Genomic DNA, 72,089 nt, shown 5'->3' with positions numbered 1-72,089 from the left:
CATCCAATTCCGACTGAGTAAGATAGTCACCCACATCAGAAAATGCAGTATCTAGGTAGATGTTCATCTCTAGTGGTGAGACCCTGGTTTGTGACGCAGCGGTGTACAACAGAGCCCATCAAGTAAACCAGCAATGCAGTCGCGCCCCTTGCAGGAAGTTGCTCGAGTTCTATGATTTCTCAGTAACACAACCATCACAAAAAATGCATCATCTCAGCAACACTCAACAAAATGCGGTAAACAAACTGGCTGTCCTATGCATGATGGTACAAGTTATTTTTCCAGTGAACAATTAGACGAGGGAATGGAACTATGCAGTTATTACGAAAATTAAATTCCTCGGGTATACAGTGGAAAGATAATATTTTTTGAAGAAATGACGATGGATGTAGAATAATAGTAGATGCAAAATTATGCTTGGGGTTCAGTACTAGTGCCATAATTAGCAAAATCCAGCAGGAATTGAGAATTCAATAACACAACCATCAGCAAAATGCAGTAGTACACAAGCTGCTACATGGATGATGGCACAACTTGTTTTTCAGCTACAGTACAGAGGGAAGGTAATTCTGCAGAGAAGTTCCAGCGAAAGTAGTATAGTAGTAGATGAGGAAACTAAATCATGCTTGGTTTTGGGTACTGCGTGAAATAATTAGCAAGCATCTAGCAGGAATTGAGCAGGGGAGGGGACGGGAAGAAGATTAGATCTGGCTGGCTGCAGGTGGGAGGGGGGCTCACGAGGAGGCGGGTGGTGACGGTGAAGTGGCAGAGGAGGCGGCTGGGCCAGACGCGTGGACGCGGATGTAGCGGAGCACGAAGGCATCGTGGAACCCGGAGGGCAGCACGCCCACCTTCTGTACCAGCAGCGCATCGGCCTCTGCCTCCTCCGGCATCCGGCAATCCTTCTCGAAAGCCGCCGTCGACGCCATCGGCGGGCCGATCTGAATCGAGGCGAGCGTCCTGTTTCGGTCAAAGGGGCCGCCTTAGTTATTACGTTAAGATAAGAAACCTAGACTCAATACGTTGATATTTATCCTTTTCACCTATTAATATTAACAGTTTTGTTAAAGCACATCTAGATGTGCCATAAGTATTGCAACAACGACCACCAGCTAATACTATGGGTTCTCGCGTGCGCAAGTTGGACATGTGTTGGCCCGACCTAACAGTAACGACCAAGTATTGTTCGTAGCTCATCGTTAATGACCTAATTTCCAGTAGTGACAACTCACTTGTGTTCTACTCGTGCACAACATCAACGCATAAAACCTAGGATCTGATGCCACTGTTGGGGAACGTAATAATTTCAAAAAATTTCCTACGCACACGCAAGATCATGGTGATGCATAGCAACGAGAGGGGAGCGTGTTGTCTACGTACCCTCGTAGACTGGCAACGGAAGCGTTAACACAACGTAGAGGAAGTAGTCGTCCGTCTTCCCGATCCGACCGATCCAAGTACCGAACATACGACACCTCCGAGTTCTGCACACGTTCAACTCGGTGACGTCCCTCGAGCTCCGATCCAGCAAAACATTGAGGGAGAGTTTCGTCAGCACGACGGCGTGATGACGTTGATGATGTTCTACCGACGCAGGGCTTCGCCTAAGCACCGCTACAATATGACCGAGGTGGAATATGGTGGAAGGGGGCACCGCACACGGCTAAGGAATGATCACGAAGATCAACTTGTGTGTCATGGGGTGCCCCCTTGCCCCCGTATATAAAGGAGGGAGAGGGGGAGGTGCGGCCGGCCCTAGGGGTGCGCCTGGAGGAGTCCTACTCCCACCAGGAGTAGGACTCCCCCCTCTTGCCTTGTTGGAAAAGGAAGGAGGAAGGGAGAAAGAGGAAAGGGGGGCGCCCCCCCCTTCCTTGTCCTATTCGGACTAGGGGGGAGGGGGCGCGCGGCCTGCCCTGGCCGGCCCTCCTCTTCTCCCTTATGGCCCATGAAGGCCCAATAACCCCCGGGGGGTTCCGGTAACCCCCTGGTACTCCGGTAAAATCCCGATTTCACCCGGAACGTTTCCGATATCCAAATATAGGCTTCCAATATATCAATCTTTATGTCTCGACCATTTCGAGGCTCCTCGTCATGTCCGTGATCACATCCGGGACTCCGAACAACCTTCGGTACATCAAAACATAAAAACCCTAATTACGATCGTCACCGAACTTTAAGCGTGCGGACCCTGCGGGTTCGAGAACTATGTAGACATGACCGAGACACGTCTCCGGTCAATAACCAATAGCGGAACCTGGATGCTCATATTGGCTCCTACATATTCTACGAAGATCTTTATCGGTCAGACCGCATAACAACATACGTTGTTCCCTTTGTCATCGGTATGTTACTTGCTCGAGATTCGATCGTCGGTATCTTAATACCTAGTTCAATCTCGTTACTGGCAAGTCTCTTTACTCGTTCCGTAATACATCATTCCGCAACTAACTTATTAGTTGCAATGCTTGCAAGGCTTGAGTGATGTGCATTACCGAGAGGGCCCAGAGATACCTCTCTGACAATCAGAGTGACAAATCCTAATCTCGAAATATGCCAACCCAACAAGTACCTTCGGAGACACCCATAGAGCACCTTTATAATCACCCAGTTACGTTGTGACGTTTGGTAGCACACAAAGTGTTCCTTCGGTAAACGGGAGTTGCATAATCTCATAGTCATAGGAACATGTATAAGTTATGAAGAAAGCAATAGCAACAAACTAAACGATCAAGTGCTAAGCTAACGGAATGGGTCAAGTCAATCACATCATTCTCCTAATGATGTGATCTCGTTAATCAAATGACAACTCATGTCTATGGTTAGGAAACATAACCATCTTCGATCAACGAGCTAGTCAAGTAGAGGCATACTAGTGACACTCTGTTTGTCTATGTATTCACACATGTATTATGTTTCCGGTTAATACAATTCTAGCATGAATAATAAACATTTATCATGATATAAGGAAATAAATAAGAACTTTATTATTGCCTCTAGGGCATATTTCCTTCAGGCGCCGGGTTCGCGAATGGGCGCGGGCGCCAGGAGCGGGCGCCCGACAGGGGCGAGATCGGGCGCGGCGGGGGGCAGTCCGGCCACCGGCGGCGAGGCAGCAACAACACCGGCGAGACGGGGCAGCGCGCGGGGCGAGCGGTGGTGGCGGTTGGAGCCGGCAGACGCGGGAGTAGGGGAGTAGAGCGGGGTGCGCTGCAGGGCGAGGCGAGCGCGGTGAGGCTCGAGCGAAGCAGTGGGGGGGCGTGCGGCGGCGCGGGTCGAGCGGGACGGGGCGAGGTCGGGCGGTGAGGAAGCGCAGCAAAGGGGGCGTGCCCGGGCGCCAGCGTGCGACTAGTGGGGCGAGCGCACGGGACGGCGGCGCAGTACGGGACGCGAGGCAGGCGAGGCGCGGACGGCAAGCAGCGTCCGCGAGTGGGTGCCCGAGAGCACGGGGCGGCCGGCGCGGGGCGAGGCCAGCGCGCGGCAACAGCAAGAGTTGGCCCCGGCAGGCGACCAAGGCCGTGGCCGGGGCGCGTGCGCACGGCGGCGAGGCGTGTAGGGGATGCGGGGTGTGGCCGGTGCGCATGTGAGCAGCAGCGACAGCAGGCACGGCTGCGGCGGAGCTCGGTGGCGCGGGGCACGGCGTGCGACAGAGGAGGAGAGGAGTCGGGGCTCACGGCAGGGTGCAGGGCTCGGGGTAATGGGGCACGGGGAGGAGGTCGGAGACGACCATGCGATGGGGAGGCAGACAGATGATGGCGTCCGTAGGCGGCAGCGAGGCGCCAGAGACGGTGATGGCCGGGCGACGGGGTTCGTTCCCCCGATCCCGATCTGGATCGGGGAGGAGGGGGGGAAGAGAGACGTGGGGGAGTGGGTGGGGGGTTGTGCAGTAGCGGCTAGGGTTTGATCGAGGGGTGGGGTTATGGGGGAGTGGGGGTGCCCGGCCTGGGCTTTGCCTGGCTAGCAGCTGGGCCGGTTGGCCCAGTGGGGGAGGGTCTGTTTTTTTGTATTTCTTTTTCTTTTATTTATTTCTTTTTCTGTTTTAATTCATTTTAAATACTTAGGTCTTTTACAAAAGCATGGATCCCACACCATAAATTCTTAGGCATTTATTTGCACACACCGAACATTTTTGTTTTAAATTTTGAAATTTTTTATTATTTAACTCTATTTTAAATTTGAATTTGAATCGGTTTTGAACTAACCCGAGATTAACTACAGTGACAGAAGTGACATTGCATCATTAATGTGGGATTACTGTAGCATGATTATCCGGACGTTACAAAGGATTTCACCCTGAAGAACAAGTCCAAACATATCTGCACAACACCCTTAGCAAGGTAATGACGTAAAAACATCAATGTTGCCAGGTATAACCCACACGGGTCAAACCTAGGGTTTTCACCCCCGGGCTCAAGACCAGGTACTAAAGAAGCACTATCAAATCGAAGTAATCATGTGCAGTCGTCGCCACTTTTACTGATGGTGGTGGGGGTTTCAGCTATTCTTTGGACCATATGGATCAGGTTAAGGAACAATGTTTTTTTCTTACTAAAATAGAAGAATTACCGACCCTTGTGTCCCAATTAACATGATTGCTAGAAGGCTTACTGATTGGATTATTTTACATAGAAAACTGGAAAATCAAGAAATTCGAAGGTGAGAAACAAGAATGTTCGAAATGATTGCAAATGAGATCTTCAAGGTGGTGCATGGCTGGCGGATGGGCGTGACTAGGATCACGGCGGGCTGATGTTTTTCAGGGCTAGAGCTGGCCATATGTTTTCCCAATTCTAATGCTAGGAGTATGTTCTTCCTTTGTTTTCTTTCAGTTTGCTCTAAATAAAAGTAAGTAGTAGCTTACCATGAACTGTTACTTTTGGTCTCTGCTCGTTATCTTTTGGTGTTGCCTTTCAGCGTCAGGTAGGGGTGGTGAACTTCCCTGGTTGCCGTTTGATAACTTTTGCACCTTAGGTCGACCTGTGGCAGCCCATGATGTAACAATATCATGCGTCCTTTTTAGTGTGCTGCTTACTTTTGGTATTTTTGGTAGCAGCTATACCCTCCCTTCTCAAACAAGTTAATACCTCCCTTCCAAATTATAAGACGTTTTTGGTAAGTTGTGCTGAAAATATGAGCAAATTACTACGAGATTTAATCCGAATAAACAGAACATAAATCATGGCAGCAATAGCAGAGATTAAATTAATCATGCGAACTAGCATAGTAGATGAACAGATCACATCTAGAGCACATACTAGAAACATGAATTCTACCACAATCTCGAACAGGAAAGATAGAATCACATACGGTGCAGCAGGAGCAGCACTGCCGGCGTTGACGTTGTTGCCCATGTCGTCAACGATGAGGTTGCCGAGGTTGGGGAAGAAGTTGTCGTTGGTGAAGTCGTTGCTGCCAGCAATCGCGCGAGTGCGCTCCCCAAAAACCTGATCGCCCTTCTCCCGTACAGAATCACGAGAGGCAGGGTTCCGAAGGCCTGCCGTTCCTTCTCCCGGTGCACGCCGAAAGGAGGGATGGAGAAGACTTACTTGGCGCCGCAATGATCTGGAACGGTGGTGCGAAACCATACGAAGCGGCAGCGGCTAGGGTAGACGTCTGCCTGACTATATAGTGCGGGCCGGGTAGATCGTGGGAGTAAGCCCCATGTCCGAGTCGTCACGATCCAAAAGAATCGGAAACGGTTAAGTAATTAATGCATCCATTAATTATTAATTAATGACTCATTAATTTTTCCCGAGCAGCAAAAATATAGACAACGTGCATAGCTCTGTCCTCGGCTCAATCCCGCAACCCGCAGCGCGTCGTGACGAGGTGTGGCATGGCGAGGTGAGTGAGGAGGAGGATCGCACGTGTAGGTCTCCTCTTCTCATGCTCATACAAGTGGTAGAAGAGCTCACCTTATAAAGAGGTGCAAGTCTCTCTCAACTTCCACGGTGGGACTAAACTCTAGTCTCACTCACTCCACTCACATGTGTGCATGAATGAGCCAAGAGAATTTTAGAATTTTAGTTGGGCTTTGGGCCAAAGGCCTACTAGCAAAATTCCAACAATCCCCCACAAAGTCTCATTGGCACATCTCATCATTTTGTTCCAAAACATTGTTTATATACCGGTGCTTAGTTGAGAATATGAAGTTGAACTTCCACTTAGAGTTTTATGCTACACTAGATCATAACTTGAATAGTGGACTATGTCTTGAACTACAAGTTTTCTGCGAAACTAGTTTCACACAAATTCTTGACCGATACTGGGCTACCGCAAGGCTTCCCGCAGGTGAAGCATATACGTCATACTCTAGGGCCTTTCATGAATTTATTATGGAACACCCAATTCTCACAGACTGCGACGTTTAACGGAAAAATTCATATAGGTGTGTTCCTCAGGAGATGCTCTGCAGGGCAACATCTCTGCTTACTCGAATAAACCACTTGGAACACATTAAGATAAGTATCAACCTGCCATGCAGATCATGAGAGTATTGCATCTTCACGAAGTGGGATAATTAACATAGGGATACTCTCCTCCCAGCTGACCAACAACCTATCTCCCACTTCTACTTCACGGGATCTCCGATCACATAGAGTGAGTTACTATTGTGGACAACTCATGCGGTGGGTCTCAAACCCATCTCCATCGACGCATTATCTATCACATTACGTGTTAAACCCTTTGTGAAGGGATCTGCCAAGTTTTCCGATATTTAGATATAATCCAACGTAATAACTCCGGAGTTCCTCAATTTTCTGACAGATTTTAGTCTCCTCTTCACATGTCTTGAGGACTTCATATTATCCTTAGAACTATTTATCTTGAAGATCACAGTTTGATTATCACAGTTCATCAGGATAGGGGGTATTGGTTTTTCAACCATAGGTAAGTCCATCAAAAGCTCACGAAGCCACTCTACTTCAACAGTGGCAATGTCTAATGCTGTGAGTTCTGATTTCGTAGTTGACCTCGTTAACATGGTCTCCTTGCAATACTTCCAGGAAATAGTGCCACCACCAAGTGTAAAAACATAACCACTTGTGGCCTTAATCTCATCAGCATCAGATATCCAGTTTGAGTCACTATAACCCTCCAGTACCCTTGGATACCCGGTGTAGTGAATCCCATAGCTCGCAGTGCCTTTCAAGTAGCGCATAACTCTCTCAAGCGCACGCCAATGATCATCTCCCGGTTTTGACACAAACCGACTCAGCTTGCTCACAACAAAAGAGATGTCAGGCCTCGTGGCACTCGCCAGATACATAAGCGAGCCAATAATCTGAGGATACCTCAGTTCATCTCTAGCAATCCGTCGATTCTTTCGAAGCAACATAGTAGCATCATATGGAGTTGGAGAAGGCGTGTAGTCGCTATACCCAAAACGACTCAAGATCTTTTCCACATAGTGAGACTGAAACAGTGTGATCCCACCATTCTCATCTCTCAACAGCTTGATGTTTAAGATAACATCAGCTACTCCAAGATCCTTCATCTCAAAACGGCGATATAAGAAATCCTTAACCTCCTTGATTAGATCAAGTTTGGTTCCAAAGGTTAATATGTCATCGACATATAGAAAAAGAATAACTCCTTCACCCCCACCATGACGATAGTACACACACTTGTCACCATCATTTACTACAAAGCCGACAGCAGTTAATGTTCTTTAGAACTTCTCATGCCACTCCTTGGGAGCTTGTTTAAGGCCATATAAAGACTTTAATAACTTGCAGACCTTTCCTTCCTGACCAGGTACTACAAAACCATCTCGCTGATCCATGTAAATTTCCTCCTTCAACTCTTCGTTGACGAAAGCCGTCTTAACGTCCATTTGATGAACGAGAAGACCATGTGAGGCAGCCAGTGATAGTAGCACTCGAATAATGGTCAGATTAGCCACAGGTGAGTAAGTATCAAAATAGTCTTCAGCTTCTTTCTGGGTATAACCCTTAGCCACAAGCCGTGCCTTGTACTTTTCAATCGACTATCAGGTCTAAGATTTTTCTTGAATACCCATTTACATCCTACAGGTTTGCACCCATAAGGACGGTCAGTGATCTCCCAGGTTTTGTTGGCTAAGATGGAATCCATATCGCTCCGAACAGCTTCCTTCCAGTAGTCAGCATCAGGAGATGCATGGGCTTCTGAAATAGTCCTGGGTGTGCCATCCGCGAGGTACACAATGAAATCATCACCAAAGGACTTTGCAATCCTCTGTCTCTTACTCCTTACAGGAGTTCCATTGTCATCCTCAACATGATTCTCAGCATGTTCCATCGCAATGGTGGGTTCAGGAATTACATCCAATTCCTCACTAGATGGAGTAGGTATCTCCTGATTTGATGAACTCGACATATCCTTCATAGGAAATATGTCCTGAGAGAAAGTTGCATCATTCAACTCCATAATCGTACCAACATGCATGTCGGATACCTCCAATTTTATTATCAAAAATCTATAGCCAATGCTATGAAAAGCATAGCCCAGAAGAACACAATCCACGATTTTTGGTCCAAGCTTGTGCTTCTTGGGAATTGGTATATTGACTTTCGCCAAACAACCCCAAGTACGTAGGTAAGAGAGTTTCAATATTTTCCTTTCCCATTCCTCAAATGGAGTCATGGTCTTATGCTTTGTAGGAACTCGGTTTAGGACATGACACACAGTCATTAGCGCCTCTCCCCACCATTCCTTGGAGAGACCCGATGTGTCTAACATGGTGTTAACCATATCAGTTAGAGTTTTGTTCTTTCTTTCGGCTACTGTCGGGGATATACCCCGCGGCGTAAACCAGCCGGAAGTATAACCCGGCCGGACTTAGCGGTTTACTTGAGACCCGGCTGAGACTTGAAGATTCACTGGTGACCCGTTCGGACTTGGCGGTTTACGATTCATTGGTAATCCGGCGGGTGGGTCAGAGGAGCGACAAGACCCGGTGGCCCAACGGGCGGTTTGAAGGAAATATGCCCTAGAGGCAATAATAATGTTATTATTTTATTTCCTTATATCATGATAAATGTTTATTATTCATGCTAGAATTGTATTATCCGGAAACATAATACTTGTGTGAATACATAGACAAACCAAACGTCACTAGTATGCCTCTACTTGACTAGCTCATTAATCAAAGATGGTTATGTTTCCTAACCATAGACATGTGTTGTCATTTGATTAATGGGATCACATCATTAGGAGAATGATGTGATTGACATGACCCATTCCATTAGCTTAGCACCCGATCGTTTAGTATGTTGTTGTTGCTTTCTTCATGACTTATACATGTTCCTATGACTATGAGATTATGCAACTCCCGTTTGCCGGAGGAACACTTTGTGTGCTACCAAACTTCACAACGTAATTGGTTGATTATAAAGGAGCTCTACAGGTGTCTCCAAAGGTACATGTTGGGTTGGCGTATTTCGAGATTAGGATTTGTCACTCCGATTGTCGGAGAGGTATCTCTGGGCCCTCTCGGTAATGCACATCACATAAGCCTTGCAAGCATTACAACTAATGAGTTAGTTGCAAGATGATGTATTATGAAACGAGTAAAGAGACTTGCCGGTAACGAGATTGAACTAGGTATTGAGATACCGACGATCGAATCTCGGGCAAGTAACATACCGATGACAAAGGGAACACCGTATGTTGTTATGCGGTCTGACCGATAAAGATCTTCGTAGAATATGTGGGAGCCAATATGAGCATCCAGGTTCCGCTATTGGTTATTGACCGGAGACGTGTCTCGGTCATGTCTACATTGTTCTCGAACCCGTAGGGTCCGCACGCTTAAGGTTTTGATGACAGTTATATTATGAGTTTATGCATTTTGATGTACCGAAGTTTGTTCGGAGTCCTGGATGTGATCACGGACATGACGAGGAGTCTCGAAATGGTCGAGACATAAATATTGATATATTGGAAGCCTATATTTGGATATCGGAAGTGTTTCGGGTGAAATCGGGATTTTACCGGAGTACCGGGAGGTTACCGGAACCCCCCGGGAGGTATATGGGCCTTAGTGGGCTCTAGTGGAAGAGAGGAGAGGTGGCCAGGGCTGGGCCGCGCGCCCCTCCCCCCCTAGTCCGAGTAGGACAAGGAGAGGGGGGCGACACCCCCCCTTCCTTCTCTCTCTCCTCTTTCCCCCTTCCCGAATCCTATTCCAACTAGGAAAGGGGGGGATCCTACTCCCGGTGGGAGTAGGACTCCTCCTGGCGCGCCCTCCTCCTGGCCGGCCGCACCTCCCCCTTGTTCCTTTATATACGGAGGCAGGGGGCACCCCTAGACACACAAGTTGATCGACGTGATCATATTCTTAGCCGTGTGCGGTGCCCCCTTCCACCATAATCCTCGATAATATTGTAGCGGTGCTTAGGCGAAGCCCTGCGACGGTAGTACATCAAGATCGTCACCACGCCGTCGTGCTGACGGAACTCTTCCCCGACACTTTGCTGGATCGGAGTCCGGGGATCGTCATCGAGCTGAACGTGTGCTAAAACTCGGAGGTGTCGTAGTTTCGGTGCTTGATCGGTCGAGCCGTGAAGACGTACGACTACATCAACCGCGTTGTGCTAACGCTTCCGCTATCGGTCTACAAGGGTACGTAGATCACACTCTCCCCTCTCGTTGCTATGCATCAACATGATCTTGCGTGTGCGTAGGAAATTTTTTGAAATTACTACGTTCCCCAACAGTGTTATCAGAGCCTAGGTTTTATGTGTTGATGTTATATGCACGAGTAGAACACAAGTGAGTTGTGGGCGATATAAGTCATACTGCTTACCAGCATGTCATACTTTGGTTCGGCGGTATTGTTGGACGAAGCGGCCCGGACCGACATTACGCGTACGCTTACGCGAGACCGGTTCTCCCGACGTGCTTTGCACATAGGTGGCTTGCGGGTGACAGTTTCTCCAACTTTAGTTGAACCGAGTGTGGCTACGCCCGGTCCTTGCGAAGGTTAAAACAACACCAACTTGACAAACTATCGTTGTGGTTTTGATGCGTAGGTAAGATTGGTTCTTGCTTAAGCCCGTAGCAGCCACGTAAAACTTGCAACAACAAAGTAGAGGACTTCTAACTTGTTTTTGCAGGGCATGTTGTGATGTGATATGGTCAAGACATGATGCTAAATTTTATTGTATGAGATGATCATGTTTTGTAACCGAGTTATCGACAACTGGCAGGAGCCATATGGTTGTCGCTTTATTGTATGCAATGCAATCGCGCTGTAATGCTTTACTTTATCACTAAGCGGTAGCGATAGTCCTGGAAGCATAAGATTGACGAGACGACAATGATGCTACGATGGAGATCAAGGTGTCGCGCCGGTGATGATGGTGATCACGACAGTGCTTCGAAGATGGAGATCACAAGCACAAGATGATGATGGCCATATCATATCACTTATATTTGATTGCATGTGATGTTTATCTTTTATGCATCTTATCTTGCTTTGATTGACGGTAGCATTATAAGATGATCTCTCACTAATTATCAAGAAGTGTTCTCCCTGAGTATGCACCGTTGCGAAAGTTCTTCGTGCTGAGACACCACGTGATGATCAGGTGTGATAGGCTCTATGTTCAAATACAACGGGTGCAAAACAGTTGCACATGCAGAATACTCAGGTTATACTTGACGAGCCAAGCATATACAGATATGCCCTCGGAACACGGAGACCGAAAGGTCGAGCGTGAATCATATAGTAGATATGATCAACATAGTGATGTTCACCAATGAAACTACTCCATCTCACGTGATGATCGGACATGGTTTAGTTGATTTGGATCACGTAATCACTTAGAGGATTAGAGGGATGTCTATCTAAGTGGGAGTTCTTAAGTAATATGATTAATTGAACCTAAATTTATCATGAACTTAGTACCTGATAGTATCTTGCTTGTTTATGTTTGATTGTAGATAGATGGCCCGTGTTGTTGTTCCGTTGAATTTTAAGGCGTTCCTTAAGAAAGCAAAGTTGAAAGATGATGGTAGCAATTACACGGACTGGGTCCATAACTTGAGGATTATCCTCATTGCTGCACAGAAGAATTACGTCCTGGAAGCACCGCTGGGTGCCAGGCCTGCTGCTGGAGCAACACCAGTTGTTATGAACGTCTGGCAGAGCAAAGCTGATGACTACTCGATAGTTCAGTGTGCCATGCTTTACGGCTTAGAATCGGGACTTCAACGACGTTTTGAACGTCATGGAGCATATGAGATGTTCCAGGAGTTGAAGGTAATATTTCAAGCAAATGCCCGGATTGAGAGATATGAAGTCTCCAATAAGTTCTATAGCTGCAAGATGGAGGAGAACAGTTCTGTCAGTGAGCATATATTCAAAATGTCTGGGTATAATAATCACTTGATTCAATTGGGAGTTAATCTTCCAGATGATTGTGTCATTGACAGAATTCTCCAATCACTGCCACCAAGCTACAAGAGCTTCATGATGAACTATAATATGCAAGGGATGAAAAAGACTATTCCCGAGCTCTTCGCAATGCTGAAAGCTGCGGAGGTAGAAATGAAGAAGGAGCATCAAGTGTTGATGGTCAACAAGACCACTAGTTTCAAGAAAAAGGGCAAAGGGAAGAAGAAGGGAAACTTCAAAAAGAACAGCAAGCAAGTTGCTACTCAACAGAAGAAACCCAAACCTGGACCTAAGCCTGAAACTGAGTGCTTCTACTGCAAGCAGACTGGTCACTGGAAGCGGAACTGCCCCAAGTATTTGGCGGATAAGAAGGATGGCAAGGTGAACAAAGGTATATGTGATATACATGTTATTGATGTGTACCTTACTAATGCTCGCAGTAGCACCTGGGTATTTGATACTAGTTCTGTTGCTAATATTTGCAACTCGAAATAGGCATTACGGATTAAGCGAAGATTGGCTAAGGACGAGGTGACGATGCGCATGGGAAATGGTTCCAAAGTCGATGTGATCGCAGTCAGCACGCTACCTCTACATCTACCTTCGGGATTAGTATTAGACCTAAATAATTATTATTTGGTGGCAGCGTTAAGCATGAACATTATATCTGGATCTTGTTTGATGCGAGACGGTTATTCATTTAAATCAGAGAATAATGGTTGTTCTATTTATATGAGTAATATCTTTTATGGTCATGCACCCTTGAAGAGTGGTCTATTTTTGATGAATCTCGATAGTAGTGATACACATATTCATAATGTTGAAACCAAAAGATGCAGAGTTGATAATGATAGTGCAACTTATTTGTGGCACTGCCGTTTAGGTCATATCGGTATAAAGCGCATGAAGAAACTCCATACTGATGGGCTTTTGGAACCACTTGATTATGAATCACTTGGTACTTGCGAACCGTGCCTTATGGGTAAGATGACAAAAACACCGTTCTCCGGTACTATGGAGAGAGCAACAGATTTATTGGAAATCATACATACAGATGTATGTGGTCCGATGAATATTGAAGCTCGTGGCGGATATCGTTATTTTCTCACCTTCACAGATGACTTAAGCAGATATGGGTATATCTACTTAATGAAACATAAGTCTGAAACGTTTGAAAAGTTCAAAGAATTTCAGAGTGAAGTCGAAAATCATCATAACAAGAAAATAAAATTCCTACAATCTGATCGTGGAGGAGAATATTTGAGTTACGAGTTTGGTGTGCATTTGAAACAATGTGGAATAGTTTCGCAACTCAAGCCACCCGGAACACCACAGCGTAATGGTGTGTCCAAATGTCGTAATCGTACTTTACTAGATATGGTGTGATCTATGATGTCTCTTACTGATTTACCGCTATCGTTTTGGGGATATGCTCTAGAGACGGCCGCATTCACGTTAAATAGGGCACCATCAAAATCCGTTGAGACGACGCCTTATGAACTGTGGTTTGGCAAGAAACCAAAGTTGTCGTTTCTGAAAGTTTGGGGCTGCGATGCTTATGTGAAAAAGCTTCAACCTGATAAGCTCGAACCCAAATCGGAGAAATGTGTCTTCATAGGATATCCAAAGGAAACTATTGGATACACCTTCTATCACAGATCCGAAGGCAAGACTTTTGTTGCTAAATTCGGAAACTTTCTGGAGAAGGAGTTTCTCTCGAAAGAAGTGAGTGGGAGGAAAGTAGAACTTGACGAGGTAACAATACCTGCTCCCTTATTGAAAAGTAGTACATCACAGAAACACACCAATTAGTGAGGAAGCTAATGATAATGATCATGAAACTTCAGAACAAGATACTACTGAACCTCGTAGATCAACCAGAGTAAGATCCGCGCCAGAGTGGTACGGTAATCCTGTTCTGGAAGTCATGCTACTAGATCATGATGAACCTACGAACTATGAAGAAGCGATGGTGAGCCCAGATTCCGCAAAATGGCTTGAAGCCATGAAATCTGAGATGGGATCCATGTATGAGAACAAAGTATGGACTTTGGTTGACTTGCCCAATGATCGGCAAGCAATTCAGAATAAATGGATCTTCAAGAAGAAGACTGACGCTGACGGTAATGTTACTGTCTACAAAGCTCGACTTGTCGCAAAAGGTTTTCGGCAAGTTCAAGGGATTGACTACGACGAGACCTTCTCACCCGTAGCGATGCTTAAGTCTGTCCGAATTAGCAATTGCCACATTTTATGATTATGAAATTTGGAAAATGGATGTCAAAACTGCATTCCTGAATGGATTTCTGCAAGAAGAGTTGTATATGATGCAGCCGGAAGGTTTTGTCGATCCAAAGGGAGCTAACAAAGTGTGCAAGCTCCAGCGATCCATTTATGGACTGGTGCAAGCCTCTCGGAGTTGGAATAAACGCTTTGATAGTGTGATCAAAGCATTTGGTTTTATGCAGACTTTTGGAGAAGCCTGTATTTACAAGAAAGTGAGTGAGAGCTCTGTAGCATTTCTGATATTATATGTAGATGACATATTGCTAATCGGAAATGATATAGAATTTCTGGATAGCATAAAAGGATACTTGAATAAGAGTTTTTCAATGAAAGACCTCGGTGAAGCTGCTTACATATTGGGCATTAAGATCTATAGAGATAGATCAAGACGCTTAATTGGACTTTCACAAAGCACATACCTTGACAAAGTTTTGAAGAAGTTCAAAATGGATCAAGCAAAGAAAGGATTCTTGTCTGTGTTGCAAGGTGTGAAATTGAGTAAGACTCAATCCCCGACCAATGCAGAAGATATAGAGAAAATGAAAGATGTTCCGTATGCTTCAGCCATAGGCTCTATCATGTGTGCAATGCTGTGTACCAGACCTGATGTGTGTCTTGCTATAAGTCTAGCAGGGAGGTACCAAAGTAATCCAGGAGTGGATCACTGGATAGCGGTCAAGAACATCCTGAAATACCTGAAAAGGACTAAGGATATGTTTCTCATATATGGAGGTGACAAAGAGCTCATCGTAAATGGTTACGTTGATGCAAGCTTTGACACTGATCCGGACGATTCTAAATCGCAAACCGGATACGTGTTTACATTAAATGGTGGAGCTGTCAGTTGGTGCAGTTCTAAACAAAGCGTTGTGGCGGGATCTACATGTGAAGCGGAGTACATAGCTGCTTCAGGAGCAGCAAACGAAGGAGTCTGGATGAAGGAGTTCATATCCGATCTAGGTGTCATACCTAGTGCATCGGGTCCAATGAAAATCTTTTGTGACAATACTGGTGCAATTGCCTTGGCAAAGGAATCCAGATTTCACAAGAGAACCAAGCACATCAAGAGACGCTTCAATTCCATCTGGGATCTAGTCCAGGTGGGAGACATAGAGATTTGCAACATACATACGAATCTGAATATGGCAGACCCGTTGACTAAGCCTCTTCCACGAGCAAAACATGATCAGCACCAAAGCTCCATGGGTGTTAGAATCATTACTGTGTAATCTAGATTATTGACTCTAGTGCAAGTGGGAGACTGAAGGAAATATGCCCTAGAGGCAATAATAATGTTATTATTTTATTTCCTTATATCATGATAAATGTTTATTATTCATGCTAGAATTGTATTATCCGGAAACATAATACTTGTGTGAATACATAGACAAACCAAAAGTCACTAGTATGCCTCTACTTGACTAGCTCATTAATCAAAGATGGTTATGTTTCCTAACCATAGACATGTGTTGTCATTTGATTAATGGGATCACATCATTAGGAGAATGATGTGATTGACACGACCCATTCCATTAGCTTAGCACCCGATCGTTTAGTATGTTGCTGTTGCTTTCTTCATGACTTATACATGTTCCTATGACTATGAGATTATGCAACTCCCGTTTGCCGGAGGAACACTTTGTGTGCTACCAAACATCACAACTTAACTGGGTGATTATAAAGGAGCTCTACAGGTGTCTCCAAAGGTACATGTTGGGTTGGCGTATTTCGAGATTAGGATTTGTCACTCCGATTGTCGGAGAGGTATCTCTGGGCCCTCTTGGTAATGCACATCACATAAGCCTTGCAAGCATTACAACTAATGATTTAGTTGCAAGATGATGTATTACGAAACGAGTAAAGAGACTTGCCGGTAACGAGATTGAACTAGGTATTGAGATACCGACGATCGAATCTCGGGCAAGTAACATACCGATGACAAAGGGAACAACGTATGTTGTTATGCGGTCTGACCGATAAAGATCTTCATAGAATACGTGGGAGCCAATATGAGCATCCAGGTTCCGCTATTGGTTATTGACCGGAGACGTGTCTCGGTCATGTCTACATTGTTCTCGAACCCGTAGGGTCCGCACGCTTAAGGTTTTGATGACAGTTATATTATGAGTTTATGCATTTTGATGTACCGAAGTTTGTTCGGAGTCCCGGACGTGATCACGGACATGACGAGGAGTCTCGAAATGGTCGAGACATAAAGATTGATATATTGGAAGCCTATATTTGGATATCGGAAGTGTTCCGGGTGAAATCGGGATTTTACCGGAGTACCGGGAGGTTACCGGAACCCCCCGGGAGGTATATGGGCCTTAGTGGGCTTTAGTGGAAGAGAGGAGAGGTGGCCAGGGCTGGGCCGCGCGCCCCTCCCCCCCCCCTAGTCCGAATAGGACAAGGAGAGGGGGGCGGCGCCCCCCCTTCCTTCTCTCTCTCCTTTTTCCCCCTTCCCGAATCCTATTCCAACTAGGAAAGGGGGAATCCTACTCCCGGTGGGAGTAGGACTCCTCCTGGCGCGCCCTCCTCCTGGCCGGCCGCACCTCCCCCTTGTTCCTTTATATACGGAGGCAAGGGGCACCCCTAGACACACAAGTTGATCCACGTGATCATATTCTTAGCCGTGTGCGGTGCCCCCTTCCACCATAATCCTCGATAATATTGTAGCGGTGCTTAGGCGAAGCCCTGCGACGGTAGTACATCAAGATCATCACCAGGCCGTCGTGCTGACGGAACTCTTCCCCGACACTTTGCTGGATCGGAGTCCGGAGATCGTCATCGAGCTGAACATGTGCTAAAACTCGGAGGTGCCGTAGTTTCGGTGCTTGATCGGTCGGGCCGTGAAGACGTACGACTACATCAACCGCGTTGTGCTAACGCTTCCGCTGTCGGTCTACAAGGGCACGTAGATCACACTCTCCCCTCTCGTTGCTATGCATCACCATGATCTTGCGTGTGCGTAGGAAATTTTTTGAAATTACTACATTCCCCAACACGGTTCATGAAGGCCGGTTCATACTATGGTGGGCTGGTTTAAGAGGAAAGGCATGAGGAATATTTACCTTACAAGGAGTTAAGACCAGGACTTGTATCCGGTTTGTATTAGAGATAGACTAGTCCTAATCCTAATAGGACTCCACATGTAAACCGCCCCTTCAACATATACAAGCGAGCAAGAAGAAACAATCTTAGGGCTAGACACAAAGAGGAGAGCCGGTTTACGGCGACTCCCTCGTGATGATAATGAGACCTAGCCTCAAACAGCATGTAGGGCTATTACCGGATGATGTTTCCCGGGGCCCGAAGCTGTCTAAATCCTTGTCTTGCGTGTTGATCCGCCTTGCGTCTCTCATCCCACTCAACCCCTCTCAAGCTACCACATAGATGCGTTGGCCTCACGACTAAGTCCTGACACTAAGGACATCTGCCGTGACAAATCCACGACAGTTGGCGCCCACCGTGGGGCTGGCGGGGCTGGCGCATGGTGATGTTGAGTTCTTGAAGGGATCTCATCTAGGTTTCGAGAAGTTTGCAATTTTTCGGATAAAGGAGAACCGGTTTAGGATTCACATCAACACCGAGTTCATCGATCAAAGCCAGAAAATTTTATCAATGACGTTCAAGCAAAAGCAAGCCCAACGGAGATAGAGAAGCTAATTGATGAGCAGCAGCTGCAAGGCTATTCTATTTTGCCGAGGACAACATCGTTTTGGATCCAAAGAGTACACGGATTCGTCGTCTAGTCGGAAGTATCATTACCACATCCGTTTTGGAATAAATCCCAAAGGAAGAGCACGTCGGACGGAAATTTTGTTGCGGTCAAATTTAGGCAATGATACAACCCAGATTAGGACTCTGTCTTCAACTCTGCATCCGGGTTTCTGTCCGTTGCACTAGCAGCAGTCCAAGTCCCTGCCATGACCCGCCCCGTCATGGGCCTTCTCGCCAGACCCGTCGCGTCAGGCTGACCGGCTATCGCTTCGTCAACCCGCTGTCGAGGAGCCAACGAGGGGGAGGAGATCACGAACTCGACATCTGCAGCTGCCGCCCATCTCGTTCCTGTCGCGCTGAATGGCTCCACCTCGGCCTCCCCTCGCTTGGTTGCTCCTGCGGCCGGACCTTGCCTTGAGCCGTTAAGTCACCGGTTGACCTGCCGCCGAGCACCTACAAACCGGCCGACCTCCTACACCTTAAACCGCCGCCGGCTCGCGGGCCGCCCGAATTAAATCACCTCTTCTACGACGGATTGACGTCGAGCCAAGTCACGCGCTACCAATGAGTCATGTGATACTGTCCGGGTCTCGCCTCAGTCGTAACCCACCAAGTCGCCGCCTGTCGCCGGGTTACCTCACCACCATGGCTCTGTCTACAAACCACCATCGCTAGGAGTGGCCAACCGCCATGGGGGCTGCGGACGAACCGACGTTTTCTGCCACAAATCGCCAAGTCGTCGTGGCCCGGGTCAGCCCGCCTCGCGTCGCCTCCGCTGGAGAGCCGGCCTGTAACTGTCTGCCTCATCATCGCTTCTGAACCACCGACACAGCAAATCGCTGCTCCACCTCCAACGCAGATGAATCGCCGCCCGCGCTTCAGGCTTCCTCTGTTTCTGGGTCGTCGCTGCAGCTTCGAAGCACCTCTGTGGCTGCTATTCCTTCAAGCCACCTCGGTTCCGGGTCACTTTGCCTCCACACAATGCTGCTAGTCATCGTCGTCGTCTTCTTCTCCGAGCCGCCCTGGTCGCGCCCCGCGATTTGGTAGCGCTGCCTCTCCCGCACCGCCGGGTCACGACCCGTGGCTCTCTCCATAAGCCGGTCATCCAGCAAAAACATCAGTATTTTACGCAGGACAAAATCCACTACAAAGTGGTATTATGCCACGGAGATGGAGGCATGCCGACATCATTTCAGTACAGCTGGTTGTTGTTACTCAACAGACTCCCGCACCGGTTTACAACGCCGTGGCCGTCACTCGCGACCGCGCCGGTTTACAACGCCGTGGCCGTCTGCCGCGGCTGACTCGGCCATGATTGATTTCAGCTTCACGACGGTGATCATCAACTCCACGGTGGACAACCCCTGGCATGATATATCAGGTAAAACCCATCCAATATATTTTATATTGCCTTCATTAAAAGAGAAATTACTCCGGTTTGCAAAGTTGTTTAATGCAGGACCCTAAACCGCCATATTGGTGCAAATTTAAAGGCCGTCAGAAAATTTCTGGCTGAAAATGAAGATTCCGGTTTAAAATCCGGTTCAAGGGAAAGATGTCTCCCACAAAGTTTTGAAGCTCTCAATATCCGGTTGAGAATCCCGGTTCAAGAAAAATTTATCTCTTGCAAAAAGTTAAAAATTGCCAAAGAGGACCTGCTGCCATGATGCGCGGTTCAAACATGGGTATCCTGCCTTATTGGCTTATCATATTATTGATCACTTGGGGGCTTGGTTGTATCCGAACCATAGTCACACCTTTTGATCGGCTAAAAGCCAAATCAATCTGGGGCCAAAGAGAGTGTTGTAAAACAACAACTCAAACATAGGCACCCAATGAGCATAGCTCAAAACGTTACTTGGGGATTCTTTGCTATCGAAATGAACTTAGAATCTACACTTGTAATGGGCTATCAAGCCATGGCTTGGAAGCCTGGTGTATACACCTAAAACCCCGGGTTAACCTGCCTATTTAAGTAAGTCACTCCGCCCAGGTAAACCTGGTATGACCCTTCGAACTTTGACAAGTTACTCTAAAATGAAGACCCTGAACTTGTCAAGTTAAAATGATGATTGGTTAAGGATTGAGGACCATCTTAAAAGGCTTTGCAAAAATGGTTTAACTCAGTGGCCTGGCAGCCCATGAAAAGCCTCGAATTTGGGGCCTGGCAACCCGTGAAAAGCCTCGACTACAACGGTTTTATTTGCTTTTTGCTAAGTTTTGCTTTCTTTTGATAAGATTTGTGATGCTTTCAAACCGGTGTTTATCAACCCGGTTAGGCTGTCAACTACAAGTTGTCAGTACACGATCAAGTTATAATCCGGAGACTATCAACCCGGTCTGGTTTGACTACGAGTCGCCAGTATTATATGTGGTTAAACCGGTGTTTATCACAACCCGGTACGGTTTTATCTTAAACCGGCACAATATGGAAGGAGTTATCAGTACTCAAGATTGGGGTTATCACCTTTACTACAAAAAGTTGGTAAAACCAACAATGTGATTCAATGTCACAGGTATGATATATTTCATATTTGATTATTCTTAAGTGCAGCCTTGGTTATAAACCCGGGGTATATGTTGGGCATTATGACCCGTCCGGCGGTAAACCGCCAGGACACTTTAAACTTGCTGTATGCAGAAACAGGTTTGTTAAACCGGCCTGGCTTTGGACTATAAGTCGCCAGTATATATATTTGGATTGCGCCATTGGAATTATGCGCTTATAAATTATTGGGTTATATTATTCAAATAGCCAAACTTGGCTGAATTTTCATTATGATATTGAATGAATAAGGTTTTCATACCAGATTATATTATCTTGAATAGCCAACATGGCTGGATTTTTATGGTTATTAATAACCGATATTATTGAATTTTCAAAGTCGCTTTAGCGCAATGGCTATTATTTTATCAAAGGATATGATTTATTCTACAATGGAAGGAATAGTCCCGAGTCGCTGCAGGCTTACAACCCGGCACTTGGGGGCTACATTATTCAAATTGAGATTACATGCAAGTCTCATGTCGTTGCAAGCATGCACCATGACACTTGGGGGCTAATGCAACGTCATTTTCACTAGTCTTATTGAAGACCCGACTCATCATATTATAATGAGCCGGCCCTTGGGGGCTACCAATTGCTCCTGTCAACAATTCAAGGTACAGAAGTTTTCGTCCATAATATTGAAGGATCCATTGCTCAGTTGGTAAAACACAAAGCTCTTAACCTTGTGGACGTGGGTTCAAGCCCTACGATGGAAGCTACATTATCAGATGTTATTTTCATTGAAGTATATATCAAGTCCCGGTTCATTATTATCTTACTAAGCCGGCCCTTGGGGGCTACACATCACTGCTCAAGTCTACATGATTATATTTATAAAGTCCCTGCTAATTATTGCATAATGACCCGGCCCTTGGGGGCTACACTGATTGAAGTTTTTATAAGCAATTGCAAGTCCCAGGTTGCTGCAAGCATGACAACCCGGCACTTGGGGGCTACATATATGGAGTATTCAGTTTATATGATCGAGATGAACAAACTGGATTTCTTCAAGGTTGAAACACTTATTGGAGCAAGTCTTAAGTTATCACTATGTTCTCCTCTTAAGACTTGGGGGCTACAGGTATTATGCATATAAAGGAGGAACATCTTCATTTTATTAGTTTTGAACAAATCAGGAAGATCAATTAGATGACCCGGTGTCGACAACAATTATGACCCGGCGCCATCAATATTTATAAACCGGCCATTTTGGTAATATTAACCGGCAAGTTTTACATCTTCAAACCGGCTGAATATTAGATAAGTATTTTCAGACCCATATTTCTTAAACCGGCGGAGCTGAGTCAAAGGAGTTATTCTTCACAATATTTCTTGGTGACAAGCCAATGTTGGCAAATTGATTATGAAGCTGGTCTGTTGACCCGGATTTCCCAGAAGGAGGAAATAACAAGGACTTAAGGATGATCAGCATAAGTTTACCATGAATAAATCCAAGCTAAACTTGGGGGCTAATGTCGGGGATATACCCCGCGGCATAAACCGGCCGGAAGTATAACCCGGCCGGACTTGGCGGTTTACTTGAGACCCGGCTGAGACTTGACGAGTCAGTGGTAACCCGTTCGGACTTGGCGGTTTACGATTCATTGGTAATCCGGCGGGCGGGTCAGAGGAGCAACAAGACCCGGTGGCCCAACGGGCGGTTCATGAAGGCCGGTTCATACTATGGTGGGCTGGTTTAAGAGGAAAGGCATGAGGAATATTTACCTTACAAGGAGTTAAGACCAGGACTTGTATCCGGTTTGTATTAGAGATAGACTAGTCCTAATCCTAATAGGACTCCACATGTAAACCGCCCCTTCAACATATACAAGCGAGCAAGAAGAAACAATCTTAGGGCTAGACACAAAGAGGAGAGCCGGTTTACGGCGACTCCCTCGTGATGATAATGAGACCTAGCCTCAAACAGCATGTAGGGCTATTACCAGATGATGTTTCCCGGGGCCCGAAGCTGTCTAAATCCTTGTCTTGCGTGTTGATCCACCCTGCGTCTCTCGTCCCACTCAACCCCTCTCAAGCTACCACATAGATGCGTTGGCCTCGCGACTAAGTCCTGACACTAAGGACATCTGCCGTGACAAATCCACGACAGCTACCCCATTTGACGGAGGTGAGTAGGGAGGAGTCCACTCATGGATTATACCATGTTTCGCACAAAACAGATCAAATTCATTGGAAAAATACTCTCCACCATGATCAGACCTAAGTCGTTTAATTTTTCGATCAAGTTGGTTCTCTGCCTCAGCTTTATAGTCTTTGAGGAAAGTTAAAACCCCATCTTTTGATTTCAGAAGATACACATAACAATATCTAGTGGAGTCATCAATCAACATCATGAAGTATCTCTTTACACCTTTTGTCAACACGCCATTCATCTCACAAAGATCAGAATGTATAACCTCTAGTGGCGCCAAGTCTCTTGCCTCTGCAGTCTTATGGGATTTGCGAGGTTGTTTAGCTTGCACACATACTTGGCACTTAGAGCCTTTGACAGTAGAGATTTTCGAAATTAAATTCATATTGGCTAGCCGCGTCATGCAACCAAAGTTAATGTGACAAAGTCGTGAATGCCAAATATCAGACTCATTATTGTGACAAACATTATTAATAACTTTAGTGCAAATATCTGACAAAGACAGGCGGAACAAGCCTCCGCTCTCATAGCCTTTTCCAACAAATTGTCCATACTTAGAAATTACAACTTTATTGGACTGGAAAACAAACTTAAAACCATCTCAACATAAACGGGAACTGCTAATGAGATTTTTATTGATGGACGGCACATGATGAACATTCTTCAGACGCACGGTCTTCCCCGAAGTAAACTTTAGATCGACCGTACCGACACCTCGAATGATGGCATGTGAATCGTTTCCCATCAACACGGGAGAAGTCCCTGTGACCTGGTAAGAATAAAACATGGAGGCGTCGGCATAAACATGTACATTGGCATCGGTGTCAATTAACCAATCAGGAGATTGAAATACTGAAAGGATGGTAGGAAGAATACCGTACCCATATTCCTTCATATCAGTATCACCGATGACAACATTAGCGGACTTTCCGCTCTTCTCATGTTCGCACTCCTCAAAGCGGTTAGGACACTCCGAAGCGCAGTGATTAGGATCATGGCAGACATGGTAAAGTCCCTTCCCCTTCTTATGAGAATTCTTCTTGAAGTTGGTAGAATGTGACGGCTTGTTCTTTGTATCAAACTTGCCTTTGCCCTGAGTTTTGTTCTTGTTATTTTTAAACTTGTTGGGATGGAAGTTCTTCTTCTGTACCATGTGGGCACTAGAAGCTCCCTCGGTAACTCGAGCACGTGTGTCCTTTGCTCTCGCCTTCTCTTCAACATCAAGAGTACCAATGAGATCTGCAATGGAAAACTCCTGTCTCTTGTGTTTGAGGGAAGTAGCAAAATTGTTCCACGAAGGTGGAAGCTTGGCAATAATGCCTCCGGCAACACACACTTGAAGTACTCGAGTTCCTTTGCGAGCAAGTGTATCTCATGAGCTTGATGTACAACAGAGCACTCATCAGTCATCTTATAGTCATAGAATTGCTTCATGACATACAACTCGTTGCCGGCGTCCGAGGCACCAAACTTGGCCTCGAGCACAACCCATATGTCCTTGCCGTTGTCAAACGACATATACAAATCCACAATGGAATCATCAAGAACACTCAGAAGAGCGCCTTTAAAGAGAGTATTGATCTTCTCAAAAATTAAGATCGCCTTCAGGCTTGCCCTTAGTGGCATCATAGCAGCCCATGGTCTGAAACCAGTAGACTGCTCTGGTGCGCCACCTCTTATATTCCTGTTGGGGAACGTAGCAATTTCAAAAATTTCCTACGCACATGCAAGATCATGGTGATGCACAACAACAAGAGGGGAGAGTGTTGTCCACGTACCCTCGTAGACCGAAAGCGGAAGCGTTAGCACAACGCGGTTGATGTAGTCGTTCGTCTTCACGATCCGACCGATCAAGTACCGAACGTACGGCACCTCCGAGTTCAACACACGTTCAGCCCGATGACGTCCCTCGAACTCCGATCCAGCCGAGTGTTGAGGGAGAGTTTCATCAGCACGACGGCGTGGCGACGATGTTGATGTTCTACCGACGCAGGGCTTCGCCTAAGCACCGCTACAGTATTATCGAGGTGGACTATGGTGGAGGGGGGCACCGCACACGGCTAAGAGATCAAGAGATCAATTTTTGTGTCTATGGGGTGCCCCCTGGCCACGTATATAAAGGAGTGGAGGAGGGGGGAGAGGGCCGGCCCCTATGGCGCGCCCTGGAGGAGTCCTGCTCCCACAGGGAGTAGGATTCCCCCCCTTCCAAGTAGTAGGAGTAGGAGTCAAGGCAAGGGAAGGGAGAAGAAAAGGAAGGAGGGGGCGCAGCCCCTCCCCCTAGTCCAATTCGGACTAGGCCTTGCGGGGGCGCCCAACCTCTCCTCTCTCTTTCCCCTAAAGCCCAATAAGGCCCATATACTCCCCGGCGAATTCTCGTAACCCTCCGGTACTCCGAAAAATACCCGAATCACTCGGAACCTTTCCGATGTCCGAATATAGTTGTCCAATATATCGATCTTTACGTCTCGACCATTTCGAGACTCCTCGTCATGTCCCCGATCTCATCCAGGACTCTGAACTCCTTCGGTACATCAAAACATATAAACTCATAATATAACTGTCATCGTAGCATTAAGCGTGCGGACCCTACGGGTTCGAGAACTATGTAGACATGACCGAGACACGTCTCCGGTCAATAACCAATAGCGGAACCTGGATGCTCATATTAGCTCCTACATATTCTACGAAGATCTTTATCGGTCAGACCGCATAACAACATACGTTGTTCCCTTTGTCATCGGTATGTTACTTGCCCGAGATTCGATCGTCGGTATCTCAATACCTAGTTCAATCTCGTTACCGGCAAGTCTCTTTACTCGTTCTGTAATACATCATCTCGCAACTAACTCATTAGTTGCAATGCTTGCAAGGCTTAGGTGATGTGCATTACCAAGAGGGCCCAGAGATACCTCTCCGACAATCGGAGTGACAAATCCTAATCTCGAAATATGCCAACCCAACAAGTACCTTCGGAGACACCTGTAGAGCACCTTTATAATCACCCAGTTACATTGTGACGTTTGGTGGCACACAAAGTGTTCCTCCGGTAAACGGGAGTTGCATAATCTCATAGTCATAGGAACATGTATAAGTCATGAAGAAAGCAATAGAAACAAACTAAACGATCAAGTGCTATGCTAACGGAATAGGTCAAGTCAATCACATCATTCTTCTAATGATGTGATCCCGTTAATCAAATGACAACTCATGTATATGATTAGGAAACATAACCATCTTTGATCAACGAGCTAGTCAAGTAGAGGCATACTAGTGACACTCTGTTTGTCTATGTATTCACACATGTATTATGTTTCCAGTTAATACAATTCTAGCATGAATAATAAACATTTATCATGATATAAGGAAATAAATAATAACTTTATTATTACCTCTAGGGCATATTTCCTTCAGTCTCCCACTTGCACTAGAGTCAATAATCTAGTTCATATCGCCATGTGATTTAACATCAATAGTTCACATCACCATGTGATTAACACCCATAGTTCACATCGACATGTGACCAACACCCAAAGGGTTTACTAGAGTCAATAATCTAGTTCACATCGCTATGTGATTAACACCCAAAGAGTACTGAGGTGTAATCATGTTTTGCTTGTGAGAGAAGTTTAGTCAATGGGTCTGCCACATTTAGATCCGTAAGTATTTTGCAAATTTCTATGTCAACAATGCTCTGCATGGAGCTACTCTAGCTAATTACTCCCACTTTCAATATGTATCTAGATTGAAACTTAGAGTCATCTGGATCAGTGTCAAAACTTGCATCGACGTAACCCTTTACGACGAACCTTTTGTCACCTCCATAATCGAGAAACATATCCTTATTCCACTAAGGATAATTTTGACCAATGTCCAGTGATCTACTCCTAGATCACTATTGTACTCCTTTGCCAAACTCAGGGCAGGGTATACAATAGGTCTGGTACACAGCATGGCATACTTTATAGAACCTATGGCTGAGGCATAGGGAATGACTTTCATTCTCCCTCTATCTTCTGCCGTGGTCGGGCTTTGAGTCTTACTCAGTTTCACACCTTGTAACACAGGCAAGAACTCTTTCTTTGACTGTTCCATTTTGAACTACTTCAAAATCTTGTCAAGGTATGTACTCATTGAAAAACTTATCAAGCGTCTTGATCTATCTCTATAGATCTTGATGCTCAATATGTAAGCAGCTTCACCGAGGTCTTTCTTTGAAAAACTCCTTTCAAACATTCCTTTATGCTTTGCAGAATAATTCTACATTATCTCCGATCAATAATATGTCTTTCACATATACTTATCAGAAATGCTGTAGTCCTCCCACTCACTTTCTTGTAAATACAGGCTTCACCGCAAGTCTGTATAAAACTATATGCTTTGATCAACTTATCAAAGCATATATTCCAACTCCGAGATGCTAGATGGATCGCTGGAGCTTGCATATTTTGTTAGTACCTTTAGGATTGACAAAACCTTCTGCTTGCATCATATACAACTCTTCTTTAATAAATCCATTAAGGAATGCAGTTTTGTTTATCCATTTGCCAGATTTCATAAAATGCGGCAATTGCTAACATGATTTGGACAGACTTAAGCATAGATACGAGTGATAAACTCTCATCGTAGTCAACACCTTGAACTTGTCGAAAACCTTTTTGCGACGATTCTAGCTTTGTAGATAGTAACACTACTATCAGCGTCCGTCTTCCTCTTGCAGATCCATTTAATCTCAATGGCTCGCCGATCATTGGGCAAGTCAATCAAAGTCCATACTTTGTTCTCATACATGGATCTCATCTCAGATTTCATGGCCTCAAGCCATTTCGCGGAATCTGGGCTCATCGTCGCTTCCTCATAGTTCGTAGGCTCGTCATGGTCAAGTAACATGACCTCCAGAACAGGATTACCGTACCATTCTGGTGCGGATCTCACTCTGGTTTACCTACGAGGTTCGGTAGTAACTTGATCTGAAGTTACATGATCATCATCATTAGCTTCCTCACTAATTGGTGCAGTAGTCACAGGAACAGATTTGATGAACTACTTTCCAATAAGGGAGCAGGTACAGGTACCTCATCAAGTTCTACTTTCCTCCCACTCACTTCTTTCGAGAGAAACTCCTTCTCTAGAAAGGATCCATTCTCAGCAACAAATATCTTGCCTTCGGATCTGTGATAGAAGGTGTACCCAACATTTTCTTTTGGGTATCCTATGAAGAAGCACTTCTCCGATTTGGGTTTGAGCTTATCAGGTTGAAACTTTTTCACATAAGCATTGCAACCTCAAACTTTAAGAAACAACAGCTTAGGTTTCTTGCCAAACCATAGTTTATAATGTGTCATCTCAACAGATTTAGATGGTGCCCTATTTAACGTGAATGCAGCTGTCTCTAATGCATAACCCCAAAACGATAGTGGTAGATCCGTAAGAGACATCATAGATCGTACCATATCTAATAAAGTACGGTTATGACGTTCGGACACACCATTACACTGTGGTGTTCCAGGTGGCGTGAGTAGTGAAACTATTTCACATTGTTTTTAATTGAAGGCCAAACTCGTAACTCAAATATTCTACTTCTGCGATCATATCGTAGAAACTTTTATTTTTGTTACGATGATTCTCCACTTCACTCTGAAATTCTTTGAACTTTTCAAATGTTTCAGACTTGTGTTTTATCAAGTAGATATACTCATATCTGCTCAAATCATCTGTGAAGATCAGAAAATAATGATACCTACCGCGAGCCTCAATATTCATCGGACCACATACATCAGTATGTATGATTTCCAACAAATCTGTTGCTCGCTCCATTGTTCCGGAGAACGGCGTCTTAGTCATCTTGCCCATGAGGCATGGTTCGCAAGCATCAACTGATTCATAATCAAGTGATTCCAAAAGCCCATCAGCATGGAGTTTCTTCATGCGCTTTACACCAATATGACCTAAACGGCAGTGCCACAAATAAGTTGCACTATCATTATTAACTTTGCATCTTTTGGTTTCAATATTATGAATATGTGTATCACTACGATCGAGATCCAACGAACCATTTTCATTGGGTGTGTAACCATATAAGGTTTTATTCATGTAAACAGAACAACAATTTATTCTCTTATTTAAATGAATAACCGTATTGCAATAAACATGATCAAATCATATTCATGCTCAACGCAAACACCAAATAACACTTATTTAGGTTCAACACTAATCCCAAAAGTATAGGGAGTGTGTGATAATGATCATATCAATCTTGGAACCACTTCCAACACACATCGTCACTTCACCCTTAACTAGTCTATGCTCATTCTGCAACTTCCATTTCGAGTTACTACTCTTAGCAACTAAACCAGTATCAAATACCGAGGGGTTGCTACGAACACTAGTAAAATACACATCAATAATCTGTATATCAAATATACCTTTGTTCACTTTGCCATCCTTCTTATCCGCCAAATACTTGGGGCAGTTCCGCTTCCAGTGACCAGTCCCTTTGCAGTAGAAGCACTTAGTCTCAGGCTTAGGACCAGACTTGGGCTTCTTCACTTGAGCAGCAACTTGCTTGCCGTTCTTCTCGAAGTTCCCCTTCTTCCCTTTGCCCTTTTCTTGAAACTAGTGGTCTTGTCTATCATCAACACTTGATATTTTTCTTGATTTCTACCTTCGTAAATTTCAGCATTACGAAGAGCTTGGGAATCATTTCCATTATCCCTTGCATATCATAGTTCATCACTAAGTTCTACTAACTTGGTGATAGTGACTAGAGGATTCTGTCAATCACCATTTTATCTGGAAGATTAACTCCCACTTGATTCAAGCGATTGTAGTACCCAGACAATCTGAGCACATGCTCACTGCTTGAGCTATTCTCCTCCATCTTTTAGCTATAGAACTTGTTGGAGACTTCATATCTCTCAACTTGGGTATTTTCTTGAAATATTAACTTCAACTCCTGGAACATCTCATATGGTCCATGACGTTCAAAACGTCTTTGAAGTCCCGATTCTAAGCCATTTAAGCATGGTGCACTAAACTATCAAGTAGTCATCATATTGAGCTAGCCAAATGTTCATAACATCTGCATCTGCTCCTGCAATAGGTTTGTCACCTAGCGGTGCATCAAGGACATAATTCTTCTGTGCAGCAATGAGGATAAACCTCAGATCACGGATCCAATCCGCATCATTGCTACTAACATTTTTCAACTTAGTTTTCTCTAGGAACATATCAAAAATAAAACATGGGATCTAAACGCGAGCTATTGATCGACAACATAGATATGCTAATACTACCAGGACTAAGTTCATGATAAATTTAAGTTCAATTAATCATATTACTTAAGAACTCCCACTTAGATAGACATCCCTCTAATCTTCTAAGTGATCACGTGATCCAAATCAACTAAACCATGTCCGATCATCACGTGAGATGGAGTAGTATCAATGGTGAACATCAATATGTTGATCATATCTACTATATGATTCACGCTCGACCTTTCGGTCTCCGTGTTCCGAGGCCATATCTGTTATATGCTAGGCTTGTCAACTTAAACCTGAGTATTCCACATGTGCAACTGTTTTGCACCTGTTGTATTTGAACGTAGAGCCTATCACACCCGATCATCACGTGGTGTCTCAACACGAAGAACTTTCGCAACGGTGCATACTCAGGGAGAACACTTGTACCTTGATAATTAGTGAGAGATCATCTTATAAAGCTACCGTCGAACTAAGCAAAATAAGATGTATAAAAGATAAACATCACACGCAATCAAAATATGTGACATGATATGGCCATCATCATCTTGTGCCTTTGATCTCCATCTCCAAAGTATCGTCATGATTTCCATCGTCATCGGCATGACACCATGATCTTCATCATCTTGATCTATTCAATGTGTCGTCACATGGTCGTCTCGCCACCTACTGCTCATGCAACTATTGCTATCGCATAGCGATAAAGTAAAGCAATTATTTGGCGCTTGCATCTTATGCAATAAAGAGACAACCACAAGGCTTCTGCCAGTTGCCGATAACTTCAACAAAACATGATCATCTTATACAACAACTTATATCTCACGTCTTGACCATATCACATCACAACATGCCCTGCAAAAACAAGTTAGACGTCCTCTACTTTGTTGTTGCAAATTTTACGTGGCTGCTACGGGCTTAGCAAGAACCGTTCTTACCTACGCACCGAAAACCACAATGATAGTTTGTCAAGTTAGTGTTGTTTTAACCTTCTCAAGGACCGAGCGTAGCCACACTCGGTTCAACTAAAGTTGGAGAAACTGACACCCACTAGTCACGTAATGTCGGTCCGAGCCGCTTCATCCAACAATACCGCCGAACCAAAGTATAACATGCTGGTAAGCAATATGACTTATATCGCCCACAAATCACTTGTGTTCTACTCGTGCATATTATTTCAACGCATAAAACCTAGGCTCGGATGCCACTGTTGGGGAACGTAGCAATTTCAAAAATTTCCTACGCACATGCAAGATCATGGTGATGCACAGCAACGAGAGGGGAGAGTGTTATCCATGTACCCTCGTAAACCGAAAGCGGAAGCGTTAGCACAACGCGGTTTATGTAGTCGTACGTCTTCACGATCCGACCGATCAAGTACCGAATGTGGCACCTCCGAGTTCAGCACACGTTCAGCCCGATGACATCCCTCGAACTCCGATCCAGCCGAGTGTTGAGGGAGAGTTTCGTCAGCATGATGGCGTGGTGACGATGTTGATGTTCTACCGACGCAAGGCTTTGCCTAAGTACCGCTACAGTATTATCGAGGTGGACTATGGTGGAGGGGGCACCGCACATGGTTAAGAGATCAAGAGATCAATTGGTGTGTCTATGGGGTGCCCCCTGGCCACGTATATAAAGGAGTGGAGGAGGGGGGAGAGGGCCGGCCCCTATGGCGCGCCCTGGAGGAGTCCTACTCCCACCGGGAGTAGGATTCCCCCCCCCTTCCAAGTAGTAGGAGTAGGAGTCAAGGCAAGGGAAGGGAGAAGAGAAGGAAGGAGGGGGCGCAGCCCCTCCCCCTAGTCCAATTCGGACTAGGCCTTGGGGGGCGCCCAACCTCTCCTCTCTCTTTCCCCTAAAGCCCAATAAGGCCCATATACTCCCCGGCGAATTCCCGTAACTCTCTGGTACTCCGAAAAATACCCGAATCACTCGGAACCTTTCCAATGTCCGAATATAGTCGTCCAATATATCGATCTTTATGTCTCGACCATTTCGAGACTCCTCGTCATGTCCACAATCTCATCCGGGACTCCGAACTCCTTCGGTACATCAAAACATATAAACTCATAATATAACTGTCATCGTAGCGTTAAGCGTGCGGACCCTACGGGTTCGAGAACTATGTTGACATGACAGAGTCACGTCTCCGGTCAATAACCAATAGCGGAACCTGGATGCTCATATTGGCTCCTACATATTCTACGAAGATCTTTATCGGTCAGACCGCATAACAACATACGGTGTTCCCTTTGTCATCGGTACGTGAATTGCCCGAGATTCGATCGTCGGTATCTCAATACCTAGTTCAATCTCGTTACCGGCAAGTCTCTTTACTCGTTCTGTAATACATCATCTCGCAACTAACTCATTAGTTGCAATGCTTGCAAGGCTTAGGTGATGTGCATTACTGAGAGGGCCCAGAGATACCTCTCCGACAATCGGAGTGACAAATCCTAATCTCAAAATACGCCAACCCAACAAGTACCTTCGGAGACACCTGTAGAGCACCTTTGTGACGTTTGGTGGCACACAAAGTGTTCCTCCGGTAAACGGGAGTTGCATAATCTCATAGTCATAGGAACATGTATAAGTCATGAAGAAAGCAATAGCAACAAACTAAACGATCAAGTGCTATGCTAACGGCATGGGTCAGGTCAATCACATCATTCTCCTAATGATGTGATCCCGTTAATCAAATGACAACTCATGTCTATGGTTAGGAAACATAACCATCTTTGATCAACGAGCTAGTCAAGTAGAGGCATACTAGTGACACTCGGTTTGTCTATGTATTTACACATGTATTATGTTTCCGGTTAATACAATTCTAGCATGAATAATAAACATTTATCATGATATAAGTGTTGGAAATATGCCCTAGAGGCAATAATAAATTGATTATTATTATATTTCCTTGTTCATGATAATCGTTTATTATCCATGCTAGAATTGTATTGATAGGAAACTCAGATACATGTGTGGATACATAGACAACACCATGTCCCTAGTAAGCCTCTAGTTGACTAGCTCGTTGATCAATAGATGGTTACGGTTTCCTAACCATGGACATTGGATGTCGTTGATAACGGGATCACATCATTAGGAGAATGATGTGATGGACAAGACCCAATCCTAAGCCTAGCACAAAGATCGTGTAGTTCGTTCGCTAAAGCTTTTCTAATGTCAAGTATCATTTGCTTAGACCATGAGATTGTGCAACTCCCGGATACCGTAGGAGTGCTTTGGGTGTGCCAAACGTCACAACGTAACTGGGTGACTATAAAGGTGCACTACGGGTATCTCCGAAAGTGTCTGTTGGGTTGGCACGAATCAAGACTGGGATTTGTCACTCCGTGTGACGGAGAGGTATCTCTGGGCCCACTCAGTAGGACATCATCATAATGTGCACAATGTGATCAAGGAGTTGATCACGGGATGATGTGTTACGAAACGAGTAAAGAGACTTGCCGGTAACGAGATTGAACAAGGTATCGGGATACCGATGATCGAATCTCGGGCAAGTATCGTACCGATAGACAAAGGGAATTGTATGCGGGATTGATTGAATCCTCGACATCGTGGTTCATCCGATGAGATCATCATGGAACATGTGGGAACCAACATGGGTATCCAGATCCCGCTGTTGGTTATTGACCGGAGAACGTCTCGGTCATGTCTGCATGCTTCCCGAACCCGTAGGGTCTACACACTTAAGGTTCGGTGACGCTAGGGTTATAGAGATATTAGTATGCGGTAACCCGAATGTTGTTCGGAGTCCCGGATGAGATCCCGGACGTCACGAGGAGTTCCGGAATGGTCCGTAGGTAAAGAATTATATATAGGAAGTGCTATTTCGGCCATCGGGACAAGTTTCGGGGTCACCGGTATTGTACCGGGACCACCGGAAGGGTCCCGGGGGTCCACCGGGTGGGGCCACCTGCCCCGGGGGGCCACATGGGCTGTAGGGGGTGCGCCTTGGCCTATATGGGCCAAGGGCACCAGCCCCAAGAGGCCCATGCGCCAAGAGAAGAGGGAAAAGGAAGAGTCCTAAAGGGGGAAGGCACCTCCGAGGTGCCTTGGGGAGGAGGGACTCCTCCCTAGCCGCACCCTTCCTTGGAGGAAGGGCCAAGGCTGCGCCCCCCCCCCCTCTCCCTTGGCCCTATATATAGTGGGGGAAAGGGAGGGCAAACACATCTAAGCCCTGGCGCCTCCCTCTCCCTCCCGTGACACATCTCCCTCCTCCCGCAGCGCTTGGCGAAGCCCTGTTGGAATCCCGCTACTCCCACCACCACGCCGTCGTGCTGCTGGATCTCCATTAACCTCTCCTCCCCCCTTGATGGATCAAGAAGGAGGAGACGTCGCTGCTCCATACGTGTGTTGAACACGGAGGTGCCGTCCGTTCGGCGCTAGGATCATCGGTGATTTGGATCACGACGAGTACGACTCCATCAACCCCGTTCACTTGAACGCTTCCGCGCGTGATCTACAAGGGTATGTAGATCCACTCCTCCCTCGTTGCTAGATGACTCCATAGATTGATCTTGGTGACGTAGGAAAATTTTGAATTTCTGCTACGTTCCCCAACAGTGGCATCATGAGCTAGGTCTATGCGTAGTTACTATGCACGAGTAGAACACAAAGTAGTTGTGGGCGTTGATTTTGTTCAATATGCTTACCGTTACTAGTCCAATCTTGATTCGGTGGCATCGTGGGATGAAGCGGCCCGGACCAACCTTACACGTACGCTTACGTGAGACCGGTTCCACCGACAAACATGCACTAGTTGCATAAGGTGGCTGGCGGGTGTCTGTCTCTCCCACTTTAGTCGGATCGGATTCGATGAAAAGGGTCCTTATGAAGGGTAAATAGCAATTGGCATATCACGTTGTGGTTTTTGCGTAGGTAAGAAACGTTCTTGCTAGAAACCCATAGCAGCCACGTAAAACATGCAAACAAAAATTAGAGGACGTCTAACTTGTTTTTGCAGGGTATGCTATGTGATGTGATATGGCCAAAGGATGTGATGAATGATATATGTGATGTATGAGATTGATCATGTTCTTGTAATAGGAATCACGACTTGCGTGTCGATGAGTATGACAACCGGCAGGAGCCATAGGAGTTGTCTTAATTTATTTATGACCTGCGTGTCAACATAAACGTCATGTAATTACTTTACTTTATTGCTAACCGTTAGCTGTAGTAGTAGAAGTAATAGATGACGTGACAACTTCAAGAAGACACGATGATGGAGATCATGATGATGGAGATCATGGTGTCATGCCGGTGACGATGATGATCATGGAGCCCCGAAGATGGAGATCAAAAGGAGCAATATGATGGCCATATCATGTCACTATTTGATTGCATGTGATGTTTATCATGATTATGCATCTTATTTGCTTAGAACAACGGTAGTAAATAAGATGATCCCTCTTTACAATTTCAAGAAAGTGTTCCCCCTAACTGTGCACCATTGCGACAGTTCGTTGTTTCAAAGCACCACGTGATGATCGGGTGTTTGATTCAGACGTTCACATACAACGGGTGTAAGCCAGATTTACACACGCGAAACACTTAGGTTGACTTGACGAGCCTAGCATGTACAGACATGGCCTCAGAACACAAGAGACCGAAAGGTCGAGCATGAGTCGTATGGTAGATACGATCAACATGAAGATGTTCACCGATGATGACTAGTCCGTCTCACGTGATGATCGGACATAGCCTAGTTGACTCGGATCATGTAATCACTTAGATGACTAGAGGGATGTCTATCTGAGTGGAAGTTCATAAGATGAACTTAATTATCCTGAACATAGTCAAAAGGTCTTCGCAAATTATGTCGTAGCTCGCGCTTCAGTTCTACTGTTTAGTTATGTTCCTAGAGAAAATTTAGTTGAAAGTTGATAGTAGCAATTATGCGGACTAGGTCCGTAAACTGAGGATTGTCCTCATTGCTTCATAGAAGGCTTATGTCCTTAATGCACCGCTCAGTGTGCTGAACCTCGAACGTTGTCTATGGATGTTGCAAACATCTGACATACACATTTTGATAACTATGTGATAGTTCAGTTAAACGGTTTAGAGTTGAGGCACCAAAGACATTTTTGAAACGTCGCGAAACATATGAGATGTTTCGAGGGCTGAAATTGGGATTTCAGGCTTGTGCCCACGTCAAGAGGTATAAGACCTCCGACGATTTTCTTAACCTGCAAACTAAGGGAGAAAAGCTCAATTGTTGAGCTTGTGCGCAGATTGTCTGAGTACAACAATCATTTGAATCGAGTGGGGGTTGATCTTCCAGATGAGATAGTGATGTTTCTCCGAAGTCATTACCACCAAGCTGCTAGAGCTTCGTGATGAACTATAATATATATCAGGGACATATATGATGATCCTTGAGATATTCGCAATGTTTGACACCACAAAAGTAGAAATCAAGAAGGAGCATCAATTGTTGATGGTTGGTGAAACCACTAGTTTCAAGAAGGGCAAGGGCACGAAGGGATACTTCATGAAACGGCAATTCAGCTGCTGCTCTAGTGAAGAAACCCAAGGTTGAACCCAAACCCGAGACTAAGTGCTTCAGTAATAAGGGGAACAGCCACTGGAGCAAAATTACCCTAGATACTTGGTAGATTAGAAGGCTGGCAAGGTCGATAGAAGTATATTGGATATACATTGTGTTGATGTGTACTTTACTAGTACTCCTAGTAGCACCAGGGTATTAGATACCGGTTCGGTTGCTAAGTGTTAGTAACTCGAAATAAAAGCTACGGAATAAACGGAGACTAGCTAATGGTGAGCTGACGATATGTGTTGGAAGTGTTTCCAATGTTGATATGATCAAGCATCGCACGCTCCCTCTACCATCGAGATTGGTGTTAAACCTGAATAATGGTTATTTGGTGTTTGCGTTGAGCATAGACATCATTGGATTATGACTATCGCAATATGGTTATTCATTTAAGGAGAATAATTGTTACTCTATTTATTTGAATAATACCTTCAATAGTCTTACGCCTAAAATGAATGGTTTATTGAATTTCGATCATAGTGATACACATGTTCATGCCAAAAGATATAAGATAGTAATGATAGTACCACCTACTTGTGGCACTGCCACTTAAGTCATATCGGTATAAAACGCATGAAGAAGCTCCATGTTGATGGATCTTTGGACTCACTCATTTTTGAAAGGATTGAGACATGCGAACCATGTTTGTTGGTAGATATGCATGAAGAAACTCTATATAGATGGATCGTTTGGACTCACTTGATTTTGAATCACTTGAGACATGCAAATCATACCACACGAGCAAGATGACTGAAAGCCTCGTTTTCAGTAAAATGGAACTAGAAAGCAACTTGTTGGAAGTACTACATTTTGATGTGTGCAGTCCAATGAGTGCTGAGGCGTGTAGTGGATATCGTTATGTTCTTACTTCACAAATGATTTGAGTAGATGTTGAGTACATTTACTTGATGAATCACGAGTCTGAATTATTGAAAGGTTCAAGTAATTTCAGGGTGAAGTTGAAAGATCGTCGTGACAAGAGGATAAAATATCTATGATATGATCATAGAGATGAATATCTGAATTACGAGTTTGGCACAGAATTAAGACATTGTGGAAATCGTTTCACAACTAATACAACCTGGAACACCATAGTGTGATGGTGTGTCCGTATATCATAACTGCACTCTATTGGATATGATGCATACCATGATGTCTCTTATCGAATTACCACGATAGTTTATGGGTTAGGCATTAGAGACAACCACATTCACTTTAAATAGGGCACCACGTAATTCCGATGAGATGACACCGTATGAACTGTGGTTTATAGAAACCTAAGCTGTCATTTCTTAAAAGTTTGGGGCTGCGACGCTTATGTGAAAAAGTTTCAGGCTGATAAGCTCGAACCCAAATCGGATAAATGCATCTTCATAGGACACCCAAAACAGTTGGGTATACCTCCTGTCTCAGATCCGAAAGCAATAAGGGATTGTTTCTAGAATCGGGTCATTTCTCGAGGAAAAGTTTCTCTCGAAAGAATTGATTGGGAGGATGGTGGAGACTTGATGAGGTTATTGAACCGTTACTTCAACTAGTGTATAGCAGGGCACAAAGAGTTGTTCATGTGGCACCTACACCAATTGAAGTGGAAGCTTATGATATTGATCATGAGACTTCGGATCAAGTCACTCCCAAACCTCGTAGGATGACAAGGATGCGTACTACTTCTGAGTGGTACGTAATCCTGTCTTGGAAGTCATGTTGCTAGACAACAATGAACCTACGAGCTATGGAGAAGCGATGGTGGGCCCGGATTTCGATAAATGGCTCGAGGCCATAAAATCCGAGAGAGGATCCATATATGAAAACAAAGTGTAGACTTTGGAAGAACTACTTGATGGTCGTAAGGCTGTTGAGTATAGATGGATTTTAAAAGGAAGACGGACAATGATGGTAAATGTCACCATTAAGAAAGCTCGACTTGTCGTTAAGATGTTTTCTGACAAGTTCAAGGAGTTGACTACGGTGAGATTTTCTCACTCGTAGCGATGCTAAGAGTCTGTTGGAATTATATTAGTAGTCACTGCATTATTTATGAAATTTTGCAGATAGGATGTCAAAACATTGTTTCCTCGACGATTTTCTTGAGGAAAGCTTGTATGTGATACAACCGGATGGTTTTGTCAATCCTAAAAGATGCTAATAAGTATGCAAAGCCCCAGCAATCCTTCTGAGGACTGGAGTAAGCATCTCGGAGTTGGAATGTATGCTTTGATGAGATGATCAAAGATTTTGGGTGGATACAAAGTTTATGAGAAACTTGTATTTCCAAAGAAGTGAGTGGGAGCACTATAGAATTTCTGATGAATATATGTTGTTGACATATTGTTGATCAGAAATGACATAGAATTTCTGGAAAGCATATAGGGTTATTTGGAAAGTGTTTTTCAATGGAAAGCCTGGATTAAGCTATTTGAACATTGAGCATCAAGATCTATAAGGATAGATCAAAACGCTTAATGGTACTTTCAAATGAGCACATTCCTTGACATGATCTTGAAGGTGTTCAAGATGGATCAGTCAAAGAAGGAGTTCTTGCCTGAGTTGTAAGGTATGAAGTTAAGACTTAAAGCTCGACCACGGCAGAATAGAGGAAAGGACGAAGGTCGTCCCCTATGCTTAAAACGTAGGCTCTATAGTATGCTATGCTGTGTACCGCACCTGAAGTGTGCCTTGCCATGAGTTAGTCAAGGGGTACAAGAGTGATCCAAGAATGGATCACAGGACAGCGGTCAAAGTTATCCTTAGTAACTAGTGGACTAAGGAATTTTCTCGATTATGGAGGTGGTAAAAGAGTTCGTCGTAAAGGGTTACGTCGATGCAAGCTTAACACCTATCCGGATAGCTCTGAGTAGAGATACCGGATACGTATAATGGAGCAACAATTTAGAATAGCTCCAAGTAGAACAGTTATTTGGAATAGCTCCAAATAGAACGTGGTAGCTACATCTAGGAGATGACATAGAGATTTGTAAAGCACACACGGATCTGAAAGGTTCAGACCCGTTGACTAAAACCTCTCTCACAAGCAACATGATCAAACCCAGAACTCATTGAGTGCTAGTCACATAGTGATGTGAACTAGATTATTGACTCTAGTAAACTCTTTGGATGTTGATTACATGGCGATGTGACCTGTGAGTGTTAATCACATGGCGATGTGAACTAGATTATTGACTCTAGTGCAAGTGGGAGACTGTTGGCAATATGCCCGAGAGGCAATAATAAATTGATTATTATTATATTTCCTTGTTCATGATAATCGTTTATTATCCATGCTAGAATTGTATTGATAGGAAACTCAAATACATGTGTGGATACATAGACCACACCATGTCCCTAGTAAGCCTCTAGTTGACTAGCTCGTTGATCAATAGATGGTTACGGTTTCCTAACCATGGACATTGGATGTCGTTGATAACGGGATCACATCATTAGGAGAATGATGTGATGGACAAGACCCAATCCTAAGCCTAGCACAAAGATCGTGTAGTTCGTTCGCTAAAGCATTTCTAATGTCAAGTATCATTTCCTTAGACCATGAGATTGTGCAACTCCCGGATACCGTAGGAGTGCTTTGGGTGTGCCAAACGTCACAACGTAACTGGGTGACTATAAAGGTGCACTACGGGTATCTCTGAAAGTGTCTGTTGGGTTGGCACGAATCGAGACTGGGATTTGTCACTCCGTGTGACGGAGAGGTATCTTTGGGCCCACTCGGTAGGACATCATCATAATGTGCACAATGTGATCAAGGAGTTGATCACGGGATGATGTGTTATGGAACGAGTAAAGAGACTTGCCGGTAACGAGATTGAACAAGGTATCGAGATACCGACGATCGAATCTCGGGCAAGTATCGTACCGATAGACAAAGGGAATTGTATGCGGGATTGATTGAATCCTCGACATCGTGGTTCATCCGATGAGATCATCGTGGAACATGTGGGAACCAACATGGGTATCCAGATCCCGCTGTTGGTTATTGACCGGAGAACGTCTCGGTCATGTCTGCATGCTTCCCGAACCCGTAGGGTCTACACACTTAAGGTTCGGTGACGCTAGGGTTATAGAGATATTAGTATGCGGTAACCCGAATGTTGTTCGGAGTCCCGGATGAGATCCCGGATGTCACAAGGAGTTCCGGAATGGTCCGGAGGTAAAGAATTATATATAGGAAGTGCTATTTCGGCCATCGGGACAAGTTTCGGGGTCACCGGTATTGTACCGGGACCACCGGAAGGGTCCCGGGGGTCCACCGGGTGGGGCCACCTGCCCCGGGGGGCCACATGGGCTGTAGGGGGTGCGCCTTGGCCTATATGGGCCAAGGGCACCAGCCCCAAGAGGCCCATGCGCCAAGAGAAGAGGGAAAAGGAAGAGTCCTAAAGGGGGAAGGCACCTCCGAGGTGCCTTGGGGAGGAGGGACTCCTCCCTAGCCGCACCCTTCCTTGGAGGAAGGGCCAAGGCTGCGCCCCCCCCCCTCTCCCTTGGCCCTATATATAGTGGGGGAAAGGGAGGGCAAACACATCTAAGCCCTGGCGCCTCCCTCTCCCTCCCGTGACACATCTCCCTCCTCCCGCAGCGCTTGGCAAAGCCCTGTTGGAATCCCGCTACTCCCACCACCACGCCGTCGTGCTGCTGGATCTCCATTAACCTCTCCTCCCCCCTTGCTGGATCAAGAAGGAGGAGACGTCGCTGCTCCGTACGTGTGTTGAACACGGAGGTGCCGTCCGTTCGGCGCTAGGATCATCGGTGATTTGGATCACGACGAGTACGACTCCATCAACCCCGTTCACTTGAACGCTTCCGCGCGCGATCTACAAGGGTATGTAGATCCACTCCTCCCTCGTTGCTAGATGACTCCATAGATTGATCTTGGTGACACGTAGGAAAATTTTGAATTTCTGCTACGTTCCCCAACAATAAGGAAATAAATAATAACTTTATTATTGCCTCTAGGGCATATTTCCTTCAATTCCACCCTCACCCCACCCCCCCTTGAAGGCAGGCGGCTTCAGATGCGCAGCAAAACCACTCAGAGTAAATTGCCTATAGTCAGGATTTTGGATTGTTGGAAATATGAGCAAATTACTACGAGATTAATCTGAATAAACAGAAGATAAATCATGACGGCAATAGCAGAGATTAAACTAATCGTGCGAACTAGCATAGTAGATGAACAGATCACATCTAGGGCACATACTAGAAACACGAATTCTACCACGATCTCGAACAGGAAGGATAGAATCACATATGCTGTTGCGGGAGCAGCACCGCCGGCGTTGACGTTGTCGCCCATGTCGTCGAGGATGAGGTTGCCGAGGTCGGGGAATAAGTTGTCGTTGGCGAAGTCGTCGCTGCCAGCAGTCGCGCGAGTGCGCTCCCCAAAAACCTGATCGCCCTTGTCCCGTACAGGATCACGAGAGGCGGGGTTCCGGAGGCCTGCCGTCCCTTCTCCCGGTGCACCCGAAAGAAGGGATGGAGAAGACTTGCTTGACGGCGCAATGATCTGGAACGGTGGTGCGAAACCGTACGAAGCGGCGGCGGCTAGGGTAGGTGTCTGCCTGACTATATAGTGCGGGCTGGGTAGATCGTGGGAGTAAGCCCCACGTCTGAGTCGTCACGATCCAAAAGAATCGAAAACGGTTTAGTAATCAACGTGTCCATTAATTATTAATTAATGACTTATTAATTTTTTCCGAGCAGCAAAAATATAGACAACGTGCATAGCTCTATCCTCGGGTCGGCTCAATCCCGCAACCCGCGGCGCGGCGAGGAGGAGGAGCGCGCGTGTAGGTCTCCTCTTCTCATATTCATACAAGTGGTACAAGAGTTCACTTTATAAAGAGGTGCAAGTCTTTCTCAACTTTCGTGGTGTGACTAAACTCTAGTCTCATCCACTACACTCACATGTGTGCATGAATGGGCAAAGAGAATTTCAGAATTTTAGTTGGGCTTTGGGTCAAAGGCCTACTAGCAAAATTCCAACATGCAGTTAGGACAGAGAAAGTATTTAACTAAAATTTCGCAAAAAAAGGAAATAAGCTATATATCTAACAGGTTATTATTGCCGGACAAACAATGGATAAGCGATAGTAGTACTCGAGATTTGCTTAGCGAGAAAGTGGCATGCTTGATGTCGTTAACCAGGTACTACATACTGCTGCTGCCTCCCAAATGGAACGTCAGATTTCAAATCGATTCTGAACGAGTCTTGAATTATAGTACTGCTAGTCAGAAAAGAAAAGAATAGCAGAGTACCGTAAAGAAAGAAGCGAAGAAAATTCCGAATGGGGCAAGATTCTCTCTCATCCACACGTACCCAGTATATAATAGACACGCGCTGGCAGCACAAACGAAAGACACATGCGCACACACACCATCAGAGGTCTTGGCGTCTCGATCAGTTCGGTTCGGAAGCTTTGCCTACTCCCTCGCCTATTGGTTGCTGCAGTTCATGGAGCGACCTGGCCTGGCGGACGAGTGGCCACGAGATAGGCCTCTTTCCGGAGCGGCGAGTCGGCGAGCAAGCTTCTGGTTCTGACTTGTGACCGACGACCTGAAGCCTGGAGCGGAGCGGAGCACGCTTCGGATTCAGACACGAGCGATGTGTGATAGATAGATCATCATCCCCTTTCTGCAACGACGGATTACTGCAACATAGCACGAAAGATATATCCTATATTATCCCCTCAGCCACTTGTACGAGAAAAATCTTTGCTGCCTGGTCGTTGGTGGTGGCGCCGATGGGCGGCCTCATAGTCCCTGATGTTAACCTAAGCTTACTTTTTCTTTTATGGAAGTTAACCTAGGCTTATGTTTCCCTTCTTCGCTTTCATCCAGCTAAACTTGTTTTCACTTCATTAAAAAGTCGAGGATTGGACTGCTTTGGATGGGGCGCAGCGAGAGGAGTAACAAGGAAGACAGCAATTTCAGTTCACCAATTTAGGGAACGGGCCGACCGGCTCGGTCGATACAGCCGTTAGCGGCCATTAGCGCAGCGTTGTCATCGCTGTTGGCCAGCGCGCGATTGGCCACATCAAAACATGCTCATTTTTCAGTTCAGTGTTTTCTGCCACTGTCAAAATTTTCTTTGCGGCGTAAAGTGTCATATTTTGTAAAGTGATGGTTTTTCGAGAATTATGACGTTAAAGTGATGGTTTTATGCATTTTACTTAACAAGGAACGGTAATGCCGCACCGTTGGATTTGTATTTTAATCCAGCAATCTGGGTGAAAGCAATCAAAATTTTAAACAAGCCCGATCTACAACTGATCGCATTTTCTTTCGAGATACGTAATCCGTAAAGGAGGTGATGTAAATAAACAACTCAAGTCCAAAACATCCCATAAAACTGGGAATTCACTCAAGATGAACTTGGATGGATCCAAATCATAGCAAAGGAGGAGGGCGTGTTGTTGCTACGGGAACAATTACGGACGATGCCTTCAGTCAAAACCCCCAGCAAATTGTCGGTCTGTACACTGACAACTCGCTTCGACGTACTCCCTTCGTTTCGAATTACTTGTCACAAATATGAATGTATCTAAATGTATTTTAATTCTACATACATTCATTTATACGACGGGTAATTTGAAACAAAGGGGAGGCAAATTACTGTTTCTGTCTAATTCATTAACAAGATTATAATGCAAACTAAATAAGGTTAGTGATAGTCTAGCTAAGTTTGCTCGTCTAGAAGGTAGAACCATGACTTGAATAGGTTCTGGGCCTTCAGAGGTATTGGAGTTTGCAGTGGTTGATTGTATGGACCTTGTGATTGAGTAATACATTATTTCACCCGCAAAAAAAAAAACTAGCCAATCAGGCGCATATTCAAAGTTCATACCTCTCTTGCAGCTTGGCTTGCTATTTATTCAAGGATCCATGGGTGAATGCAAACTATCCGCACTATGATTTGCCGTGTACTACTTTTGAACCCTCTCTGCTTTCTAGTAAATCATCTCTCTCTCCAAACATAAGCCACATGGATAATAGCCAATCATCTCTCTCTCAAGTCTCAACATCAGTCGAGTAGTGAAAAATCAGCAAAATCAACACGTTCTTTCTCTTAGTCTCTTTCACACACAGAGCAGACGCTGCCACGCCACTTTAACCGCCAAAGATAAGATGCCTCCTGGGAGACCTGTTCTATTTAATTTTACTATTCTTTTTGTTTCCAATAATGTTGTACTTCCTCCGTCCAATAATGTAAGATGCCTTTTGATACCAGTATAGTGTTAAAAAATATCTTAGGGCCTGTTTGATTCCAAATAAGTCACCAACTTATATGTCAAAAAATGAAAAAAGTGACTTATTTTACCAAACAGACCCAACTTATAAGTCACCCCAACTTATAAGTCATAAGTTGCTCCACCCCAACTTAAAACTTATAAGTCATCCTTTTTGCGTGGATCCCACCACTTTTACATTAAAAAACAAGGTGAAAAAGTGTGGTCAGGTAACCTATAAATCAGGTAACAACCAAACAGGCGTGACTTATAAATCACTGGTTTTAAGTCACCTGACTTATAAATCAGGTGACTTATTGAAATCAAACAAGTCCTTACATTATAGGACGGAGGGAGTACTAATAAAAAAGTGCCTTCTCTACCAATACCGCTAGTATATGTACTCGCTTTGTCCTTGAAATATAGTACTATTTCTAACTTTGTTGGAGGAACCAAATATCTCAAAGTTTGACTGATTTTGTGCAAAAATATATATTAATATTTGTGAAATCAAATAGATATATGATAACAATATATTTTATTGTGCATTAATGCTACTAATTTGATGGCATAAATGTTGGCGTATTATTATATAAATATGGTCAAATATAAAAAAGTTTGACTTTTCAACAAAATTGAAAGTACACTCTTTCAACGACGAAGAGAGTACACAAATCCAGGACGTTTTTGCTGTAATGCCCTACATTTGTTCACAAATGGAGTAGGTAACTCAGAGCAACTCCAAAGGGGCGACTCATTTTATATGTCTGTGTCCGTTTGGATCGACGCGGACAAAATGACTGCCCAACGTAGAGACCTATTTTTATTTTGTGTTCGCTTTGTGTCCATGCGGACCCATTTTCGTTTCAAATTTGGGTTGCATTTGGGTCACCGGCGGACACAAAGGGGACGTTTTCTCTGCTCTCCTCGTCCGCTTCTGCCCACTGCATGTGCCGCGTGGCCCACATGGCATCCAACCACCCACCCATCACACCCATCTCTCTCATCCTTTTTCTCTCTCCTCATCCAAGCCACACCGCGAGCGCCTCGCCGGCCTCCTCCCGTGGCATCTTCGTCGCCCCCACTCCTCGCCCTGCTGCGCCCGGCGTCGACTCGCCATGGCCTCGCCGCTCCCAGCCGCGCCCCGCTGCTGTCGCGCCCACCCGTGCCCGTCCTCAACTCGCCATGGCCTCGCCTCGCCGTGCTCAGCTGCGCCCGGCCGCGTCCATCCTCGATTCGCCTTGCCCCAGCCGCGCCCGACCCCACCGCGACTGGCCGGCACTCGCCGCACCCACGCTGCCGCCCCTGCGCTCCTGAGTCCTGATCGGCGACGAGCCACAAGCAGCCGCAGCTGGCCGCGAGGGTGCGTGCAGGTGCTGTTGCCGCGCGCATGCGCTAACTAGGTGCAGTTGGCCGTGCATGCATGCAATGCTGCCCGCCGCGGGCGTGCTAGCTAGCTAGCTAGCCGCCGCCGCTGGCCGTGCATGCATGCTGGTGCTACCGCGCCCGGTTGCTAGCTAGCTAGCTAGCCGCGGCCAGCCGCACGCGGCACTCGGAGCACAGGCGGGTGTGATCCGAAGCGTGCAACATGGAGCACATGCAGGCGCGGGGACGGAGTGAGCTGCGGGGCGGAGGGTGGGGCTTGCGCGGCGAGCGGCGGCCGGGAGCTCGCGAGCGAGGCGGCGGCGGCGAGCTCGTGGGAGCGGTGCGAGTTGGCGTGGGAGCACGCCCACCAGGTGTTCGATTGAATGCCGACGCGGACATGCAAAAAATGCGCCTGCCTCCCGTTGGACGCATCAGCCGACTTAAACGAAAAAATGGACGCGGACACGCAGACAGGCGACCCATACAGACAGGCGACCCATACGGATAAAATCGGTGTTCGTTTGGGTCTTTCATTGGAGTTGCTCTCACTACGAATACTACTAATAGTAACAATTTGAAGTAGGTGATTGAAATGACCAGTGCAAACATTCCATAGTATTGAGAAGGCGTTTGCATACCAATCAAACCTTTTTTAAACCTCGCTTTAGAGGAGATTTTCCTTTTCATTTGGCGAGCAGCTAGAGAGAAGATAGGGTCACATCGCATCAGCTGTCGCTCTCATCGCTACCGCCGTCATTTCAGCCAAAAATTAAGAGCACCAAGCAACGCCTTTGCAAAAACGGCCAAAGCTTCTCCGTCCGTCCCCGCGTTCCTTCACAGTGGCAATTCGCCCCTTTCCCCGGAACTTCTCCTAGCCCCAGCAGCGTCGCCGGCGGCGGCCATGCCTGAATTTGTGTACGCCAACCTGTCTTGCATTCCGAATCTCGATTGCGCCTCGGCCCCGCCGCCGCGCCCTTTGTGCGCCTCCGCGGCGGCCTACCTTGCCCTCCACCTCGCCGCGCCGGTGGCCTTCGTCGTCGTCTGGTGGCTCTGGAGGAATCTCGTGCCTCTGGAGGGGTTCGCGGGTGGTGGAGACGGCCGCCGCCTCCCGGAGCAGCAGCCGCCCCGCACCCACACCTTGGTGGAAGCGGACAAGGTCGCAGTCGCCGCCGCCGCCGCCCGCGGCTTCTTCGAACAGGAAGGCAACACCCGTCCAATCCTCCTCCGTCGCAGGGCGCCCCACGCCGGCGCCGACGGGTACTTCCGGTACCCGCAAATCCACTGCCTCGAAGCAGTTCCTCAAGTCCGCCTCATCGATGCCGAATTCATGGAGGAGATGACGCGGGGGCGGCGTCACGCCGTCGGCATGCTCAGGCAAGCCGCGATCCACTACCACGACCCCATCCGCAGGTGTTGCACTCTACCAATTCCTCATCCATTTCTTTCTTTCTTTCTTTCTTGTTTCAGTCTGTACGATTTTTTTTCCACGGAAATTTCATTCTGTATGATGTCTCTGTCCGCTCTGTCAGGTTCAGGTTCTGTTAGGAAACATTTTCGATTCTCTTCAAAATTTCATTGCGAGGGCTAACAATAATGTTGCTGATGCGTTGCAGTCTTCATTCACTGCTCTCTGAAACGTTCAGCATCTTAATTTTTCCAATGGGATTCAACGAACAGTGGGTTTCCATTTTAAGGTAGTACTCCCTCTGTAAACTAATATAAGAGCGTTTAGATCACTACTTTAGTATTCTAAATGCTCTTATATTAGTTTACAGAGGGAGTAGTATACAGGTAATATTTATCCCGGCTAAAGATGCAGACAGCCAGTGGTTTAGCACAGATTTATAGCCACAAGTTGTTCCCAAGGTTCTTCAGTTAACCGCTGGAATATACAAGTTCGATAAGCCATACTCATACAAGTTTGAAACACAAAGCTCAAGCTGCACTTCTCCTTTGCACCACTGGGTTTCTGCTCTTCATTTTCTACACACACGCACTGTATGTTTGGCTGTGAACTGTTGTTCCATCGACGAAATGGCAAACGGGTGGCCTGATTCGAGTTTTTTTACTTGATTAACGTTACATCGTTGAATGGATCCAATGGCTAATGTTGTAGTCTGTAGTCCAAAATGTTGCATTCAGATGTTATCTGGGTTTCATGCTGCGTGCTTTGTTAGTCGATATCATGCCATGTAATGGTCAATGTTGCAGTAAATCTGAGTACTAGCAAATGTTGATAAAAAAAAGCACTCGAAACCCCATCTAGGCACTCCTTATTTCGTATCAGCAAACCTCTCTGTTTCTGTGTTGGCATAGCTCCCTGGAGCACTCTTTAATTTTCAACTCCAGAGAGGATGTACGCATGCACCTGTTTTTTATCGGATACTTCTCTTTAAAGACTATTTTCTATGAAATGGGCAACATTTTCTCACTGCCTGGCACGGCTCTAGTAGGAGCAGTTTGGTATTTTCTTCTCTAGAATACAGTTTGGTATTTTCTGTGTAGGCAGTAGATTTTACTAGAATCTATTATGTGAATATGGTGTTTTCATCGGGATATTTTTTTAAATGTGCAACAGTTCTTGCCCCCAAGGGAATCACCGGAGCACTATCTGTGCAATGTGCTTTGATATGGTAGTTTCTCCATACTTTTCTGCAATGTGCAATGTTTCAAAGTCTCTCTATATGTATGCTGGACTATCCAGTCCTCCTCACCACACACTTTCTCTGTTAGACCCAGTTACAGAACATTTTTAATACCACTTCCGAGTTTCGGAATCTTAGCTTTTTCCATAAAAAGGGAAACACATACACCTGCCATGTACTCCCTCCGTTCCGAATTACTTGTCGCAGGTATGGATGCATCTAGATGTATTTTAGTTCTAGATACACCCATTTCTACGACGAGTAATTTGGAACGGAGGGAGTAGCATATTATGCCCTGCTTTCCTACCAATTGCTACACATTTCTACTTTTACTTGTAATGGCATTTGATTTTTACAATTTCTGCGGAGCTTTTTGGAAGTTTCTATGCACTTTGCAGTAGATTCTAATGTTTGAATCTTTTCCATGAAACAGATTGTCCAATCTCGATGGAAACCCATCAGTTTTCCAGGGAGATCCTTGTGTGTTGGCCACAGAATCAACTGATATTGTTATCAAGCTAAAAGTTGCTACTGCACTTGTCTGCTTCATATGGCGAGAATTGAATGGGCAAAGTCAGCAATTATGTCAAGAAGTAAAAGAAGAGTGCTTTTCATTGGTTGCTGGGCAATCTGTTGAGAAGCTCCTTGAGGTAGCACGTTCATTCAGCGAGGCAAGTTGGTGCGCTTGCCATGTTAAGGAAGTGCTGACTACCGTTGACGCACTCGTTGATGTCCTGTACAATTTACAGGGCTTACCTTTGAACAGATCTGGTGAGATTGCTGTTATGTCGTGTAAGATGGTGGCTAATTTAAGCGGATTACTTGATCAGGCTGCAAGTGGCATCGATAACAGTGAAGAATCTACCATTCATCCAGCAACTGTTGTTTTCAATCAAGTCCTGGAGTTTCTCGACAGCAACACAGATATGGTGCAGTTAATACTTGCTACTGGAGATTGCACCGTTGATCCTTACTCTCACGTGTTTGATTGCTGGGTATCCAAGCTGGAGGAAGATGCAAAAAAGATGTGCCAAGCTGAAAAGGATCGAGAATACATAATCCTCTTGAATAATGCGTGTGATGTTTGGCAGATGATGCGCCATCCAGGAGCATCCTTTTGGAATGTAGAACTGGTGAGCAGGCTCATTTGTATGATCCAGAGATACAGAAGGGGCTACTTTGAGGAATGTTGGGTTCCACTTGTGCTGTCATTACTGAAGGAAGATTATCCGAAGAACCCGCGCAGTTCATCCTTGGCTGAATTTACTCAAGGATTTGTCAGTATCTGCCAACGCCAGATGACCTGGAAGGTTGTACCTAGTCTTAAGTACGAACTGCGAGACGAGATAAAGAATCTAGTTGTTACACCATACAAGGCCTTCCTGCATGCACTGCAGGGGAATCGGAGAGGACTTTCATTGAAGCGATTGATGTCACGAAGGAGGAGTCAGAATGAGTATACTGCTGAGCAGTTGGAAAACAAGATTGGTGAGTTTTTTGAAAGCTGAAAAGACACCTAAACTACAATGCATAGTTATTTTACCTGTATACTGTGTATCACCCTTGGATGGGTGTTTTTGTTGTTTTTGTGTGTATGCCCCATTAGGCGATAGCGGCACAGGAAGTCTATTCTCTAACAGAGACAATGCTGAGTGTACACAACATTGCGTTCGAAGAGTTCACGAAGTGCATATAATATCTTGATTCTTCTTTGATGTATGTATATGTATGTTCAGTTATATAGAATTGTAACAGTACCCTACATTGAGTAAACAGAAACTCACCAGTTCTGTTTCAGCTTCCATATATGGCTGTAATGCGCTTGTGTTCAGTTTATGAGTGAGAAGTTCACATCTGACAAACACCCCCTTTCTCACTCCCTCCTGATATGAATATGAATATGATAGCGTCTTCAGGGTCAGTCTCAGTCAGTCAATCTCCTGATGAGCCGCACCTTCCACAGTGGCCTCCATTTGCTGCAGGGTCACTTGTTGTCCATGCAACTCGTCACCAGAACTCTCGTACAGAAGAGAACCTGCCGCCTCAACTACGCCTCCTCTCAGCTTCGGGTCAATATTGGCAAACTCTATCTGTTCTACGCCGTGAGCACCGTTTTGCCGGCCAATCGGCTCAAGGTTCCCAATATGGCCGTCACACCGTTTGGGTTTCTCACTTTTTTTTTCGTGGACTATTACCCATTTCTTTCGCTCATTCTTTCTGTTGTTTATTTTTTTTCTGCTCCATCTTCGTTATGATTTTACTCTTTCGGTGAAGTTTTAGTTCCTATTTAAATTTTTAGGTGAATATTTGAACACGTTTAAAAAAATTATGAACATATATATTCATATGTGTACGGACAACCTTTTCAAATACATAAACTCTTTTCTATCAAATCATTAATTTTCTAAAAATACATGAGCACATATTTTATATACATGAACATCTTTTAAGCATGAGTTGAACAATTTATTTTCAAATGTCTGACCATTTATATTAAGGTACAATAACTGTTTTCACAATATAATACATTTATTTTTCTATTATTTAAACCATATTTGACAATTTTTGACTTTAAATTTTTAAATATGAACAATTACATATCATAAATTTATTGAGGCTGTACCATGGCCAACCCATATAGAAGCCTTTGGGTGAGTGGGTGGCAGAACGTTGCTTAGGGCCTGTTTGGGACTGCTCTACTTCACCAAAATCAGTTTCACTTCACCAAATCCACTTTGAAGCAGTTTATACAGAAGTTGTAGCACTATCAAAGATAATGCTTGGCTTTCATCTAGCTCCAATTTCAAGAATGAGAAATTTGGTGGAAAGGATCTATTTGATTGGATGACGAGGAAGAAACGAAGGGGTATCCACTTACTGGTGGCAGTCGTGGGTAATTTTCCTCCAACTCCAGCTTCTAGAGTTTTTTGAAGCACCCCTGAAGAGCCTCATAAAAAACTAGGAGTTGTTCCCTAGATTGTAAGTTTTTTTTTCGGAGCAACATATCGTGAAGCTACCCCGTTTTGTTTGTGTTTTCCAGAGCGGAGCTGAATTTTAAAGAATAGAGCAGTCACAAACAGGCTCTTAAAACATAGGATAGGAAGCTCCAAGGTTGGGACGCGGGAGCTGGATGTTGCCTGTACTGATTCCTATTACGGTACTGCAGTTTTTCGGCCAACCCAATGCTATATATGCATACAAATTTTTCTTCATGTTTTTTTCAGTTTTGTTTTTCACTTTGCATTGGTTCTCTTTGTGTTTCTTTGGTTTTCTTTGATTCCCCCCTTTTTGTTTTTCTTTTTTCTTTGTTTCTTTCTTTGGATTTCACCCTTATCATTTACTTTTATTTTTTACTAGGACAATGTCCATCCGTTGCAACGGGATATAAATATTTTAGTATGTTAGCTTGTGATTTATTTGCCCACATTAATGCGATTGTGTAAATACAAATCTTGCCCGTGATTTACCTTATAGTTTGATGAGAGTTTTGTATAGTAAATTAAAGTGAAATTGGCTCAAAAGGTAACTAATTAAGGTGATTGATTATCACATGAGGAAGGTTGGATGAAGGGATGGTGATAAGAAATGTGTAACATGAAACCTTACATTCTTTTTAAGCAGTAAAGATAGAGAATTTTTTCATACACATTGTACATTTTTAGTATAGACCAGGAACCCATTTTATACACCTTTAATATTTTTCAAATGGATGATGATTAACATCTTTCTTAATATATGTTTTTCATGTCTACATTTTTTCATACACATTATACATTTTTTGTATACATCTAACACATATTTATACACGATTAAAATTTTAAAACATATGATTAATATTTTTCAAATACATGTTTTGAACATTTTGTCAAATACGTGTAAAATATTTTTCAAACATATGTTGAAACATTTCTTGTACAATATGAAACATTAAAAAAACTCTGTATAAGTTTTTCTTTTACATTGGATAGGCAATTTTCTAAATCACAAACATTTTTCTAAATGTAATGTACATTTTTGAAACACACATTGAATCATTTTTTTTACAATATGAAACATTATTTTAAAAAACTCTTGTACAATACAGAGCCTGGCACCCAAGACTACTTCATCACTTCTCATGGAACAACTCAAGTCTTGTTTTTTGTGAATTTGGAATTTCATTCATCACTCATCAACGATACTATACTCAGAGGAGCACAGCGTGGTGATGTCCTTCGACCCGGATCAAAGCCAGATGGCTGTTTGGGATTGCAATCGCCCCATCTAGGCTAATGTACTAGAGGCTGGGGCGCCACCTGGTGGCGCCTCCTGAGGCGTGCCTGTGCGCACTTATTTTGTTTCTGCATATTCGACTGTCCGCCGAAGTTTTAGTTGGGGCAGTGCCAGATGAAAGGCACCCCTTTCTATTTGTTGTTTGCAATTTATGCCTGATAAGTCCCCATCGTATCTACTTTTTCAAATACTTTCGCCTTTATTTTGGACTCTAACTTGCATGATTTGAATGGAACTAATCCGGACTAACGCTGTTTTCAGCAGAATTGCCATGGTGTTATTTTTGTGCAGAAATAAAAGTTCTTGGAATGACCTGAAACTTTACAGAGACTATTTTTGGAAATAATAAAAAATCTTGGCAAAATTGAAGAAGTTGCTTTAACGGAAATATATAATTTTGTGCAAATTGAAGAAGAGAGTCTCCCACAAGCTTGGGGGAGACTTCTCCAATTACTTAATGCTTTACCTGATCATTCTCTCACGAAAAATGAAATACTTGATATCTTTTATAATGGACTAACCGATGCTTCCAGAGACCACCTGGATAGTTGTGTTGGTTGTGTTTTCAGGGAAAGAACTATTGATCAAGCTGAAATTCTATTGAATAATATGTCGACTAATGAAAATAATTGGACACTTCGTGAACCAACTCCTAAGACAACTCTGAAGAAAAGGGGTATTCTATTTCTCAGTCCTGAAGATATGCAAGAGACAAAGAAATCTATGAAAGAAAAAGATATTAAAGATGAGGATGTTAAGAATTACCTCATGTTGAAGAAATACATGGTCTTAATTTACCGCCAGTTGAAGAAACACATGGTCTTGATAACCCGACACAGGTAGTAAAGGTAAATTCTCTCTATAGATATGATAAAGCTGAAATCTCTCCTACTAAGTTTGCTAGCCAATGCTTAGATGAGTTTGATAATTTTATGGTTAAACAAGAAGAATTCAATGCTTATGTTGGTAGATAATTGAAACATAATGCTTATATGATTGAACACTTGAGTGATTATATGGCTAGTGTTAAAGGAGAACTTAAACTTATTAGTAAACATGCTTCTATGGTTACTACTCAAGTAGAACAAGTACTTAAAGCTCAAAATGATTTTCTCAATGAATTAAATAGTAAGAAAAATAATAATGCTGTTAGAGTTGTGACTAGAGGTGGTAAAATGACTCAGAAACCTTTGTATCCTGAGGGCCATCCTAAGAGAATTGAGCAAGATTCTCAGAGAATTAATATTGATGCACCTAGTCCTTCTAAAAGGAAGAAAAAGAAAAATGATAGGACTTTGCATGCTTCTAATGAACGGGTTGTTGACACACCTGAGAATCCCAATGATATTTCTATTTCTGATGCTGAAACACAATCTGGTAATGCACATGAACCTAGTGATAATGTTAATGATGATGTTTATGTTGATGCTCAACCTAGCAATGACAATGATGTAGAGATTGAACTTGATGTTGATCTTGATAACCCACAATCAAAGAATCAACGTTATGATAAGAGGGGCTTTGTTGCTAGGAAGCACGGTAAAGAAAGAGAACCATGGGTTCAGAAACTCATGCCCTTTGCTCCTAAACCATTCAAGAAAAAGGATGGTGAGGATTTTGAGCGCTTTGCTGAAATGATTAGACCTATCTTTTTGCGTATGCGTTTGACTGATATGCTTAAAATGAATCCTTATGCTAATTACATGAAGAATATTGTTACTAATAAAAAAAGATACCGGAGGCTAAAATTTCCACCATGCTTGCTAATTATACTTTTAAGGGTGGAATACCAAAGAAACTTGGAGATCCAGGAGTACCAACTATACCATGCTCCATTAAAAGAAACTATGTTAAAACTGCTTTATGTGATCTTGGAGCCGGTGTTAGTGTTATGCCTCTCTCTTTATATCGTAGACTTGAATTGAATAAATTGGCACCTACTGAAATATCTTTGCAAATGGCTGATAAATCAACTGCTATACATGTCGGTATTTGTGAGGATGTGCCTGTTGTGGTTGCAAACGTTACTATTTTAACAGACTTTGTTATTCTTGATATTCCCGAGGACGATAGTATGTCTATTATTCTTGGAAAACCCTTTTTGAATACTACAGGGGCTGTTATTGATTGCACCAAAGGCAATGTCACTTTTCATGTTAATGGTAATGAGCATACGGTACACTTTTCAAGAAAACAACCTCAAGCCCACAGTATCAATTCTATTGGAAAAATTTCAACAATTACTATTGGAGGTTTTGAATTTCCTCTTCCTACTATCAAGAAGAAATATGATATTCTTATTGTTGGGGATGTGCATATCCCCGTTGAGGTAACCTAGCGTTATTCGAAAATTCTCCGGTTTCATGCAATTCGAAATGAGTTTGTTAACAAGACTTGATCAACCTTGTTAGTGGATTCTTTTTGATGAGCATGAGATGGATGAAGTTAGAAAGAACAAACTGTGTGTACCCTCTTTTTACTTTCTGTTATTTATATTAAATAAAGAAAACATAGTATTTTTCTGTCTGTTTCCTGAATTATCCATGCAATAGAAAATACCCCGAAAATAGAAGTTCTCCAAATGCCCTGAAATTTAAATATGATTTTTTATGAAATATTTGAGAATATCTCGCACTGAGAACATAGCAGGGGGAGCAAGCACCTGGCCACGAGGGTCCAGGGTGCGCCCACCCCCCTAGGTGCGCCCCTGCCTCGTGGGCCCATGGTGGCCCCCTGCACTTATTCCAGCTACCACACACTCCTTCTTCCTCCCAAAAAAATCATCAACCAGCTCAAACCCGAGTTCTAGCTCATCTTGCTGCCATTTTCGATCTCCTAGCTCAAAGCTCCATTCACAAAACTGCTTTGGGGGATTGTTCTTTGGTATGTGACTCCTCCAATGGTCCAATTAGTTTTTGTTCTAGTGCTTTATTCATTGCAAATTTTTGCTGCTTAGGTGGCCCTGTTCTTGAGCTTGCATGTCAAATTTATGTGGTCAAAAGTAGTTTTAATGCATGATATTGCCTCTAGGCACTTGTAGGAGTAGTTGCTATCAATATTGTTGAGTTTGGTTCACTTTTATTTTGAAGTTACTAAAAAATTTAGAAATTTTTCAGAGGAAGAAATATGTTTAGGAAAATGTATCAAGGTGGTTCTTCAAGGAAGCAAGGACCCAGGCCCGCAATACGCGATGCGGACGAGGAACCACCAAGAGACGCTCAAGTGCGGCCCTGTGAATGGCCGTCAGAGGACTTCATGATCCAAGCAGGAATTAAAGGGGAATTTGATGCATATGTGCGTAATGCTGATCTGGAGAGCTTCGAGGCAGATAAGTGTTGTCAATACCTCTATTTAACTGATTCATTTGTGAGAAGGTTTAAATTCTCATCGTCACGCAATTCTCAAACTGTCCTGTTTGATCTTTATGATAAATCTTATACCATGGACTTAGAAGATTTTAACACTACTTGTAAACTCCCTCAGTGGAGTGATGTTAGTGAACCTCGCAAATCTGAATTTAGAGATTTTCTTGCTAGTATTACAGTGGGGGAATCTAGAGATGTAACACAAGCCACCAATGGGGAGCATTCATTTTCCTGCTATACATTATTTTGCTCTCTTTATAGGAAGGTGCATAAACGGTAAAGATGAAGCATGTCACATGTGTGTACCCGATATTAGCGTTCTCAGGAGCGCTATTTTAGGAGATAAACAATATAACTTGGGGGCTATTTTTGCACGTAGGTTGCATAATAATCGTATTCATGGAGATTTCTTTGGTGGAATTTATGCAACTCGTATAGCTAACTTTCTTGAGATACCCATATGTGGAGATAATATTGAGTTGCCTCCTTCTTATCTAGATTATGATGCTATGGTTTGTCATCAGTTTGTTGAGAGGAACGATCAGTTCCTCCAGTACCAACTAATCTTTGACAGACGACGAATCTATCACGTCGCTCTCCCTGCTCCTACTTTCTTTGACTTTCAGGCAAAGGGGGGATATGTTATAATCAGGGAGGAGGCGACCGAGTACGAGAGGAGGGCGGAGACAGCTCGCCTCCAAGTTGCAGCTCATCAGTCAATTGCCGATGCATCTCAGTACGACCCCAACTATTACTTTGGGTATCCACCAGGCCAGCCGTGGCCATAGACTAACTTAGGCCAAAAGCCTAAGCTTGGGAGAGTACGTATTTCTCACCGACATTACATTCATGTTCACACACTCATTCCAGTTGTCGGTGCTCATACTTTTTCATTGTAATATCCATGCTAGTTTATTTCCCTTTTTATGCTTTCTTCTTGTGTGTTTGATAAACCTTAAGAAAAAAAAAATACTTGTAGCTTTTAGTCAGTTTACTTTCCATGCCTTTAGTAGTAGTAATTAAAAAGAAAACCCACAAAGATTTCTCGTTCTTCTTTTGCTTGTTGGGAGCTTTCCCGTGTAAATAGTTTTATTTCTTTTCTTTTTCTTTGGGGGTTGAGAGAAGACCATGATTAAAATATTGAGTGGCTCTCATATGCATTATTGTTGATCTAACAAAGAGCCCATATTACCTTGTCTTCTCTCTTGAATTGAATGCTTGTAGATTCCAGCTTAGTCCAATGCACGTGCACTATTATTATTTTCCACACTATTCAGTCGTGCAAGTGAAAGGCAATAATGATGATTATATGATGAACTTATTGAGATGATAAAAGCTGTTATGAACTCGACCTTTCTTGTTTTTGTAAATATGATTAGTTCATCGTTCCTGCTTCAGCCTATTATGAATAAACATGTTTGCAATGAAAATTAGAGATTGTGGTTGCTTATACCATGCTTAATTAGCTAGGACCTTATAATGGTTTACCTTGCGTGCCAACATGCTATTAAAATGGTTGTGATGTGGTATGATAGGTGTTGGGTAACGTAGCATTAATTCAAAATTTTCCTACGTGTCACCAAGATCTATCTATGGAGAGACCAGCAACGAGGGGAAGGAGAGTTGCATCTACATACCCTTGTAGATCGCTAAGCGGAAGCGTTCAAGTGAACAGGGTTGATGGAGTCGTACTCGTCGTGATTCAAATCACCGATGATCCTAGCGCCGAACGGACGGCACCTCCGCGTTCAACACACGTACGGAACGGAGACGTCTCCCACGCCTTGATCCAGCAAGGAGGAGGGAGAGGTTGATGGAGATCCAGCAGCACGACGGCGTGGTGGAAGTAGCGGGATTCCAACAGGGCTTCGCTAAGCGCTGCGGGAGGAGGGAGATGTGTCACGGGAGGGAGAGGGAGGCACCAGGCCTTAGGTATGGTTGCTCCTCCTTTTCCCCACTATATATAGGGCCAAGGGAGAGGGGGGAGGCGCAGCCCTTGCCCCTTCCTCCAAGGAAGGGTGCGGCCAAGGGGGAGGAGTCCATCCTCCCCAAGGCACCTCGGAGGTGCCTTCCCCCCTTTAGGACTCTCCCCTTTTTTTCTCTCTCTTGGCGCATGGGCCTCTTGGGGCTGGTGCCCTTGGCCCATATAGGCCAAGGCACATCCCCTACAGCCCATGTGGCCCCCCGGGGCAGGTGGCCCCACCCGGTGGACCCCCGGGACCCTTTCGGTGGTCCCGGTACAATACCGGTGACCCCGAAACTTGTCCCGATGGCCGAAATAGCACTTCCTATATATAATTCTTTACCTTCGGACCATTCCGGAACTCCTCGTGACGTCCGGGATCTCATCCGGGACTCCGAACAACTTTCGGGTTACCGCATACTAATATCTCTATAACCCTAGCGTCACCGAACCTTAAGTGTGTAGACCCTACGGGTTCGGGAGACATGCAGACATGACCGAGACGTTCTCCGGTCAATAACCAACAGCGGGATCTGGATACCCATGTTGGCTCCCACATCTTCCACGATGATCTCATCGGATGAACCACGATGTCAAGGACTTAATCAATCCCGTATACAATTCCCTTTGTCTAGCGGTATTATACTTGCCCGAGATTCGATCGTCGGTATACCGATACCTTGTTCAATCTCGTTACCGGCAAGTCTCTTTACTCGTTCCGTAACACATCATCCCGTGATCAACTCCTTGATCACATTGTGCACATTATGATGATGTCCTACCGAGTGGGCCCAGAGATACCTCTCCGTTTACACGGAGTGACAAATCCCAGTCTCGATTCGTGCCAACCCAACAGACACTTTCGGAGATACCTGTAGTGTACCTTTATAGCCACCCAGTTACGTTGTGACGTTTGGCACACCCAAAGCATTCCTACGGTATCCAGGAGTTGCACAATCTCATGGTCTAAGGAAATGATACTTGACATTAGAAAAGCTTTAGCATACGAACTACACGATCTTTGAGCTAAGCTTAGGATTGGGTCTTGTCCATCACATCATTCTCCTAATGATGTGATCCCGTTATCAATGACATCCAATGTCCATGGTCAGGAAACTGTAACCATCTATTGATCAACGAGCTAGTCAACTAGAGGCTTACTAGGGACATGGTGTTGTCTATGTATCCACACATGTATCTGAGTTTCCTATCAATACAATTATAGCATGGATAATAAACGATTATCATGAACAAGGAAATATAATAATAATCAATTTATTATTGCCTCTAGGGCATATTTCCAACAGTCTCCCACTTGCACTAGAGTCAATAATCTAGTTCACATCGCCATGTGATTAACACTCACAGGTCACATCGCCATGTAACCAACATCCAAAGAGTTTACTAGAGTCAATAATCTAGTTCACATCACTATGTGATTAACACTCAATGAGTTCTGGGTTTGATCATGTTGCTTGTGAGAGAGGTTTTAGTCAACGGGTCTGAACCTTTCAGATCCGTGTGCTTTACAAATCTCTATGTCATCTCCTAGATGTAGCTACCACGTTCTATTTGGAGCTATTCCAAATAACTGTTCTACTATACGAATCCAGTTTACTACTCAGAATAATCTGGATTAGTGTTAAAGTTTGTATCGGCGTAACCCTTTACGACGAACTCTTTTTCCACCTCCATAATCGAGAAAATTCCTTAGTCCACTAGTTACTAAGGATAACTTTGACCGCTGTCCTGTGATCCATTCTTGGATCACTCTTGTACCCCTTGACTGACTCATGGCAAGGCACACTTCAGGTGCGGTACACAGCATAGCATACTCTAGAGCCTACGTTAAAATCATAGGGGACGACCTTCGTCCTTTCTCTCTATTCTGCTGTGGTCGAGCTTTAAGTCTTAACTTCATACCTTACAACTCAGGCAAGAACTCCTTCTTTGACTGATCCATCTTGAACACCTTCAAGATCATGTCAAGGTATGTGCTCATTTGAAAGTACCATTAAGCGTTTTGATCTATCCTTATAGATCTTGATGCTCAATGTTCAAGTAGCTTAATCCAGGCTTTCCATTGAAAAACACTTTCCAAATAACCCTATATGCTTTCCAGAAATTCTACGTCATTTCTGATCCATAATATGTCAACAACATATACTCATCAGAAATTCTATAGTGCTCCCACTCACTTCTTTGGAAATACAAGTTTCTCATAAACTTTGTATACACCCAAAATCTTTGATCATCTCATCAAAGCATACATTCCAACTCCGAGATGCCTACTCCAGTCCTTAGAAGGATTGCTGGAGCTTTGCATACTTATTAGCATCTCTCAGGATTGACAAAACCTTCCGGTTGTATCACATACAACCTTTCCTCAGAAAATAGTCGAGGAAACTATGTTTTGACATCCTATCTGCAAGATTTCATAAATAATGCAGTAATCGCTAATATAATTCCAACAGACTCTTAGCATTGCTACGAGTGAGAAAGTCTCATCGTAGTCAACTCCTTGAACTTGTCGGAAAAACATCTTAACGACAAGTCGGGCTTTCTTAATGGTGATACTTACCATCATTGTCCGTCTTCCTTTTAAAATCCATCTGTACTCAACAGCCTTACGACCATCAAGTAGTTCTTCCAAAGTCTATACTTTGTTTTTATACATGGATCCTCTCTCGGATTTTATGGCCTCGAGCCATTTATCGGAATCCGGGCCCACCATCGCTTCTCCATAGCTTGTAGGCTCATTGTTGTCTAGCAACATGACTTTCAAGACAGGATTACGTACCACTCTGAAGTAGTACGCATCCTTGTCATCCTACAGGTTTGGGAGTGACTTGATCCGAAGTCTCATGATCAATATCATAAGCTTCCACTTCAATTGGTGTAGGTTCCACAGGAACAACTCTTTCGTGCCCTGCTATACACTAGTTGAAGAGACGGTTCAATAACCTCATCAAGTCTCCACCATCCTCCCACTCAATTCTTTCGAGAGAAACTTTTCCTCGAGAAAGGACCCGATTCTAGAAACAATCCCTTATTGCTTTCGGATCTGAGACAGGAGGTATACCCAACTGTTTTGGGTGTCCTATGAAGATGCATGTATCCGCTTTGGGTTCGAGCTTATCAGCCTGAAACTTTTCATATAAGCGTCGCAGCCCCAAACCTTTAAGAAATGACAGCTTAGGTTTCTCTAAACCATAGTTCATACGGTGTCACCTCATCGGAATTACGTGGTGCCCTATTTAAAGTGAATGTGGTTGTCTCTAATGCCTAACCCATAAACTATCGTGGTAATTCGATAAGAGACATCATGGTATGCATCATATCCAATAGGGTGCAGTTATGATGTTTGGACACACCATCACACTATGGTGTTCCAGGCTGTATTAATTGTGAAACAATTTCCACAATGTCTTAATTATGTGCCAAACTCGTAATTCAGATATTCATCTCTATGATCATATCATAGATATTTTATCCTCTTGTCACGACGATCTTTCAACTTCACCCTGAAATTACTTGAACCTTTCAATAATTCAGACTCGTGATTCATCAAGTAAATATACTCAACATCTACTCAAATCATCTGTGAAGTAATAACATAACGATATCCACCACATGCCTCAGCACTCATTGGACTGCACACATCAAAATGTATTACTTCCAACAAGTTGCTTTCTAGTTCCATTTTACTGAAACCGAGGCTTTCAGTCATCTTGCCCATGTGGTATGATTTGCATGTCTCAAGTGATTCAAAATCAAGTGAGTCAAAACGGTCCATTTTCATGGAGTTTCTTCATGCATATACACCAATAGACATGGTTCGCATGTCTCAAACTTTTCAAAAACGAGTGAGCCCAAATATCCATCAACATGGAGCTTCTTCATGCGTTTTATACCGATATGACTTACGTGGCAGTGCCACAAGTAGGTGGTACTATCATTACTATCTTTTGGCATGAACATGTGTATCACTACGATCGAGATTCAATAAACCATTCATTTTAGGTGCAAGACCATTGAAGGTATTATTCAAATAAACAGAGTAACCGTTATTCTCCTTAAATGAATAACCGTATTGCGATAGACATAATCCAATCATGTCTATGCTCAACGCAAACACCAATCTCGATGGTAGAGGCAGCGTGCGATGCTTGATCATACCAACATTGGAAACACTTCCAACACATATCGTCAGCTCACCTTTAGCTAGTCTCCGTTTATTCCGTAGCTATTATTTCGAGTTACTAACACTTAGCAACTGAACCGGTATCTAATACCCTGGTGCTACTAGGAGTACTAGTAAATTACACATTAACACAATGTATATCCAATATACTTCTATCGACTTTGCCAGCCTTCTCATCTACCAAGTATCTAGGGTAATTCTGCTCCAGTGGCTGTTCCCCTTATTACAGAAGCACTTAGTCTCGGGTTTGGGTTCAACCTTGGGTTTCTTCACTAGAGCAGCAGCTGATTTGCCGTTTCATGAAGTATCCCTTTGTTCCCTTGCCCTTCTTGAAACTAGTGGTTTCACCAACCATCAACAATTGATGCTCCTTCTTGATTTCTACTTTCGTGGTGTCAAACATCGCGAATATCTCAAGGATCATCATATATGTCCCTGATATATTATAGTTCATCACGAAGCTCTAGCAGCTTGGTGCTAATGACTTCGGAGAAACATCACTATCTTATCTGGAAGATTAACTCCCACTCGATTCAAGTGATTGTTGTACTCAGACAATCTGAGCACAAGCTCAACAATTGAGCTTTTCTCCTTAGTTTGCAGGCTGAGAAAATCGTCGGAGGTCTTATACCTCTTGACGTGGGCACGAGCCTGAAATCCCAATTTCAGCCCTCGAAACATCTCATATGTTTCGCGACGTTCCAAAACGTCTTTGGTGCCTCAACTCTAAACTGTTTAACTGAACTATCACGTAGTTATCGAAACGTGTATGTCAGATGTTCGCAACATCCATAGACGACGTTCGAGGTTCAGCACATTGAGCGGTGCATTAAGGACATAAGCCTTCTAAGAAGCAATGAGGACAATCCTCAGTTTACGGACCTAGTGCGCATAATTGCTACTATCAACTTTCAACTAATTTTTCTCTAGCAACATAACTAAACAGTAGAACTAAAGCGCGAGCTACGACATAATTTGCAAAATCCTTTTGACTATGTTCAGGATAATTAAGTTCATCTTATGAACTCCCACTCAGATAGACATCCCTCTAGTCATCTAAGTGATTACATGATCCGAATCAACTAGGCCGTGTCCGATCATCACGTGAGACGGACTAGTCAACGTCGGTGAACATCTTTATGTTGATCGTATCTTCTATACGACTCATGCTCGACCTTTCGGTCTTCTGTGTTCCGAGGCCATGTCTGTACATGCTAGGCTCGTCAAGTTAACCCTAAGTGTTTTGCATGTGTAAAACTGTCTTACACCCGTTGTATGTGAACGTAAGGATCTATCACACCCGATCATCACGGCGTGCTTCGAAACGACGAACTGTAGCAACGGTGCACAGTTAGGGGAGAACACTTCTTGAAATTTTAATGAGGGATCATCTTATTTACTACCGTCGTTCTAAGCAAATAAGATGTATAAACATGATAAACATCACATGCAATCAAATAATAGTGACATGATATTGCCAATATCATATAGCTCCTTTCATCTCCATCTTGGGGCTCCATGATCATCATCGTCACCGGCATGACACCATGATCTCCATCATCATGATCTCCATCATCGTGTCTCCATGAAGTTGTCACGTCATCTATTACTTCTACTACTACAGCTAACGGTTAGCAATAAAGTAAAGTAATTACATGACGTTTATGTTGACACGCAGGTCATAAATAAATTAAGACAACTCCTATGGCTCCTGCCGGTTGTCATACTCATCGACATGCAAGTCGTGATTCCTATTACAAGAACATGATCAATCTCATACATCACATATATCATTCATCACATCCTTTGGCCATATCACATCACATAGCATACCCTGCAAAAACAAGTTAGACGTCCTCTAATTGTTGTTTGCATGTTTTACGTGGTTGCTATGGGTTTCTAGCAAGAACGTTTCTTACCTACGCAAAGACCACAACGTGATATGCCAATTGCTATTTACCCTTCATAAGGACCCTTTTCATCGAATCCGATCCGACTAAAGTGGGAGAGACAGACACCCGCCAGCCACCTTATGCAACTAGTGCATGTTTGTCGGTGGAACCGGTCTCACGTAAGAGTACGTGTAAGGTTGGTCCGGGCCGCTTCATCCCACAATACTGTCGAATCAAGATAAGACTAGTAACGGCAAGCATATTGAACAAAATCAACGCCCACAACTACTTTGTGTTCTACTCGTGCATAGAATCTACGCAATAGACCTAGCTCATGATGCCACTGTTGGGTAACGTAGCATTAATTCAAAATTTTCCTACGTGTCACCAAGATCTATCTATGGAGAGACCAGCAACGAGGGGAAGGAGAGTTGCATCTACATACCCTTGTAGATCGCTAAGCGGAAGCGTTCAAGTGAACGGGGGTTGATGGAGTCGTACTCGTCGTGATTCAAATCACCGATGATCCTAGCGCCGAACGGACGGCACCTCCGCGTTCAACACACGTACGGAACGGAGACGTCTCCCACGCCTTGATCCAGCAAGGAGGAGGGAGAGGTTGATGGAGATCCAGCAGCACGACGGCATGGTGGAAGTAGCGGGATTCCAACAGGGCTTCGCCAAGCGCTGCGGGAGGAGGGAGATGTGTCACGGGAGGGAGAGGGAGGCGCCAGGCCTTAGGTATGGTTGCTCCTCCTTTTCCCCACTATATATAGGGCCAAGGGAGAGGGGGGAGGCGCAGCCCTTGCCCCTTCCTCCAAGGAAGGGTGCGGCCAAGGGGGGAGGAGTCCATCCTCCCCAAGGCACCTCGGAGGTGCCTTCCCCCTTTAGGACTCTCCCCTTTTTTTCTCTCTCTTGGCGCATGGGCCTCTTGGGGCTGGTGCCCTTGGCCCATATAGGCCAAGGCACATCCCCTACAGCCCATGTGGCCCCCCGGGGCAGGTGGCCCCACCCGGTGGACCCCCGGGACCCTTCCGGTGGTCCCGGTACAATACCGGTGACCCCGAAACTTGTCCCGATGGCCGAAATAGCACTTCCTATATATAATTCTTTACCTCCGGACCATTCCGGAACTCCTCGTGACGTCCGGGATCTCATCCGGGACTCCGAACAACTTTCGGGTTACCGCATACTAATATCTCTATAACCCTAGCGTCACCGAACCTTAAGTGTGTAGACCCTACGGGTTCGGGAGACATGCAGACATGACCGAGACGTTCTCCGGTCAATAACCAACACGGGATCTGGATACCCATGTTGGCTCCCACATGGTCCACGATGATCTCATCGGATGAACCACGATGTCAAGGACTTAATCAATCCCGTATACAATTCCCTTTGTCTAGCGGTATTATACTTGCCCGAGATTCGATCGTCGGTATACCGATACCTTGTTCAATCTCGTTACCAGCAAGTCTCTTTACTCGTTCCGTAACACATCATCCCGTGATCAACTCCTTGATCACATTGTGCACATTATGATGATGTCCTACCGAGTGGGCCCAGAGATACCTCTCCGTTTACACGGAGTGACAAATCCCAGTCTCGATTCGTGCCAACCCAACAGACACTTTCGGAGATACCTGTAGTGTACCTTTATAGCCACCCAGTTACGTTGTGACGTTTGGCACACCCAAAGCATTCCTACGGTATCCGGGAGTTGCACAATCTCATGGTCTAAGGAAATGATACTTGACATTAGAAAAGCTTTAGCATACGAACTACACGATCTTTGAGCTAAGCTTAGGATTGGGTCTTGTCCATCACATCATTCTCCTAATGATGTGATCCCGTTATCAATGACATCCAATGTCCATGGTCAGGAAACTGTAACCATCTATTGATCAACGAGCTAGTCAACTAGAGGCTTACTAGGGACATGGTGTTGTCTATGTATCCACACATGTATTTGAGTTTCCTATCAATACAATTATAGCATGGATAATAAACGATTATCATGAACAAGGAAATATAATAATAATCAATTTATTATTGCCTCTAGGGCATATTTCCAACAGTGGTATCCTCTTTTCAACGATTCGAGTGGCTTGACTTGGCACATGTTCACGCATATAGTTGAAACAACATCAACATAGCCTCTACGATATTTATGTTCATGATGCATTATATCCTACTCATGCTTGCATTCGGTGTTGATTAATTTTAATGCATGTTCATGACTGTTGTCGCTCTCTAGCTAGTCGCTTCCCAGTCTTTTGCTAGCCTTCACTTGTACTAAGCGGGAATACTGCTTGTGCATCCAATTCCATAAACCCCAAAGTTATTCCATATGAGTCCACCATACCTACCTATATATGGTATCTACCTGCCGTTCCAAGTAAATTTGTATGTGCCAAACTCTAAACCTTCAAATAAACATTCTGTTTTGTATGATCGAATAGCTCATGTATCAACTAGGTCTGTATGTATCTTTCATGCTAGGCGGGTTATTCTCAAGAGGAGTGGACTCCGCTCCTCACTCACGAGAACATGGATGGTCACTGGGATGCCCAGTCCCATGCTTTAAGAAAATCAAATCAAAATAATTGCAAAGAAAACTCCCCCAGGATTGTTGTTAGTTGGAGGCACTCATTGTTTCGAGCAAGCCATGGATTGATGCTTGTTGGTGGAGGGGGGGTATAAAACTTACCATTCTATTTGGGAACCGCCTATAATGTGTGTAGCATGGAAGATATCGAGATCTCTCGGTTGTTATGTTCACAATGAAAGTATACCGCTCAAAATATTATTCATATCTATTTCAAAACCGAGCTCGGGCACCTCTACAAATCCCTGCTTCCCTCTGCGAAGGGTCTATCTATTTATTTCTATGTTGACTCATCATCCTCTTATTAAAAAGCACCAGTTGGAGAGCACCACTGTCATTTGCATCCATTACTGTTAGTTTACATTGAGTATGACTTGACTGGATCTCTTTTAACATGAATTACAATGTCTAGTCAGTCCTTGATCTTTAAAGGTGCTCTGCATTTATGTTTTGCGGTCTCAGAAAGGGCTAGCGAGATACCATCTTGTTATATCATATTATGATTGTTTTGAGAAAGTGTTGTCATCCGAGATTTATTATTATTGCTCGCTAGTTGATTATGCCATTGATATGAGTAAACATGAGACCTAAGAGTTATTGGGAATATGGTTAGTTCATAATCTTTGTTGAAAACTTAAATGCTGGCTTTACATATTTACAACAACAAGAGCAAACAGAGTTTGTAAAAGTTTTTCTTTATCACTTTCAGTTTATCAACTGAATTGCTTGAGGACAAGCAAAGGTTTAAGCTTGGGGGAGTTGATACGTCTCTGTCGTATCTACTTTTCCAAACACTTTTGCCCTTGTTTTGGACTCTAACTTGCATGATTTGAATGGAACTAACCCAGGCTGACGCTGTTTTCAGCAGATTTGCCATGGTGTTATTTTTGTGCAGAAATAAAAGTTCTCGGAATGACCTAAAAATCAACGTAGAATTATTTTGGAATATATAAAAAATACTGGAAGAAGAATCCACGTCAGGGGGCCTCCACCTGTCCACGAGGGTGGGGGCGCGCCCCCCTGCCTCGTGGGCCCCCTGACGCTCCACCGACCTCAACTCCAACTCCATACATTCACTTTCGGGGAGAAAAAAACTAGAGAGAAGGATTCATCGTGTTTTACGATACGGAGTCGCCGCCAAGCCCTAAAATCTCTCGGGAGGGCTGATCTGGAGTCCGTTCGGGGCTCCGGAGAGGGGAATCCATCGCCATCGTCATCATCAACCTTCCTCCATCACCAATTTCATGATGCTCACCGCCATGCGTGAGTAATTCCATCATAGGCTTGCTGGACGGTGATGGGTTGGCTGAGATTTATCATGTAATCGAGTTAGTTTTGTTAGGGTTTGATCCCTAGTATCCACTATGTTTTGAGATTGATGTTGCTATGGCTTTGCTTGTCACTAGGGCCCGAGTGCCATGATTTCAGATCTGAACCTATTATGTTTTCATCAATATATGAGAGTTCTTGATCCTATCTTGCCAGTCTATAGTCACCTACTATGTGTTATGATCAGGCAACCCCGAAGTGACAATAATCGGGACCACTTCCGGTGATGACCGTAGTTTGAGGACTTCATGTATTCACTATGTGTTAATGCTTTGGTCCGGTACTCTATTAAAATGAGGCCTTAATATCCCTTAGTTTCCAATAGGACCCCGCTGCCACGGGAGGGTAGGACAAAAGATGTCATGCAAGTTATTTTCCATAAGCACATATGACTATATTCGGAATACATGCCTACATTGCATTGATGAATTGGAGCTAGTTCTGTGTCACCCTATGCTATAAATGTTGCATGAATAATCGCATCCGGCATAATTCTCTATCACAGATCCATTGCCTACGAGCTTTTCCATATATTGTTCTTCGCTTATTTACTTTTCCGCTGCTACTGTTACAATCACTACAAAACCCAAAAATATTACTTCTGCTACCGTTACTTTTGCTATCGTTATCACTACTGTCATATTACTTTGCTACTAAATACCTTGCTGCAGATATTAAGTTTCCAGGTGTGGTTGAATTGACAACTGAGCTGCTAATACTTGAGAGTATTCTTTGGCTCCCTTTGTGTCGAATCAATAAATTTGGGTTGAATACTCTACCCTCGAAAACTGTTGCGAACCCCTATACTTGTGGGTTATCAATGCCCAACTGCATAAAAGCAATGCTAGCCTGCTCTCAACATATTATTATAACAAAGCTTAATCGCATCAGTCAAAGGAGATAATTTGGTAAAAGAAAAAGAGCGGATAGAAAAATCCTCGCCAAAGCCACAAAGATTAAAATACGGTGCTAGCTACTGGCAAAAAATTGAGGTAAACTGTATAGCTACAACAAGTAAAGATCTTCTAGAATAGCCTTCCGTAAGACTACTTGACTACTTGTAGACTTTCAATCAAGAATACTTGACTACTTGTTGACAGGTTTTTTTACTATCAAATATAGCTGGAGACAGTAACACTTGCACCCTTTTGTAAAGGGTTACCTCCTTCAGAAGTTTTACAATAGTTCCACCAACTGGATCATTTTTGCATTTTTGTCAATCCCATCAATCCTCATAGCTAGTCAATTGATTACTCCCATGTGACCATCCATCCATAAGAGACATACCTGCAATTGAAAAGCTTTCTGAAAAAGGTCAAACTCACAAAATTGAAAACACACTGCATTATCAGGAGATATATCATCTAACCAAGCAGCATTGGGGAAATCACCATGCCAAATATCATTTTTCCAACATCCTCCTTATACCCACTGCCCATGATGCTTACTTGTTTAGAGAAGAAGTCTCAAGTAATGCTTTGTTGTGGTACTAAACAAGAAGAAGATAAAAAATAGGAAGAGACCGTAGGCTGTGGTACTAAACAAGAAGATGATAAAAAATAGGAAGAGATCGTAGTTTGGTACCGAGTGCATCATTATAAAGCTTTACTAGGAAAAGACCTACTAATGGCGCACCGGTTTTGCCTACTAATGGCGCATCACCGGTGCGCTATTAGTAGCGCACCAACTAGTGCGCCATTAGTATGTAACAGCATGCGCCATTAGAGTGCCTCCCGGGGGGCCATACGTAAGCATGGCTTTGTCATAATAATGGCGCATTCTCTGTTGATGCGCCATTAGTATCCTTTGGCATACTAATGGCGCACCTGGTGGTGATGCGCCATTAGTATGAATATTTGGTTTTTTTTCCTTTTTCTGATTTTTGCGCAGGTTATAAAATATATTATTAGACAGAATATAAAATATATTATTAGACAGAATATAGACAGCAACATCAGATTCATCGAATACAATAGAAGATTAGTCTCTGAATACAATTCATCATATTAGTCTCCGAATTCAAAAGACCGAACAAAGATAAAACATTACAAGTCTCAAGACCGCGAGTATCGAGTTTGTCTTCACATTACAAGTCGATATCGATCATCTAAACTACCATCACATAGAAGAGAGCTGTGGTCATCACGATGAGCATCATCATGATCAAACTGGTCTTCATCCGGTTCCTCCAACGCTCCCTCCTCTCTCCCGCTAGATAGCGAGCGTATCTAGATTCGGCCTCCGCCCTAGTGGTGTACCCTTTGTAACTATTACCGCTGAAACGGTGAACCTGTCTCCGACACTCCTCCCAGTCGTCGTACACTCCGGGAACCTTACCCTTGTACACGACATACGAGGGCATCTCTATGCACAAGCCAAACAACAGACAATACATAAGCAATATGTAAGTATGCAACAAAAGGATCGGAAGAGAAAAGCAAGACATTAATAGCACGATTCATGGTCCTACTAATAAATAGCATCGATTACATCTAAGTTGAACGACTGTCCAAACCAAAGAGACATACGAATTCATTAAAGTATAATTACAACATGAGCCAATCAATGTTTCAGAACTACACATCACTACTTTCGACTCGACTCATCGGACAGGAACGTGGATGAAGCCGCCGTCTGTCGTGATGGTCATGAAATCGCGGTCGTTGTCACCCTGCATTTGTAGCATTTCATCTATCTCACTGTTGGACTGTTGATATCTGAGGAAGAACTGCCCCGAGGTATGAAGGACATCTTGATGGATGATGTCCGCAAACTCCGACTGGATGCGAAAGAATTCTTGTCTGAGGTCCGTGTCCTGGACTGCCGACAAGCTCGTGGCCCAATCTTTGAGATTATCTGGTAGCAGAAGTTGATGATGGTCCCTTACGATCGCCCGCATGTGATGGAGGGCATAGTAGGCATCCTTCTGACCGCCAGGCGGCTGCTTGACGCAACAGAACTTCGTATTGTGTGAGAACATGTGCTTGCCGTACTTACGAATTGCCTTGGTGAAGGTGCCTCCAGATTTGGCGTAGGCGGGGAGAACATCATCAAGAACTTGCTTGACATTTGTGTAGTCTATCTTGGAGTTACGGTTCGGGTCTAAATACGTGGCCATGGAATATTTCGGGCTTAAGAGGATGAGTGTGGAATGTGTGTCACTGCACAGAACACGGAATGTTAGAAAAAAAATGATCAAAATCTAAGAAATCATATGTTACGGGGCGGTTAAGGGATGACTTACTCGGGAAAGTAAGGCATAAGGAAGTTATCCTTATTTGGGTTTGCCAG

The 72,089-nt window shown here is 44.2% G+C and overlaps 1 protein-coding gene and 1 long non-coding RNA gene across 4 annotated transcripts in view; one reads left to right on the top strand and one right to left on the bottom strand.

The window, feature by feature from the left end:
• Positions 1–982, bottom strand: part of LOC125540677 (uncharacterized) — a 1,948-nt gene extending 966 nt beyond the window's left edge. For all 3 annotated transcript variants that reach the window (XR_015614917.1, XR_015614918.1, XR_015614916.1), the window contains exons 1-2: positions 739–982; positions 1–169 (exon numbers count right to left, since the gene is read on the bottom strand). The exon at positions 1–169 is cut by the window's left edge and continues 42 nt beyond it. This is a non-coding gene — a long non-coding RNA (uncharacterized LOC125540677). The remainder of the gene's footprint in view (positions 170–738) is intronic.
• Positions 983–46,180: 45,198 nt separating this feature from the next.
• Positions 46,181–50,969, top strand: LOC125535148 (uncharacterized). Its single transcript, XM_048698197.2, has 2 exons — positions 46,181–47,930; positions 49,599–50,969. Exons 1-2 carry the CDS (start codon positions 47,422–47,424, stop codon positions 50,671–50,673), a joined length of 1,584 nt encoding a protein of 527 aa, XP_048554154.1. The 5' UTR covers positions 46,181–47,421; the 3' UTR covers positions 50,674–50,969.
• The last annotated feature ends 21,120 nt before the right edge of the window (positions 50,970–72,089 follow it).

Source organism: Triticum urartu, chromosome 2A (genome assembly GCF_056163025.1).
Source record: "Triticum urartu cultivar PI428250 chromosome 2A, HENAU_Tu73, whole genome shotgun sequence".
Classification (NCBI taxonomy): domain Eukaryota; kingdom Viridiplantae; phylum Streptophyta; class Magnoliopsida; order Poales; family Poaceae; genus Triticum; species Triticum urartu.
The sequence above is the reverse complement of the archived record's forward strand: the minus strand, read 5'-3'. Positions and strand labels throughout refer to the sequence as shown.

Bases quoted from the DNA above. Each gene is read 5' to 3' on its own strand.
- LOC125535148 (XM_048698197.2), top strand. From the start codon at position 47,422: ATGCCTGAATTTGTGTACGCCAACCTGTCTTGCATTCCGAATCTCGAT. The intron at 47,931-49,598 runs GTGTTGCACTCT...TCCATGAAACAG, and splicing joins TACCACGACCCCATCCGCAG to ATTGTCCAATCTCGATGGAA.